This window comes from Protomyctophum parallelum, assembly GCF_964188405.1.
Source record: "Protomyctophum parallelum genome assembly, chromosome: 15".
In the NCBI taxonomy this organism is placed as follows: Eukaryota; Metazoa; Chordata; class Actinopteri; order Myctophiformes; family Myctophidae; genus Protomyctophum; species Protomyctophum parallelum.
In genome coordinates, this window is record NC_139710.1 from 34261443 (window position 1) to 34322390 (window position 60948).

At 44.1% G+C, this 60948-nt stretch overlaps 5 protein-coding genes across 8 annotated transcripts in view; 1 reads left to right on the forward strand and 4 right to left on the reverse strand.

Moving 5' to 3' along the window:
* tesca (tescalcin a) overlaps positions 1-1894 on the reverse strand; it is a 15020-nt gene extending 13126 nt beyond the window's left edge. Inside the window, exon 1 of one of the 2 annotated variants that reach the window (XM_083784430.1) lies at positions 1708-1894. In XM_083784430.1, coding sequence (XP_083640556.1) covers positions 1708-1783 — 76 coding nt within the window. In that variant the 5' untranslated portion in view covers positions 1784-1894. The remainder of the gene's footprint in view (positions 1-1707) is intronic. The other variant, XM_083784429.1, reaches the window with a different exon arrangement.
* A 2649-nt stretch (positions 1895-4543) lies between these two features.
* fbxo21 (F-box protein 21) lies at positions 4544-20173 on the reverse strand (the record flags this gene model as incomplete). Its single annotated transcript, XM_083783610.1, has 12 exons — positions 4544-4943; positions 5750-5907; positions 6705-6895; positions 8838-8970; positions 10519-10695; positions 11988-12124; positions 12965-13101; positions 14897-15043; positions 18047-18168; positions 18367-18476; positions 19090-19225; positions 19938-20173. The coding sequence occupies 12 exons, from the start codon at positions 20171-20173 to the stop codon at positions 4678-4680; spliced, it is 1950 nt and encodes a 649-aa protein (XP_083639736.1). The 3' UTR covers positions 4544-4677.
* Positions 20174-21525: 1352 nt separating this feature from the next.
* Positions 21526-22461, reverse strand: LOC310871943 (DNA-directed RNA polymerase III subunit RPC6-like; the record flags this gene model as incomplete). Its single annotated transcript, XM_083783586.1, has 1 exon — positions 21526-22461. One exon carries the CDS (start codon positions 22459-22461, stop codon positions 21526-21528), a length of 936 nt encoding a protein of 311 aa, XP_083639712.1.
* A 1516-nt stretch (positions 22462-23977) lies between these two features.
* Positions 23978-28782, reverse strand: gpr135 (G protein-coupled receptor 135). Its single transcript, XM_083784424.1, has 4 exons — positions 28670-28782; positions 28444-28550; positions 26739-26876; positions 23978-26098 (listed from the first exon to the last, which is right to left on the reverse strand). The coding sequence occupies exons 2-4, from the start codon at positions 28476-28478 to the stop codon at positions 24790-24792; spliced, it is 1482 nt and encodes a 493-aa protein (XP_083640550.1). The 5' UTR covers positions 28479-28550; positions 28670-28782; the 3' UTR covers positions 23978-24789.
* A 12383-nt stretch (positions 28783-41165) lies between these two features.
* Positions 41166-53525, forward strand: LOC310871597 (uncharacterized protein). 3 transcript variants are annotated; one of them, XM_083783208.1, is made up of 11 exons: positions 41166-41369; positions 43661-43786; positions 44548-44721; positions 45018-45131; positions 45819-45980; positions 47703-47801; positions 48304-48444; positions 49367-49486; positions 50656-50778; positions 52011-52655; positions 53375-53525. In XM_083783208.1, exons 1-11 carry the CDS (start codon positions 41190-41192, stop codon positions 53498-53500), a joined length of 2010 nt encoding a protein of 669 aa, XP_083639334.1. In that variant the 5' UTR covers positions 41166-41189; the 3' UTR covers positions 53501-53525. The 3 variants fall into 3 exon arrangements, with proteins under 3 accessions (XP_083639334.1, XP_083639336.1, XP_083639335.1); XM_083783210.1 differs by having other exon boundaries at positions 49367-49480; XM_083783209.1 differs by having other exon boundaries at positions 43664-43786.
* The last annotated feature ends 7423 nt before the right edge of the window (positions 53526-60948 follow it).

The window sequence follows — 60948 nt, forward strand, 5'->3', positions numbered from 1 at the left end:
CACACGAGCACTTCAAAGCTATATATATCGTCCACTAAACAATGTGCTTATTTATATTATGTTGGCTATTTGAGAATAGACGATCTACAAGCTCACAACCGTTCTACCATTATTTACAAGTAACTTCAGAAAAATAAGCCCAATGTGGCTTATAATAATCAGACCAGGCGACATTGCAGAGATACTAGATAGGCAAATACATTGAGGCTTTTTATTTAAAGAGTAGCCTATACGGGGTATAAATATAATTGTATAGGGCTGAGTTCTTTGTAGACTATATAAATGAGTCTTTACTGTCTAGTCAATGTTTTAAACTGGTTCTGTAGGTCACATGAATTGTTCACATTTTAGTTAGTCTTTTAAATTATTAAAGTAAATCATTTCGAGAGTGTACAGTACAAACTATCATTTAGCCCATAACCCACTTTGGAAACTACTTTCCATTTGATTTAAGCTGTAGAGAAGGAACGTATATATAACATTGCTGTGGTTATGATGAAATACATTTTTAATATCATTAAACTCTGAGAGTGTACAGTACAGGGCTAAATGATAGTTTGTGATTTACTTGTGAAAGCTGAATGCTTTTGCATGCTTTTATTGTGTTATTGTGAAGGAAAAAGTTTCTGAATGTTCTCAGAGCCTGCATCTCCGCATGCTGGGGGTGGCTGATCTACAAGCTCACAACGTGTCCGGACGCGACGCGTTGTGAGCTTGTATATCAGCTATTTTCAGCACGGAACACATTACACATTGTACGGCGAAGAATAAAGATGTCTTTTGTTGGCCGTTCGTGGCGATATTGTGGACACGTACCTCCTCGACGCGATAATAACCAACTAAGCTATTTGAAGTTATTTTTCGTGGCACATTATGTTTAATCAAACAAGTGTTAGGAGTTGGGACAGTGTCTGTCAGCGTGCATGATCATCATGCAGTAGCTAGATGCGCGCTCCAGTGGCGAGAGCTGACTGGAGAAAGATTGCTTTATTTGCCATTCTTTAATTCCTTTAAAAAAAACGAAATTGCGATGTGCTGAGTGCACGGGCCGCGCCGCAGCAGCATGGGTCGCGCAGCTCGCGCTGCCACAAACTTCTCTTTACATCAGAGAGAAAAAGAAGAAGCGACCGGCGACTTCTTCAGAAGCAAGAGGAGCAGTAGCTAGATGCGCGCTCCAGTGGCGAGATCACTTCCCCTTTGGCGACTCTTCGTCACTTTCCAGGTCGAGTTCTCAGACAGAACTCGACCCGGAAAGTGACGAAGAGTCGCCGAAAGGGGAAGTGATCTCGCCAAAGATGAAGAAGACTCGGCGTGGCGAGTATTCCAGTATTCATTTGTATGTAGGCTATATATATTTGGTAATTGGTATCATTTCTCAGACTTTCGACTATGCCCTTCGGCTTTAATAGTCTTTGCCTACAAAGGCACTCTGTTAGGCCTAATATAAATATAAATTGAAATTATAACCGTCACAATATGCTCTACTTCTTTATTCTATCCGATCCTGAGCGACGTACTTTTCTAAACGTAGTCAAACTTGAAACAAGTTACCGGTACATGTATTTATGAATAAATATGTAAATCGGATTACAAGTAGTAGCTGCTATAGCCTACACTACACAGTAGTAGTCGTGCTATAGGTTACATAAATATATACATTGTCAAATGTCAATACAATGCAATTGTATTATTATAGCCTATACTTACATCCAGTTCTGTCTGCCAAGTCCTCGTATTGTTTGTATTTTTGCGGGTGCGTCTGTGAGCACTGCGAGGCTCCCATCGCGGCTGGCTGGCAGCAGTAAAGTGCGTGTGTAGCCTATTGTACGTGTACTGTAGTGCGTGTGTGTGTGGGTGGGTCACCGTGGGTGTGTGCAGCGTGACTGGGACTTATTGTTTGACGCGTCCCAGGGTGCCGTGTGGTGTGAGGCTGTGACTCCACCTGAGCCTGACTGACTCTGACTGCCGCCCGCAGCTCCACAAGGAAGTCAAGTCAACGCAAATAAATATCTGGCGTCCGCGAGGTCCTAAAACACCTAATGCGATCCAGACAGTGGTTTTCAAACTTTATCATTTCAAGTCAAGAACCCTGTAGTTTTAAACTATAAAGACGTGTCCCATGGGCCGATAAATAATAATAGGGACAGTAACAGCTGTCTGGGACACACTTTGTTACTTATTGTTTGGAATCAATAAAATGACACATCTTAAAAGTTCAAACAGACTACAGTACACACAATTAAAGGTCAGTGTGGTGAAAATGCAGGCTGGCAAAATGACAAAATTCTAAAATCTCAATGTTTTTTTTTATCTCATTATGAAAATTACAGAATGCAGCTGAAAGTTTAGAAATATTGAATAGCCTACTTTATCCACTTGAAGTGAATGAAAGACGAGTGCTCCATTTTTAAATATCAAATAAAAATCTCTAGAAAGAAAGCCTACGTTTTCTAAATAATCTTTCTTTGACACATGCAGCTAACCAATATACCGTAAGCGTCACATCTGGAGGAAAACAAGCACCACTCGATCATCACCTGGAAAATACCATCACTATGCGTTGGCATGGTGGTGGCAGCAGCGTCATGCTGTGTGGAGTGGGCATGTTTTTCAAGCCGCGGAAACTGGGAGACTTGTCAGAATAGAGGGAAAGATGAATGGAGCACTGGAGCAGTGTACAGAGACATCCTGGATGAAAACCTGCTCCAGACAGATGAATGGAGCAGTGTACAGACATCCAACTTTGTCGATGATTCACCTTCCAACAGGACAGCTAAGATAACGAAGGAGTGGTTTGAGGACAACTTTGTGAAAGTCCTTGAGTGGCCCAGCCGTGCAGAGCCCAGACTTGAACCCCATTGAGCATCTCTGGAAGGACCTGAAAATAGCTGTGCAGCGACGCTCCCCGTCTAACCTGACCTGACAGCTGAGCTTGAGAGGGTCTGCAGAGAAGAATACCCCAAATTCAAGTGTGCCAATTAAGCTTGTAGCATCATTCCCAGAATTGGCTTAAGGCTGTAATTGCTGTCAAAGGTGCCTCAACAAAGTACTAAAAAGTGTGAATACTTTTAATAAATTAACGAAATATTCAACAAAACTTTTTTCACTTCATCATTATGGGGTATTGTGTGTAGATGAATGAATGTGGCAAAATGTGCCAAAAGTGAAGGAGTGTGAATACTTTCCGGATGCACTGACTAACCCCAGGAAAGTATTTATTGTCTCCCAAACATCATTACAATAAGATCTGGTTGCAAAAGGGGTGAAGTTTCCCTTTTAAAATAATCCTGTGGATTTCAGCTGTGAAGCGTGAACCCATTTGTTTCCGGACCTGAGCAGACAGGCACGGCCAAAGGAAGCCGTCTGCCGGTGTCTCTTCTTTCGGTTTTTAAGACAGCTGGTGGATGGAAAAGAAGCTCCACCCACGCGGCTGACTGCCGCGACGGCCAGATTCCCGGAAACGCTTGCCCCCCCGTGGGTGGAGCTTAATTTCCATCCACCAGCTGTCTCTAAAAACCCGGAAAAGACGCCGGCAGACAGCAGAAAACGACCGTGCCTGTCTGGTAGGTCTGGCAACAGCTTTACTATTCAAAGTAGCAAACTGGCAGAGAAACAAAACCTTGAAACGTTTTTCTTTTATTTAAAATGTCCTCATTCCTCATTGTCATTCCGGTTTCAAGTCAATGTGATCCTCATTTGGTTCCTCTTTTGTTTTTCTTTCTTTTTACACACAATTAAATTAACAGCTCAACACATCGACGAGCCCTTTATTCTCTACAATATTTAGCTTTTTAAATATACAGGGAAAAAAAATACCACATTCTAGAAAGGATGAAAGTCAAAACTTTCATAAGTGCATGAAATATGATTAAAAGGAAGTGACGCGTGGATGGTGGTGGTGTTAAAAAGCAAAGTTCACTTCATCTTTTTGTTTGTTTGTTTGTTGGTTTGTTTGTATGCGTGTTAGTGTTTGTTAGTGTGATTGCAGAGAAAACGGATAGTTTTCTTTTGTCCAGGCATGGAAGCATTCCATGGTTTTAGGATCGGAAACATGTTTTGCCTGCAGGGGCTACCGATCCTCATCTCATTACTCCTCTTTAATATCAAATCCTCCAGTCGATCATTTTCAATACTGAAGGGGTATATCGTGCAAAATTACAACTATTGCCCAGTTTCTCCGTACAGGCAGCAGGCAAGCTCATCTCAGTCTCTGGAAATATGGCTGACTGGTATAGCGGCCGTCGCTATTATACAGTATCCTACACATAGTGAAATTAGCGCTACACTTGTGAACGGGACCTGACCCGAATACCGTGAGACAATGTCCAAGTTGGCGTGTGATAATGGCTGTCCAGAGGGAAGTATTCTCCTGGGCAGTTATAGGCCTCACTCACACCTGAGACACACGCAAGACACGCGTGTCCTGTGTGTTCCGTGTGTTATGGCCGCCTCGATGCAAAGTCACGTGGTTTGAAGACACAACCTTTGCAACTTTGCATGGGGCGGGCAGAAGACAGCCATGGAACAAGGTTGTGTCATGAAACCACGTGACTCCCATTGGAAATGCATTGAGGCGGCCATGACACACAGAAGACACAAGTGTGTCTTGCGTGTGTCTTAGGTGTGAGTGAGGCCTTAGGGGAGGGAGGGAGGGGGGGGTGCTGGATCCATGCTTTGCTACATGGGCGTGGCTTGCTGGTTGTTTTGGTCTGTGGCGGGGGAGGTGGGGGGGCCCTGCTCCTGTGTGCCAGCAGCAGCGTTGGCGGGGGGCGGTCTGTGGTAGAGCGCCCGCACGGCGCCCAGGGTCTCGGCCGTGTCCTCCGGGTAGCGCGTTTGGAGCTCCTCGTTGGCGACGTAGTGGGTGTCGGTGGCGAACTCGGAGAAGTAGCGGCCCACCTCTGGGTGTCCGATCTCCAGGGGGGCCGAGTGGGGCTCCAGGTTCTCTGGAAAAGGAAAACCGCAAGGCATGGCGTTGTCATGATGTACGACTGTGTGGTATAGAAGGGTGTCGCAGTCCCACCCCCCTTTCATGACGACGACAGGCCCAGTCCCACCCCCCTTTCATGACGACGCCAGGCCCAGTCCCGCCCCCTTTCATGACGACGACAGGCCCAGTCCCATCCCCCTTTCATGACGACGACAGGCCCAGTCCCGCCCCCTTTCATGACGACGCCAGGCCCAGTCCCGCCCCCTTTCATGACGACACCGGGCCCAGGAAATAATTCCCAATGCATTTTCCCCATAGACATTTCAAAAAGTATTTATTTCGCTTTGTACGACCTTTTAAGCGTCGTACAAAGCCAACTCGAGTCGTGACAAATCATGACAACAAACACAATATTTTGGACCAAATTACAAAGAAGAAAAACAACAAAAAGCAGTTTTTTTTGTTCGGCCCAAAGCATTGTGTTTATTGTCATGATTTGTCACAAGAGTTGGCTTTGTCCGTCTTTAAAGAAATACTTTTTGAAAAGTCTATGAGGAAAATGAACGGGGAATTATTTTCCGGGTCTCTCGAGGGGGCGGGACTGCGATGCTCTATACAGTGGGATTTTCTTTTTTTGTGTGTAAATGCTTAGTTAGTTCTATGTTCTAGAATGGTGGGGTTTTTTCCCCCCGCGGTAACACAGAATGTCACACGCACGCGTGAGTGCACAGCTGATATGGCCTAAGCCTATATTGTTAAATAGTGTATGAGAGTTTTAGAACATGCGTTTTAGAACATGCGTTTTAGAACGTGCGTGCTCACCCTGTGCGGCGTAGCGGCAGGTTCCGTCCTGCACCAGGACGTTGTAGAAGGGCTGGTTGGCCCCAGAGGAGAGCTGCTGGACCCTCATGGTGGTGATCCACTCCTGGCTCATGGTGCACTTTGGGTCCCAGCCGTAGATCACACAGTTGTAGCCCGACCTGGGGGGGGGGGGGGGGGGGGGGGCACCAGGTTAGTGCTATACAGGACCAAGGCATTGCAGAAATATTATCGCGCACGCACATACACACACACACACACACAGAGACACACACACACACACACACAATTAAAACTCTCTCTATGCCACTAGTGGAGGTAGAGGTGTAAAGTACATATAAGACGTACACTTGCGACAAAAATGGAAAACATCCGCCACTATGCTGCTAAACATGAGCTGCTTTCAGCTGCCAGAAGTGAGTGGTGCTGTACTGTACTGTATTGTACTGTACTCCTCCCTGGCCTGTGTGCGTGTGATGCTAAACAGTGCCATCCAGCGGTATTGGCATGGTATTTCCGCACACACACATACACGCATACACATACACGCACACACACACAACTTTGAGTGGCTAGCACCACTCAAAGACAGGTCCTATTACTACGAGAGTTGTGACGAGCCCACCTCTTGTGTTTCATGACGAGGCCCACAGAGTACGTCACCTCTCTGTGCTCCCTAACCCACCTCTCCACAGAGTACGTCACCTCTCCGTGCTCCCTATAACCCTAAACCCACCTCTTGTGTTTCATGACGAGGCCCACAGAGTACGTCACCTCTCCGTGCTCCCTAACCCACCTCTCCACAGAGTACGTCACCTCTCCGTGCTCCCTAACCCACCTCTCCACAGAGTACGTCACCTCCCCGTGCTCCCTATAACCCTAAACCCACCTCTTGTGTTTCATGACGAGGCCCACGGAGTACGTCACCTCCCCGTGCTCCCTATAACCCTAAACCCACCTCTTGTGTTTCATGACGAGGCCCACGGAGTACGTCACCTCCCTGTGCTCCGGAGCGCTGCGCCTCTTGACCTCGGGCTCCACCGGGTGCCGTTTGTGCTGGATGTGTTCCAGCGTGTGCTGCACCAGGTACCCCACGGCCCCATGCTGACCGGGGTCCAGGGCCTGGATGTGCTGCAGGATGTCCAGCACCTGAGACGGGGACAGTTTAAAGGCCCATTCATTCATAGTCTGGATTTTCGGTGGTGAGGTGACCACCACTCCGGTGGTGAGCTGACCACCGGAGCTGAAACAACGTTGAGCGGTGGTGGTGAGTAAAAATAGAGAGAAGGGCTGGAGCGGTGGCGGTGGTTTGCTCTTCACCGTGGCTTGTGACGTCATGTTGTAGTTCGGTGGTCACCCCACCACCGAAAATCCAGACTATGTATGAGCCTTAACAAAACACATGCGTGTTACTGCAGTGTGGATTAACCCATTTTGGGGCGGGAAACCCTTTTGGTGTTTTAAAGCATTACGTTATACTTTAGCTATTGAAAAATAGCAGATCTACAAGCTCATAGCGTGGCACCGAGTGCCGCGCTACGAGCTTGTAGTTCTGCAAAAAAAAAATGAAATCGTGAAACTGTGGCGCAAATCTTTGAATAATATATTCTTTCAGAGCGAACGTTTTTAACTCAAATCTTTTAGGTCACTGGAACAACATATTTTCAGATGGGGTTTCGCAGCCAAATACAAATAATTCTGTATTTTGTATTCGTCACATGTGCCTGAAATATTAGGTAAATGTGTGGCAAATGCCATTGACAATGAAAGGAAAATGTAGACGAGCAAATCGGCTAACTAACCAATCACATAAATTCATTCAGTTGTCATCTTCACATGATGAGGGAGCAAGGGGTGATGATTGACAGGCAAAGTGCTAAAATAAGGCGTTTTTCCATTGCATCTGAAAAAGCTTCAGAACACAAAGAGAAAAACACCTGGCATGGCATACTGGAGTGTATTTGTCTGTTAAAAAAACATTTTAATACACTTTTGAAGGACCATGACAAAGACATTAATGTTGCTAAAAGAAATAATGTCATTATACAAGTATCGTTTCCTCAATTGCAGTTCAAATGCCTGCCACGTGTGGTCTATCGAACGGTGTGCTTATACGTTAGTTATAGATTAACTATTCAGCTCCTACTTAAGACTCAGGTAAGTCATCAGTGCCCATACCCGAAGGCGGGGTTGGCGAAAGGGCCTTTCTGTGTGGAGTTTGCATGTTCTCCCCGTGTCCCCTAGGGTAGATACCCTCACAAAAACATGCAGTAATCCTGGTCTCTAAACTGCCTCCCCCTGGCCAGCCGGGGCGCCTGATGGAGGGGAAAGGAACTGGTTGGAATAATGTGTTCCTTCCACGCGCTACGTCCAACCAGGGAAACTCCCCCCTGTCAGGTGTAAAGGAGCAACTTGGACACTCAAGCATGAAGGAAGAATGAGTTAAGTCCGTTGCTCTCCCCAGGTTGGCGGAGGGTGTGTAGAGCCCAGGATCACATTAGATGATTGACACAGGGGTGAAAAATGGGTTACAAAATCGTGGGATAAAAAATATATAGTAAAAAAAGACTCAGGTCCTTGTTAACACTCCACCGCATGGCGGAGTTGGGCGTCAGAAATGGCAGATCCACAAGCTCAGAGTCACAACAAGGTTTGAGCTCATAGGATGAGTCATTTTCAACACGTGACTCCGTTCGGGTCCCGTTTCGAAGTGTTACCGACTGCCATTAACTCACTCAGAGCAAAACATGGACATTTTTTACACGAAGAAAGTGTCTTGCCTCCCCCTGGCCAGCCGGGGCGCCTGATGGAGGGGAAAGGAACTGGTTGGAATAACGTGTTCCTTCCACGAGCTACGTCCAACCAGGGAAACTCCCCTCTGTCAGGTGTAAAGGAGCAACTTGGACACTCAGGCATGAGGGAAGCATGAGTTCAAGTCCGTTGCTCTCCCCTTGTCCCCCATATATGGGGACTAGGTTGGTGGAGGGTGTGTAGAGCCCAGGATCACATTAGATGATTGACACAGGGGTGAAAAATGGGTTACAAAATCGTGGGATAAAAATATATATTTAAAAAAAGAAAGTGTGTTGACCTTCTCTGGCCAGATGCCAAGGTGGAAGTAGAGGCGAGCCTGGAGCAAAAGGTACTGGACGTTGTCGGGGTTGATGGTGAGGTAGAGGTCCAGCGAGTCCCTCAGCAGCTGGTAGGACTTCTCATTGCCCTCTCTGCAAGGAGCCACACAACACAACCCATTTAGACCTGACACTAGATTCTACAAAATGTCTTCTTAAATCCTGACAGTTAAAAAAAATAACTGTTTCTAATTTATATGTGAGTGGTTCTCAAACATTTTCATGTCAAGGACCCCCAAAAATATTTGTAATTGACCGCCGACCCCCCATCTGAAAATATGTTGTTCCAGGGACCCCCCCCCCCCCCCCCAGAAGCAAAGATTTGAGTTAAAAACGTTCGCTCTGAAAGAATATATATTCAAAGATTTGCGACACATTCATGATTTTTCAAAAATAGCAGACCTACAAGCTTGTAGATCTGCATAACATAATGCTTAAAAAAAACACTAAAAGGGGTTCCCACCCAGAATGGGTTAAAAGCAGTAAAGTATCTGTGTCATTTTATATTTGAGCTATATTTGAACCACTGTATAACAATTTCATACTTTGGCTATTTAATATAGCCAGATACATCAGCTCATAACACCTCACACTATGAGCTTTGTGGATCTGCCAGCGAACATTAACTCAAATCTTTGCTTCTGGAGCTCCCTGGAACAAAATATTTTGAGATGGTGGTGCGGCCAAATACATTAAAAGGTTTGAGCACCAAGAGCACTCAAGAGGTAAATTATTATTGTTACACGTGCATTGCTTAAGACAAGAAGTCTACACAATTCAACGTTTTCCTGTTATCTCTCCTAATGGTACCAACATCAATACAGAATGGAATTGTGGACAACACAATGTTAGTTAGTTTTGGATCTGAGAGGCTAAAGGCCTATTCATAGTCTGGATTTTCGGTGATGAGGTGACCACCGCTCCGGTGGTGAGCTGACCACCGGAGCTGAAATAACATTGAGCGGTGGTGAGTAAAAACAGAGAGAAGGGCTGGAGCGGTGGCCTGTGGTTTGCTCTTCACCGCGGTGTATGAGCCTTTAATCTCATCGTCCGTGGCTCAAATACCCAATAAATAATATGGGCCTTGATATGAACAGGGTTGAAAAACCACTGCTGCCGACCAGTGTTGTTTTTGTCGACTAAAACAAAGACGAAAAATGTTCGTCGACTACCTTTTTTCACTGACGGAAACTAAGGTACGATGACTAAAACTAAGACTAAATGTATCGACAATTTCGTCAACAGCTAAAAACTAGACTAAAATGCTAGGAAGAGACTAGTGGACAAGAGATCCAGTATAAGTAATTTTACACTTGTTTGCATGCTGAAAATAGCCGATCTACAAGCACACAACACGGCGCTGCGTTGTGAGCTTGTAGATCGGCTATTTTCAGCAAGTGTAAAATCAGTCATTACGACAACATCAAGGCCCGCCAAAAAAAAAAGTTGTCTACTAAATCAACTGTAGATTTAGCCGACTAAAATCTTATGACATGTAGTCGACTAAAACTAGACTAAACACTAGAACATTCCGGGTGACTAAAATGTGACTGAAACTAAGTGAAAGCTATTCAAGAGACTATATGACTAAAACTAAAATTGCCAAAAACAACACTGCTGTAGTGTAGTGCAGACCCTTACCCTCTCTTGCCAATGTTCAGCAGGTTTCCAACCATCCTGAGAAGCACCTCTGTGGTGCTAATGGCGCTGTAGTAGTCTGCTGTCACCTGGTGGCCGATGAGGTACTCGCACTCCTTGGCCGTCAGCTGCTTGCCTTTGCCGAAGGCGTCGACGTAGACAAAGTCGTAGATGTCGGCGCTGCGGCCGGCCGGCGGGGAGAAGGTTTTCGTCAGTATCAAAGTTTAAACTCAATACAACCTCATTCATTGTGTGACTGATTCACCAGAATGGCCACTGGTCTGTAGACGAGAGGCCAACATTAACCTAACATTAACCCCTTTTGGTGTTTTAAACATTATGTTATAATTTAGCTATTGAAAAATAGCAGATCTACGAGCTTGTAGGTCTGCTATTTGTTTTTTTAATCGTGGAAATGTGGCACAAATCTTTGAATATATATTATTTCAGAGCGAACGGGGGGGGGAGGTCCCTGGAACAAAATAGTGTGAGAAAGACTGACATAGAAACATAGGGTTTTTCTGAAAACTGTCAGGATTTAGAAGACATTAAGTAGAATCGTTCCCAGGTCTAAATGTGTTAAACTGAATGAGGGTTCAAGGCCAGTTAGAAACAAGGTTAAGTTGTTAGTTTGGTTTATGCATCACATTTTTGGAAAATGCTTTAATATCCACTCCAAATACAGTACTAGGCTTATGTATTACATAAATTACATATGAAATAAATTGATAAAGACATAAACTAAGGAAATTTTCTCAATGGTTTTAATTTGCTTCAGTCCGTTTTGCAAGCGCACAACGGTTTCAGTTTGTGTCTTTTTTTTCTTTACATAAATATATATTTTTTAACAAAACTATAGTAAAATACTAAAAAGTGACATAGGAAAAGAGAAGGGAACCCGTCTCGTATGCTTCAAAAGGTTATTTATTGACGACGTTTCGAGCCAAGGCTCTTCATCTGGTCAAACCCCTTTTTTTTTTTTAAGCCTCGTTTTTATTTCATTTGCTTCAGTCAGTTTTGCAAGCACAACAACAAAACAACAAGAAAAGGTCTGTTTTGAAGCATTAACCCATTTTGGTGTTAGCATTACGTTATGCTTTAGCTATTTAAAAATAGCAGATCTACAAGCTCATAGCGCGCCACCGAGTGGCACGCTAAGAGCTTGTAGGTCTGCTATTTTTGAAAAATCAAAGAGCGACTGACGTAGAAGACATTTTTAGAATCTGATCTCAGGTCAGAATGGAAAACTGTCAGGATGTAGAAGACATTTTTAGAATCTGATCTTAGGTCAGAATGGGTTAAAAACAGAGCATACACACACACGCGCACACACACTCACAAACACACACACACACACACACACACACACACACACACACACACACACACACACAGTGTCACACACGCACACAGATCTGAATATTACCCAACACACCACCACCTGCTGCGGGGGGGAGAAGTGGAGGACATACCCCGTTGGTTTCTGGCACCAGCGTAGAAGGAAATGATTGGGGAAGTTCACCGGCTCCAGCTGAACGCCCAGCTTCCTGGCCAGCGTCATGTAGAGAACAGACAGACTTATGGGGATGCCTGTGTGGCGTAGTAGCACCTGGAGGGAACACACGTGTGTTCATGTCATTAGTGTGTTCATGTCATTAGTGTGTTCATGTCATCAGTGTGTTCATGTCATCAGTGTGTTCATGTCATCAGTGTGTTCATGTCATCAGTGTGTTCATGTCATCAGTGTGTTCATGTCATTAGTGTGTTCATGTCATTAGTGTGTTGTTCATGTCATCAGTGTGTTCATGTCATTAGTGTGTTCATGTCATTAGTGTGTTGTTCATGTCATCAGTGTGTTCATGTCATTAGTGTGTTCATGTCATTAGTGTGTTCATGTCAATAGTGTGTTCATGTCATTTCATCATCCAAGTGAATCCAGTCAATAGAGCATCGCAGTCCCGCCCCCTCGAGAGACCCGGAAAAGAAATCCCCGTTCATCTTCCTCATAGACTTTTCAGAAAGTATTTATTTAAAGACGTTTACGCCACGGACAAAAGCCAACTCTTGTCGTGACAAATCATGACAATCTTTCGGCCAAACAAAGAATTAGAAAGTAGAAAAAACGGCAGGTTTTAACAATTTCTTTGTTGTTTTTCTTCTTTGTAATTATTTGTTTGGTCCAAAATATTGTGTGTGTTGTCATGATTTGTCACGACACGAGTTGGCTACGTACGCCGCTTAAAAGGTCTTTAAATAAATACGTTTTGAGATGTCCATGAGAAAAATGCATTGAGATTAATTTCCTGGGCCTGGCGTCGTCATGAAAGGAGGCGGGACTGCGACCTCTCCTTTCTGTTATAAAGTGGTCAGCACCTCCCTATACTGTTGGTGTGCGCTCCTACCATTTTGTTTAATCTGGGGGTTCCTGGTTTGGGAACCACTGACTGACCTGGTGGATGTAGGAGTTCAAAGGGTTGTAATAGTCGAACTCGTTGCCCTTGTATTGCAGCTGCTCGTAGAGGACGGCGTTGAGGGCAAAGACCACCTGCCTCTGGAGCTCATAGTCCTCCACCATGAAGCAGTCACCTGGAGTACAGGTCAGATGAGAAGAGTTCATGAGAACAAAATAAATGACATTTCTTTCCCTTTTTATTAATACATTTTTATCCCACGATTTGTGTGTCAATTATCTAATGTGATCCTGGGCTCTACACACCCTCCGCCAACCTGGAGAGAGCAACGGACTTGAACTTATGCTTCCTTCATGCACGAGTGTCCAAGTTGCTCCTTTACACCTGACAGGGGGGAGTTTCCCTGGTTGGACGTAGCGTGTGGAAGGAACACGTTATTCCGACCAGTTCCTTTCCCCTCCATCAGGCGCCCTGGCTGGCCAGGGGGAGGTAGTTTTAGAGACCAGGATTACTGCATGTTTTTGTGAGGGTACCTACCCTGACATTTCTATTTGAGGCAAGTGTTGACACGACTCAATGAAGGCAAATTGGCACAGTATACAGTAGCACTCCTGAAATTTGAGCATTCATACTCACCGATAGCATCACTGTCGAACAAATAAGATTTAAATCTCTGAATGAATATACTGTATATATTCAACGATGTGAGGCACATTTTCATCGTAGCGCGGCACCGAGTGCCATGCTACGAGCTTGTAGATCTGCTATTTTTCAATAGCTAAAGTATAACATAATGCTTACAACACCAAAAAGGCGTTCCCGTCCAGAATGGGTTGAATAATAATCAATAGTTGCAACCCTACGTTTGACTGTCTTCATCATCAAATCAAAATCTTCCACGGAGCCCACCTGTCTATCTCTCTTCTTTTCTTTCTTCCTATTCCCCCCCCCCGACACGGTCGAGGCAGATAGCTGCCCACCCTAGAGTCGGGTTCTGCCTGACGTTTCTTCCTAAAGGGGAGTTTTTCGTTACCATTGTCACAATATTGCTTGCTCTGGGTGGATCTTTGTTGGTTGTAAAGTGTCTTGAGACAACTTGTTGTGATTTGACACTATAATTAAATTGAATTGAATTGAATTGAATCATAAGAAAGGCACTCGACATTCAGAACATGGCCTGGAGCGTAACCTTTCACCCTGAATATTAACAACTGCAGTGGAAGCCGGCTCACCTGGAGCGGTCCTCAGGCTGAGGTGGGAACTAAGGACTCACCTGGAGCGGTCCTCAGCCTGGGGTGGGAACTAAGGACTCACCTGGAGCGGTCCTCAGCCTGGGGTGGGAACTAAGGACTCACCTGGAGCGGTCCTCAGGCTGAGGTGGGAACTAAGGACTCACCTGGAGCGGTCCTCAGCCTGGGGTGGGAACTAAGGACTCACCTGGAGCGGTCCTCAGGCTGAGGTGGGAACTAAGGACTCACCTGGAGCGGTCCTCAGGCTGAGGTGGGAACTAAGGACTCACCTGGAGCGGTCCTCAGCCTGGGGTGGGAACTAAGGACTCACCTGGAGCGGTCCTCAGCCTGGGGTGGGAACTAAGGACTCACCTGGAGCGGTCCTCAGGCTGGGGTGGGAACTAAGGACTCACCTGGAGCGGTCCTCAGGCTGGGGTGGGAACTAAGGACTCACCTGGAGCGGTCCTCAGACTGGGGTGGGAACTAAGGACTCACCTGGAGCGCTCCTCAGGCTGGGGTGGGAACTAAGGACTCACCTGGAGCGGTCCTCAGGCTGGGGTGGGAACTAAGGACTCACCTGGAGCGCTCCTCAGGCTGGGGTGGGAACTAAGGACACACCTGGAGCGGTCCTCAGACTGGGGTGGGAACTAAGGACTCACCTGGAGCGGTCCTCAGCCTGGGGTGGGAACTAAGGACTCACCTGGAGCGCTCCTCAGGCTGGGGTGGGAACTAAGGACTCACCTGGAGCGCTCCTCAGGCTGGGGTGGGAAGGATTCTTGATTCTCAGCATCTTCTTCACCTTGTCTGTGATCTCCTCCAGCTGGGCCGATATGCTGTCTATGGTGATGTCTGCCAAGGGGTTACAATACTGGTCCACCAGCACAGCACCTTTAGGACCGCGAGGAGAAGACGGTTCAGGCACGGCTTTGACGTGTAAAACAGCAAGATTTTCCAAGAGCTTTTTCCCCACCAAGCCATTAGACTTTTGAACAAGTGCAATATCAACCCTAACCCTTACCCCCCCATGTTAGTTAGTTAGTTAGTTATTTGCTGCGAGAGTGAGTACTAGCCAACACCAATCCAGGGATTCCTGGATCGCTGCCCTCCACAATTTCCTATCCAACATCAGGCCCTTGAGCTCTGCAGTGTCGTCAGCCAAGGTGTCGTGCCGCAGCACGTCTACATTAGGTGGTACGCTTCTTTCCCCTCCTGGCTTTGCCCTGTGGTTGGCTCCCATAGGGTCAATTTACTTGCCTCAAGTTCTGGGTGCCTGACGCAGTGCCCTGCCAGCCTCATCCTTCTATCATACGTCCTGGGCATGACGGTAAACTGTTCCGTTCGAGAGGACCGGCGACCCTCGAATGTAAACAGCCACGAAAGGAAACTATGGATCATTCATTACCCCCCAATATTCTGCTATAAGGACTCCTCTCCTATCGTGCAATATCTGTCTCTCTATAAATGTTTTTTAATTTGTTTTTAAAAGTGGATTTTAGATTTGAATAGTATTTTAGTTCTCTTTTAACTAGCATACTAAAAGCCAGAGAAACGACATTTCGTTCTCCTATGCATTATATGTATCTGCTGAATGACAATGAAGATATCCATCATATATCTATGTTTACATGGCATATAAACGTTAGAGCCTGCCCTGACCTACATTGGTTTGGCTGATTTATCAGCATCATTCGTTTTAACTTTTCTTTCACTTGTAGATTGGCCTTTTTTTTAAAACACATTTGAATAGGACAAAATATCGATTGAAAGTTGAATCAGTAAATCAGTGATTTTGGACTCTCCAAAATCAGTGGACCTAAACATGTGGCATTGGTTGGGCTCTGTAAACCTTGGTTTAGTTTCATATTTTAAAACAAGTTTGCAATTACAGTACATAAAGTTTAACACATAGGCCATAATGCCTGGCTGCTCTGTAATAACACCAACACTTGTCCCAAAGATTTCCACCAAAATTTGGTGAATGTATGCATGTATGAACATGGAAAAAGTAAATGCATGATTGACTTCTTTCCCGCTGCCCAGTAGACAAGTATGCCTATCCACTGTCCACCCCCTGGCGTTTCACGTCTGATGCCGTGAACGCATTAGATCATATAGGAATACAGTGATGTAAATAGGTTTTCAATGTAATGAGTCCCAGGATGCAGGGATGGTCTTTTAGATGAGTCCCAGGGACATTTTATGAGTCCCACTTCAACAACGTTACGAGTCATATTTTGCCATGTTTTACAAATTGCAGCATTTAACTCAGCATTTCATTTTATATGGTTATAATGTGGTTATATTCATTTCATGTAGAAAACAGAAGAAGAAATGATTATTATAACTAAAGCTAGCAAAATAAACTAGAATAAAAAACAGAGGTCGTTGTTTTATTGCGTCCCTTAACTATAAACTGCGTTTTGGGATGCAAAATGCACCCTATTTTAATCTCTGCGACATATAAAATGACATATGCCTCATAGACATGCGTTCATAAAATGCATGATGCAAGTAGTGCTTGCTCTCTCTCACTGTCACCATCTGCCTCACTGTCGCTCTCTCTCTCTCTCTCTCTCTGACCACAGACGATATGCAACTACAACTAACCCAAGCTGATGACAGTCATTGTTTTGGGTTCGGCGGGCAAATGCGAGTGAAATAGTCGCACTGATGAATGAGAGTGAAACAAGAGACTGGATCTCCAGGCTACTCACCCTGTAACAGAGCCCATGGTCTGCTATTTCCTCTTCCCATCCTATCAGGAGAAACGCTCTCATAGGATCGAAAAATGACAAAGATGAGTGCGTCTACCTGGGTGTCAAGTTTCCATCACAGCTATTCGAAGCTGCAGCAAATAAACACCTGCGCCTATACTAGTCCAGTCATTTGTCTCGGGAATTAATGTTCATTTATACGTTTTCGCACTAATGACAAAAGCCAGATTTAGTAGTCTAGTCTATAGCAGGTTGGTTTAGCATTTCCCCAACGTCACCATAGAGGCCGTATCGTGAGGCCAGTGCCAGTGAAACGCGCAACATAAACAAAGAAGAAGTAGTCAGTGTGTTTGAGCAGGCAAACATTGACAGCATTGGCACCGTCATCATCATTAAACAAACACCAGCTCAGATGGACAGGCCATGGTTGCGCCAATGCCTGACACGCACAAGCACCTGACACGCACACGCCTTCCAATGCCTGACGTGCACACGCCTTCCAAATTATGCAAAACGGGCCGGCCAGAGAGCTCCTCTTCAAGGACAACATCAGGATCAAACCTCAAACTACTTCAAATAGAAAGTGCAAGCTCGGAAGACCTTGCTCAAAACAGAACCGCATGCCATGGAAGAACAGTATATTATATGAGGGAACCACATTCCATGATGAACTCAATCTCCACCGGGCTGCCACAGTCAGGCGGATTAAGGTGAGGGTTTAACCGCCGTACCCACACCCCCAGAACATTGCTATGGAGAGACTACTGTTAATACTACTAGGCATTATGGTCAATGGAAAAACACCACACAGGTCAAAGCAATATTCTGAAATCTTGCGCTCCTTATCAACACAACTGGTTGGAGGATAGTAGCGAGGAAGCAGGTCGGAGTGGCTTATTGTCGGTATAGGCATGAGAGAATGAGGGTGTCCGTCTATCTATCCCCTTTTGAGGTGGAGCGCAACACCTACCATCGGTGACAATTATAAGAACTCTTGGTCTCTGCCTACCATCAGCTCCCAGTACTTAGCACACGGCTTAGTTACCCAAGCTGTGCTATTCATACGCCGAGTTGGTGGTGCTCGCCCGGGATCAAACACAGAACAACCTTTCAGTCCAAAAGGACAACAGCATTATGAAATCATAGTCCATGTACTGTATGTAGTGTAGTGGCTAACCTTCTAGAGCAGACTGCTGTTCTGAAGGCTGTTCCAGAAACGTCTTCAGACTCCTCAGAATGTTCTGTTGTCTCAGGAAGTAAAGGATCTTCTTCGCATAGTACTTCAATGTCAAACTTTTTCTAAAGAGCAGTACAAAGTAATACATACATAATAACACAGTTATATATCTGTTCCCTTATACAGTTAGTATGAAGTGAACTGTGGATATACACATTACACAGTGAACTCCCGGTGTTAATTCCAAAGAGTGTACAAATTGATTGAAAATGAACACAAATGATGTTACTGTGGCACTGTGGCTACAGCATGCCTCTCACCTTTTGTCCGTGTTGAGTATGAAAAGGAGCTCATCTTCACAGAAGTGCTCCGGTGCCCCGAGTGACTCAATCTCTGCAAAGCTATCTCCCAGCACCTGGCCAACGCAAGGCTGCGTTACAGAGCTCGGGGTTAGTTGGAAAACTTGCTAACTCAAATACTCTCATGCACACACACACACACACACACACACACACACACACAAACATGAAGCAGGCTTAAATTGGTGTCATTGATCTCTATGGCTGCTTTATCAAATGTCTTTCTGACTTATTTGGCTGGTAATACACCACTGACAACTTATTGATATCTTACTTTTTAATAAGCCATTCTGGGCAGGAACCCCTTTAGGTGTTTCAAGCATACTTTAGCTATTGAAAAATAGCATACCTACAAGCTCATAGCTCAAGCTCGAGCTTGTAGATCTGCTATTTTTGAAAAGGTCTTTGGGCCAAATCTTTGAATATATATTCTTTCAGAGTGAACATTTTTAAGTCAAATCTTTGCTTCTGGGGGGGGGGGGTCCCTGGAACAACATATGTTCAGATGGGTGTCGGCATCCAATTACATATAGTGTTGGGGGTCCTTGACATGAAAATGTTTGAGAATGACTGACATAAAAGAAACATAGGGTTTTTCAGAAAACTGTCACAATTTAGAAGGCATTGGTAGAATCGTCCTTGGGTCTAAATGGGATAGTGGGAATGTGAGGTTGAGTTACTTACAACCTCTGTGAAGAATCTCTTGGAGATTGATTCCACGGTCCTTCTGATAGATAAACCAACGACATGTCGCGTCCGGTATTCTCTGAGCCAGTCACAAGACTCATTCTGACGATAATACTTCTGTAATCTTGGCCATCTGTATTAAGAACAATAAATGCCATGGTTAATTACAGTTTAAAAAAAACTGTTCCAACTTGTGTGAATAATTCCTAATTCCTTCTCGCTGTAAAGACAAAAGCATTAAAAGTTGCAATCTAACTGGACAATAACTTCTCAAATGTGTTTTTCCCCTTCTTGTTCTTTTGCATTATTTTGTAGTGCATCCAAGGTCACCTGAACAAAACAAAAGTGTGTGTGTGTGTGTGTGTGTGTGTGTGTGTGTGTGTGTGTGTGTGTGTGTGTGTGTGTGTGTGCGCGTGCGTGCGCACACGTTTAATTAATTTATCCATTTGCCAAATTGACAGTATAAATGCAGCCAAATGGACTCACATAACTCTGAAATAAGGGTCCATTTGGACTCTCAGAGTAAATGAATGACTCGGGATGTTTTACTGTGTGGTGTCTTCAACTAGACAGTAGACTGCACAGTAATACCACAGTAATAGCCTGTCTGTGGCCTGCTGTGATGCTAGATTACATCAGCACCAGAAGAATGTCAACGGTTTGACAGTTCCTGGAATTTGCAGCAAAATGACTAGCAATTTGAACCCAACTGAGAATCTTTTCTTTTTTGGGGGGAGGGGGGACATCTACGCCCAAAATAAGGAGATTTTAAAAAGGAAAACGTGTCTATAACTATAACACCCAGAGAGGAGGAGACAAAATAATACAAAAATGAATGCATGCACCTGAGTTTGTACTGGTGTCCCCAAACCTTCCCTCTGTCGTGGCACACGTCATGGAGCCGCTTGCAGCTGCACGAGACGTTGCAGATGTCGTCGTGTTTGAGGACGGGCGAGCACAGGATGTATTCCAGCAGCTCCGCCGGCAGCTCGGTGAGCTTCTTCTTGGCGTTCTGGGGCTCCGTAATGACGCCGTTCACACTAGAGGAGAGCCGCTCTCTGCTGGAGCCATGCGTCGCCATCTTTACTGTTTACCCCAATTACATCATGGGTCTGGCCCGGCCCCTTTCTGGCGCAGGGGGCGGGCTTAGGGCGGGGCCTTTAGAGCCAGATCCCCCCTCCCTTTCCAGTATATATACTGTAATAATAATAATAATAACAACAATAATAACAATAACCATAATAATAATATTATTAATAATAATAATATTAAAAAGGGTAATAATAATAATAATAATAATAATAATAATTGTCTGTCTGTCTGTCTGTCTATAAACAACATATACAAAATGTTATCTTTCAGGAAATGAAAAAAAAATTGTGTACAAATGTGTTATTACTGTGTTATTTATGACCATGTAGATCTGCTCATTTCTATAAGTTTGAGTACTTATGCGTTGGTACTCAAAGTATATTTGCTTATTGCCTTCTTGAATGATTTTGCTGTTAATACAGGGCTCTAGCCTTAGCAACACAAGGTCGTGGGTTCAAATCCGGGTACAGACAACTCTGCGTATGAGTCTTCAAGAACGCTTTTCTAGTTTTTTTTCTTCTTCTCCTTCCGCCAAAAATAGCAGTTCTGGCTGAACCGTGCAGTCGGTTTTCGCAAAACCCGACAACATGGTAGGCTACAGGGCCATGCCAAACGGTGATGATGTGAAGCCCACGACCATTGGCCAAAGGGTGGCGCTATAGCACTCGATTGAAAATGCAAACTTTGAACGCGCATAGCTCATGAACCGTTTCACACACATATGCGTCTCCTCATGCCGAACAAGTAACGTTCTCTTAATTTTGACCTCTGACCTCTAGATCACCCGCCATTTTGAATTATATGGAAATCAGTTAAAATGCATCTCCTCCGAGGATCTTTGATCAAAATGCACGAAAAGTTCTACAGGTGAACTTTGGACCTATACGGACAAGGGAATCTATAGTACATTTTTTAAGTGGAAAAAATGTAGGTTTTATGACCTAATGAAAATAGCTGTTTTGTGAAAATACTTATTTTGCCCATAATACATGCAGTGTCATATGCTTATGAAACTTTACAGTGTGGTAGAGGGTCATGCCAAATAGCACTGGAATCAGCCTACTCCAATTGGCCAAAGGGGGCGCTATAGCAATCTTTTGAAAATGAAACCTTTGAACAGGCATAACTCATGCCTCGTTTGGCCAAAAGTCATGGCACTTTTTTCCACATGTTCTTTGACTCATGGGGAACACATCTGTCACTTTGACCAGTAAGCTCCACCCTCAGATATTCCACCATTTACTTGTATCAATGTATCAATTACAATGTATCATACACAGACAATAGCGAGATAAGTAAGTCAGGCAGGACAGTATAGGACGGTCAGTCTGCCGTTCAGAATCAGAAGTCCAGCCACTCCTTCATGTACACACAGGTGGACGGAGAGATCTCAAATCCCGTATGACAGTTATCAAACACCGGGCAGAGTCCACAGGGGGCTCTGACCAATCCAGCAGGCTGGATGATGGGGCTCACGGCTCGGTACAGCTTCATCCGTCCGTCGACGCTGCCCTCTGTGCCCTCCTTGACGGCGACGACGGTCATCTCCACCATCCCATCGTAGATCAGCATGTTCAGAAGGGCCTCTATTTCCTCCATCGACACTTCCTGCTTGCTGATGCCCAGTTCGCGTATGTATTTCCAGACTGCGTGTGGCATGGCGTAGGAGCTGTTCCTCTGGACCATGGGACTCTGTTTGCTGTCCCTCGCCGCCTCGGCCTTGCTCTGCAGGAACTTAGAGCACTGCTGGCCGAGGATCTTCACAAATACCTGGTCAGCGTAAAAGGCTGCTCTGGTCACAGAGACATCCGGCTGCAGGTTGTGTAACATGTACAGCTTTGCAGACGCCCCCGATTTCACGGCTTTGATGAGCGTCTTGCTCTCCAGGTTCTTGAGTATTGTGTTCAGCTCGGGCAGAAGGAGGTTGCTCTTGAGTTTTATGACCCTGCTCGTGAGGCCTTTGTTCCCCGCGTCCTCGACGATCTGGTAAACCAATTTCTCCTTGAGGTTGGAACCTTTCATCTTGCTGGCTGTCTGCGTGTCCTTGATCATGACGAAAATGGGTTTGCCCTTTCTGACTTGGAGTTCCAGCTGTCCCAGCTTCAACAGTCTGTTGACGACCATGGCCCTCTGCTGGGTCAGCAGGTGAGGCATGTCATTCTGAATCACCTGGTCTGTGATACCGTGAGGGAACTGCAGGCATAGTGCCGTTATCCTGCATTCTATCTCCACAACATCAGCGTCATCCAACTCTTTCTTGACTTTGACCTCTGTCATTGTATTATAATGTGAGTTAAGGGGACTGGTTCCCTGGGTTTAGAACCCGCCCGCCCGCCGGTAAGAACTTAACCCGGGATGTCTAAATCCCTGACACAAGAATAGCTGGGTTGTAAGGCCAAATATCGCTGAGATGTCTGTGGTTGAAAGAAAAACAAATCCTGTCTCGTACAGAAGGCGATGGAGACTACTGCGAGGAGCGGAGGAGATACTGCGTGCGTAATAACCACTCTTTATATATGGTCGGCTGAATGCTTGTCACGATGATGATGCCAGTCAGTCGTCTATATCCATATATGGAGTTCTGCAAGCGTGATATCAGCACTAGATGTCTCTGTCATCGCCATATATGGAGCTCTAGGTCAACCCGGGACAAATATGGAGTTGGTTTGTAAGATATGTGAGATATCTCCATATTTGGAGATAGTGAAAGCCTTCGTTACAGCCAGCCCCAATATGTATACTCGCACACAAAAACTGGTGTTGGCATGTGTGTGTGTGTGTGCGTGTGTGTGTGTGTGATGATTTGATTGGCTGATGTATACTGGTGTATGTATGGTGATAAGAGCGCCCATCACTTCACACAAGTGTGATTATGTTATTTTTTAAAGTTGGTTATTTAGCTGAAAAGATCAGCCGTATCCATATTTGAATGTACACATAACAGCAGGCCACTAAAGTACTTCCACTAACAGTTTTTGAAATATACAACTTACATTGTATATTGTGATTATTGTCGATGGAGCTATGTGATCAGGCTGAAACCGCATGGCCACATTCAGAGTCAGAGTCTGACTCCAGATCAGTCAGACATATCATACCCAAACTTTTTCATGTCAAGGACCCCTAAATTGTGATTCTCAACCCGTTTAATTTCAAGGACCCCCCCCAGTTCGACATGCATTAAGTCTACCGTCTACGGACCCAGTTTAGATTGTAAAATCAATGTTAATTTTACTCTTGAGAGTGTGCAAATGGAACCAAACGGACCCGTTAGGGTACACTCTCAGAGTTACAGTCCCATAAGGGTCCAATCGGTTCCAATATCATTTAGGCCTACAGGTTGAGAATCACTGCTGACTGAACCATAAAGATCTTCTTCTCTTCCCTGGCATATATTTTCACATGGGGGTCCGCGGGCTAATAAGTGTCAATTTGGGGGTCCTTGACATGAAAAGGTTTGGGAACCACTGGTGTACAGCATCGCATTTGGTGTGAAAGGAATAGGCCTACTACATTTTGGTGTGCGTCATCGTCATCATGGTGTAAATAGGATAAACATTGTGAGGATTTAGCGCCCCCATGTGGCCAACGGAGACCATATCTCATGACATGAGGCCCTTATTTGATATCTTAATATTTACGACAGTGTGCAATATTTTAAGTCTCTGTGTTCCATGTGATGGGACACTGAGAATATGTACAATGGAGACTAACAAAAAAAAACCCCATAAAAAGTGTTTTAATTTGTACGCATACTGTCATCATAATACATTTCACATTGATTTTACGAGTATAAAGTTTGTCCAAGTTACATAATCGTTTAGGATTCCCGGAATGCAAAATGACATATTAGTCAATCTGGTCCCATATGATATGCAGATACTGTACACATTTATACATGAACAGATTATTAAAGAGATATCTTAATCTTGTCATACTTTACAAAAAAAGTCTGTTACACATCTGTTTCGTTGTGGTTTGTCTCTGCTCAGATCAGGGGAAGTGAGAGTTGACCATTTAAATCCTAGATACCCTAGGCCAGTGGTTCCCAAAGTGGGGTCCGGGGACCCCCAGCGTTTGTATTACTCTGAGTGTACAAATGGAACCAAATGGACCTGTTATGTACACTCAGAGTTGAATTAACATTGATTTTACAATCTAAATTGGGGGTCTCAGAGAAAGAAATGCCATTAAATGGGGGTCCGTAGACTAATGCATGTCAAACATGGGGGTCCTTGAAATGAAACGGGTTGAGAATCACTGCTAGAGCCGTAAAAATATTCTCTTATGGGGGTCCCTGGCATATTTCAAATGGGGGTCCGCGGGGCTAATTAGTGTCAATTTGGGTGTCATTGACATGACAAAGTTTGGGAACCACTGCCCTAGGCTAGGGGTCTGTCCATGACATGGCTCACAACATGACGCGTTGTGAGCTTGCCATTGTCATCGAACGTTCACCTATTGTGACACACCCATTAAGAGCTATAGGGTTCAAGTAGTTATAGGCAAATATTAATAATAATTGGCACATCATTTTATTCCCTCTTATGAAACCCACTATCCCTGATCAGGATTGGATTGTGGATCCAAACTTCAAAAAGACTGTCACAAGCACGTGTCGACTGTCTTGACCTTTGGAGAGGTGGGCTCAGTAGCCGTGTCAGGCTCAGCCTCTCGACAGAAGAACACGGCAGGGTTTTTACAGGCCCACATTGCCACTTCCCCTCCATCTCCAGGACTCGAACTCGACAGCTGGCTGTTGTTCACTCCAACTCGACTTATGTAACGGTCCCTGATTCGGTCTGTTCGGTTCGGCCGAGTCTCCCGGTTCTGGGTTTGATTGGATAAGTAGGCGGCGACGTTCCTCGTCCGATAGCCCTCCTCCCGACTGCGTCCCAGCAACATGGATATATTGGGGTTCCTCAGGGCGTAGATTAGAGGGTTAATCGCCCCGTTGGCCCAGGCGAGCCAGATGGCCACCGCGTCCATAGTGGGGTTGAATGTGTAGTTCCCCATCGCTGTGACTAACCCCATTAAACAATATGGCCCCCAGCACAAGATGATGAACACAATCATAATCAGTACAGTGGTGGCCGTTCGCATTTCACTGTAGAATCGTAGCAGGTAGGCATACGTGGTCACGGGGCGCACGCGGATTTCAGAAAGACGAACTGTCTTACAGATGTTATAATGACAGAAGCACATGAGGGAGAAAGGTAACAGGTAACATATGGCTATGAGAGAGATGCTATACGCAGTGCCCATGCGGGACATCCCGGAGTGAAATACATACATGCAGTGGTAGAAACCCTGCTTATGGACCTCGTTGGGGCTTCGGACCAACAGATACCAAGGCAAAGAGAAAAGGACAGCAGTTAACCAAACGGCTGCCAGTAACTGAACAGCTCTCTGGCGCCCGATTTTGGCCTGCGGCTGCCTTACTATGGCACAGTATCTGTCGAAGGAGATGAGGGTCATGGTCAGGGTGGAGATGATGCCAAAACACATGTTGAAGAACCCATTGGCGACGCAGAAACGCTCGCCAAACATCCACACGCCGTCTTTACTGAAGAGCATGAGGAAGGAGAAAGGCAGACACAGGACGGCGGAGAGGAGGTCCGACAGGGACAGCGACATGATGAAGGCGTTGGTCACCGTTCTCAGCTGTCTGTGTTTGACGATGACGACGACGACCGCCGAGTTGCCGAGGCTCGACAGGAGGAAGATGGAGAGGAGGACGATCGCCTGAGCTGCCACCGTGACGCCATGCAGGACAGAGTTCCTCTTCGCAGAACTCGGCACAGAAGGACGGTAGGACTGGTGGATTTGTTCGCCTTCTCTGAACCCCGTTAAGTTTCCAATCACCATGGCCTCTGTGGTTGTGGTCGTTAAGCTGGTCGCTATAGAAACCACCCTAGGAATAAAACAAAAAGAATGGTCAAACAAGAAGTGTATTTTATGCATAGTACGAATTATTAGTGCAATTATTCTGCAATACTTATTCTGCAATTATTATACAACTGCTGATCACCAGGTCATGAGACATAAGTGTGAACTGCGAAGCCATCACTACTAGAGAAAGTGCCAGATGCTGTTTTAAAATGAAGGATAATTTGTGCACAATGACCACGCTGTTTACTACTCAATAGCCTACTGTACTTTTAGATTTCCTGTGACATGTCACCCAGGGCTTACTTTTTATTGTCTGTTAGTTAGTATTATTCCATAAGCACTGAAAAACTAAAAGCAGGTATAGGAATATTGGTGAGGGGCTAGTCAGAGAGTACATCTCTTCAAATGAAATCACATGACCAAACTCGACAAAACGTTTGACAATAGTTTATACTTCGGAAAGTTTAAAACAGCCACTAGAGACGATATACACACACACACACACACACACACACACACACACACACACACACACACACACACACACACACACACACACACACACACACACACACACTCCTGGCAGTGGTAATGAAGTGGGAAGTGAGAAAGGGAAGGAGAAGAAATGTGGTTGGTTTGTTGGTTATGAAATAAGGAATTACCTTGAAATGCCTAGTTCCTTTATGAAGTTTGCAGCAGATGTCTCGGCGGTGTAGTTCCCGGCACTGCCGCCCGTCTGGGCCTCGCTTCCAGGGGAATCCATTAATGGGGGACCAAGAAAGACGGGAGGAAGTCCATCCCTTGTAAAGGACCATCAGGGTTACATGTCAGACGGTGTCCATAGTCAACATCGGTCACATAGTTGTTTATAATAAACCTCAAACATTTTCCACAAAAAAACATTTTTTTTTTAGATGTTTTCTTATGATTTATCCATATTCAATAAACATAACAATGTATGAGATCATTTGACATCGTGTCAATGTCAGACAAAAAATGCACTGTATTATTGAAAGCTAAAAAGAAACGGTTGATAATGCAGCACATCGGATCATTTCAACAGGTGGTCCCTAGATGGCGCTCTAAAAGCTCTGCTCAGATCTGAATGCACTGTGTAGGCCTAGATGGCATCTAAAAGCTCTGCTCAGATCTGAATGCACTGTGTAGGCCTATGTACCATTATTATTAGGCCTATTTACCACTCCCTTACGGAGCTATGTGTGTGGGTGGCTGGCTGGGTGCCTGGCTGGCTGGGTGCCTGGCTGGGTATGAGCACAAAAACAGCATGGTTGTTTTTCACCACCTGTGCACAAGTTAAGTAAGCACAACCTAACACACAACGTACACACACACACACACACACACACACACACACACACACACACACACACACACACACACACACACACACACACACACACACACACACATATTAACTGTATATATGGTGATTTTGGGTGTGCCAGTACAGTACAGTGACAGGACAGTAGGCCTACAGTACAGTACACGGTAACTCTGTCATTTCTCAACCGTTTCGGACGTGGGGCGGCTCGCTGGAATCGGGCAGGCACCCTGGGTGCGTTCCTGTGGGTCTGGAACTTCTGATAGTATAATAGGAGTATAATTAATTTGATCATTATTCTAGCTAACTTTCATATACATAAACCAAATGTATAGTCATTCCAAACCTTCTTTCATTGTATTTGAGATTGAGACCAAGCAGTAATTAAAACAATGTATAACTAAAAAAAAAGAAAGAAAGAAAGCCGAGAACTGTTGTTTTGTGTTCACTCTTTAATGTTTTCTGTTAGTATAATCCCCTGGCTCTGATATTGTATTGTTAAATAACTTTGCTGTTTGTGTTTGTATTGTATTGTCTACTCCTGTCTGTATGTCATGACTGTTATAGATTTGTACAAAAAATAATAATAATATATATATGTATATATAATAGGCTAAAATGAAGACTATGGAAGAAGAAGAAGAGAATGAAGAAGAAACAGTTTTCTAAATTGCATTGCATTCCATCATCATTTGAGAAGTAGGCTATGGTAGAGTGGCTTTTTTACTTTTATGGATTGCATATTATCCATTTTACTTTGCTGGACAAACGTTTTGCCACGTATAATACCACCGTTTCAGTGTTCAGTGTAGCTATATTATCGCACTATTATCGACAGTGTTAATAAGTAGGCCCACTACTTATGTGTATTCCAGCACTCGTATATAAACACATACGTCTGCAACGGCCATTGAATAAATTAATATATAATACAGCCCTGAAACATGACTGTCAAGTGTGAACCATTCATGGCAAGCTATATTGCAAAGTCAATAACAGTGCTATAACCCGTGTTGTGTTTTCACCATTTGTTGATAGAAATGCTCCTTATCAATTCCATAGCTCAATAGCGCAGTCGTCATCATCCATTGCCAATCCGATTCAGGATCAAAGGGTCGACACAGGAATCCGTCTGCAAAAAAAAGAAAAAAAAAAAGAAATGCAAATCCGTCAAAATAAGCAGACAACAGGAGAAGATGAAATAATGCCGTACGTTAATTCTTCTGCAGCAGCAGCAGTGCTTAGTCGGACCTGTTCTCTTATATTTCCCCCGCAGGCAGCACTTTGTTTACAATAAGAGGCAGACGCTTCACTTCACAATATTAGGCTACATACTGTATTATAGTCTTTGTATCTTCTCTCCATCTGTATGAATATGATGAAGACCACGCCTTCTCCTCCACACCACCCGGACTCTTAAGGGGGTGGGGCGAAGGGGGGGGGCTTGAACCCCCCCCCCCCCCCCCATGTTGATTTCGTATAAACATTTATTTTTCACATCGAACCACCGAATTATTTATGATGAATGACGAAAATTGCCAGTCTAGATTAAAAGATCACAACACTGATGTCCATGTATCTTTACTCCACCTGGAAATAAAGCTGCAATTTAAAATAATAATAATAATTAAAATATATATATATTATATTATTATAAAGAAAGAAAGAAAGAAAGAAAGACAATTCAGCAAAATACACTTATTGATGATGAGATTTGTTCGCCTGCTAATAATATGCCACCAACATGTGGAATGCCATGTATACTCTAGTCTGGCCCCATGCAAACACATCTCTTTTTGATGAATTGAACATGGTGGACCCTGTTGTAGCCTAGTAAACAAGTGTAATGCTTAATTGGGTCGTCCGCTCACAGTTAACAGTCTTTGTATTGAGTTTGTGCTTGAAATGTACTGTAATTCTGCAAACTGTTAATACATATTTCAATCAATAAACTCTGTTCTTACCTTAGAGTATATATATTTATAACTCTATGGTTCTTACACATATCTCAGGCTGGTGACTATACCGTGACTGGCCTTCATAATTCATAAAAGAGCTGAGCTCTTTGCTATGCCATAACATCTATTGAGTAGGATATTATACAAATAAATTATCATGTGAAATGGACCTATTTGATTGATTGATTGATTGAAATATTTGTAGTTTGTAGAATTACAGTACATTTCAAGCACAAACTCAATACAAAGACTGTTAACTGTGAGTGGACGACCCAATTAAGCATTACACTTGTTTACAACAGGGTCCACATTGTTCAATTCATCAAAACATTTAGAGACATACAAATATAGACACTTCTATGTAGTTAAAGAACAGAACAGGAATTCATCATGATCCTATCCTGCGTGAGTTTGTCCGAAAATAATCACACAATAATTGCGTATGTATGCCCTCAAAGTGTTGTCTTGAGAATGATAAATTATACACTGATGTGTAAGTATCGTGTGATAAAAAAAATAAAAAATGTTTCGGACACACACACAGACCACAAAAGTGGAGAACAGGAAGCTGTCTTCAGACCGGATGCAGGAAGGGTGTTCAAACGTATTCCTTCCGGAAACACATAACCTAGGCAGGCGTAAGTGGCTCCGTCTTTTGAGCTAATTTAGAACTTCCTGTCTGAGAGCTAGCTAATTTAAGACACCCGGTTGCCTTCAGAATAAAATAAGGTTATTTAATTAATAATTATTACATTACATTATTAGTATTATTATTACATTACAGTTATTGTAAAGACACACATTATGTTTCTGTGTAAAAATAAGTAATTAAATAACATCAAAAAGTTATCTAAATGGATAAATGCTATTCACTGGAGTGAATATTCTATTATATTCTAAAAACGACTTATAAATCCTAAAGCCTTGTCTATACTTCACTGTGCAACGGTCCTATGCTGGACAATAGCAGATATGCAAACTCACAGCACATCTCATTCAAGACACTGAACTTGCAGATCTGCCATTTTTGAACACACTATAAAGTTAACCATTTATCATGCTGCTCTACGTGGCACTGCATTCTGTGACATTAAACCAAATGGCATTTTCCACTCTATGACACTACTGTTCTACATTTTTGTCTAATAAAATAGGCTATTAATTGAATCAATCAAACTGCATTAACTAACAGAGATACTACTAACCAAGCTATCCATGTCAACATGCTCTATAGGAGTCTCAATAACAGGTATAAGTAACGTTTAATGTTTAGTAATTTTAATGTAGCAGAAGAGGCCATTCATTGAACAGAGTTTTGCACAATTTTAACATCCCAGATCGATTGAAATATGAATCTACTGTGCTGTGCTACACCATGATATATTAAGAGTACAATAACATTCCATTGTGAATAAAAACGTATTAACCACAGTGTAATGCTAAAGGTTTCATCACAGGGCTGTCTGCTTCATGTAATATCATTAAAAGTGTTGTTGGTGACAGTTATATGAGTTGGAAGCATTAAGACCCATTTTAACCCTCAATGGCTTCCTTTCTGACAAATAACGTTATTGTAAAAAAAAAAAAAAAAGATTCACGCGTTCATATGTAGCTATTTTGCATTAGAAGCGGATGGGACCAAGGGACCCGGATGTAACGTAGGGGCAATATGACTACAATATGACTACAATAGATTCCCGGTTAAATCTCGCGGGCGTGGCCTCACACCGGAAGGAAGTGCCGCCGCCCTCAAATACGGAAGAGACGCGTGGAGGTAGGTTTGGTCAGTGTTTGTTTGGAAGTGCCACGTCACCATCGGTCTTTGGAGCAAGTAAGTGATAAATGTTATTTAATACTTAACGCTGTTGTTGTTTGTGTGTTCAAACGTCTATCACTTGAAGTTACTTGTTATGATGTTTATATATGATGTTTGTACGAAACTGTAAAACAGTGTTTCAGTAGCCGAATGGTTAGTGTCGAAGGTTTATAAACAACTATGCCCGGCCTCAATGTTTACTAACCGTCGACAGTACCCACTCGACTACCGAAACACGGCTTTAAAGAGTAGTATTTACATATCTAAACACAACAAGTAACTTCAAAAGTGATAACATGTTTGAGCCACGGACCACCATTTCACATTAATAGACTCTCACAATGGTGGTCAGTGGCTCAATGGGTCTGAGAGACTAGATGGCCTCAAATGTTGGTCCGTGGCTCAAACGCTGAATAAATAATCGACTAGAGGTGAGAAGAGTATTGTCTGGTAGGTAAAAGGACAAACATTCTGTGAAAATTGGCACGAAGCAACAAACATTCTTTGAAATTGGTGGGAAACGATCCCGGGCACTCATGTTAACAAAGCTCAGTCACTAACCACTATCGCTATGCTACAATCAGCATTATATAATCCAAGGATCAAAAGTAGCAATCTTCTACATTCTCTAATTGTGTAGTTTTTTGGAAATTAAGCAGATGCTTAACAACAATTGAACTATTGAGAGTGTAAAGATCTACTATTGGGGTCAATTTGGTTACCTAAATTAAATTGCTCTGTATTGTGACAGTAATCATTGCTATAGAGTGTGTGTTCAGTAACAGTGTTAAATAGCTCTATAGTGTGACAGTAATCATTGCTATAGTGTGTGTTCAGTAACAGTGTTAAATAGCTCTATAGTGTGACAGTAATCATTGCTATAGTGTGTGTTCAGTAACAGTGTTAAATAGCTCTATAGTGTGACAGTAATCATTGCTATAGTGTGTGTTCAGTAACAGTGTTAAATAGCTCTATAGTGTGACAGTAATCATTGCTATAGTGTGTGTTCAGTAACAGTGTTAAATAGCTCTATAGTGTGACAGTAATCATTGCTATAGTGTGTGTTCAGTAACAGTGTTAAATAGCTCTATATTGTGACAAAATCATTGCTATAGTGTTTGTTGGTCTCCCGGTCTCTCCAGTTTTTTGTTAAACACAGTCCCATAGTAACAGTACCTCCCATTCACTCCCTTTCACTCTGAATGGGAGTGACAGTCCCATAGTAACGGTACCTCTCATTCAGTCCCATTCACTCCCATTCACTTTTATTCACTCCCATTCAGTCACATAGTAACAGTACACCCCATTCAGTCCCATTCACTCTCATCGTATCAGTCCCATAGTAACAGTACCTCCCATTCACTCCCATTCACTCAAATAGTATCAGTCCCATAGTAACAATACCTCCCATTCACTCCCATCCACTCCCATGCACTCCCATAGTATCAGTCCCATAGTAACAGTACCTCCCTTTCACTCCCATTCACTCCCATAGTATCAGTAACTCCCATTATCTTGCAACACAGCAGCCAAGTATATGCAGAACACATATACACGCATTTGACACAAACAACAAGACAATTTACATACATAAAGACATGAAGACAAGAGCAATATCCACCGCTTTGATTATCCTGTGGCTACTACAACTCCTGATTAAACCCTTTTCTATTTATTAAAGAGCTGGAGAGACAGGAATATTCCTGTTACTGAACACACACTATAGCAATTATTACTGTCACAATAACTTTGTACTTTTGCTACTGATGTTTGTGTGCAACATTTGAGCTGGTGTCAAGTCACCTTAATTCAAGTGATAGATTATATACAGGGGCATGCCATATGGTCTACCTGCACAGCCTTTGTGATTACTGGTAGATCACGATGTACCTTTTGGGCACCCCTGCAATACAGGATTCCTGTCCAGAATTGTTTTTTATTAAATATAGAGGGTTTAAGTGTAGGGTTTGTCATGTTGGTGTTCTCTATAACTTTTCGTCCTGGGCATGACGTTAAACTGTCCAGTGTAACTCCAAGTTACATGGGGTGGGTATGGTTTGAGAGTTTGTGATGCTCAGTTCTTTTTTTGCGTCTCGGTTCCTCAGGTGGAAGCTGCATAGTTGGGTTTTTGATGGGTTGGGTTTCAAGTGGCTGGTCGTTTGTTTAGATATTGAAAAGGAGGGGGGCGAGCGCGCTACCTTGTGGGAGGCCGTTCTTTTCGTCTTTCCATTTACTCCTCTGGTCATTTAACTGAACATAGAAGCGCCTGTTGTTGAGGAGGCTTTTCCTGACCATTGTGCGGTGTTGGACAGTGTCGTAGGCAGCAGAGAGATCTCTGAATGCTGCTCCAGTTATTTGTTTCCCCTCAAACCCATCCTCAATGTGTTGGGTGAGGTTGAGCTCTGTCCAGCACAGGAGCGGCTGGGACGGAAACCAGCTTGGTCTTTAGTCAGCTTGGTATCTATGAGTGGCAACAAGGCGTTGGAGTAGCAGCTTCTCATATAGCCTTGTAGGTGATGCAGAGGGAAATGGGTCGGTAGCTCTTTGTGGATAATGGGTCTATGCCAGGTTTAGGGATTGCAACCACGTTGGCCTTTTCCCAGACAGAAGGGATGGTTTTCTGTGCTATGCATGTGTTCAGCATCCCCACAAGCCAGGTCTTTGCGTTGGGTCCCAGGTGCTGTAACATTTCTGCCAGTAGGTCATCAATCCCTGCTGCTTTTCCGGGTTTCAACTTTCCCATTGCAGTTTCAAGTTCTTCTAGGTCGAAGGGTTTGGTTTGAGGGCTGGCTGATTGTGGTTGGTCTGATACCACTGTGCGATGGTATTCTCCTGTGGGTCGGTGGCGGTCTTGGTCACAACTGGTGGCCAACAGTTGTAACCAACACCGCCACCGACCCACATAGAATACCATCGCACAGTGGTATCAGACCAACCACAATCAGCCAGCCCTCAAACCAAACCCTTCGACTTAGAAGAACGTGAAACTGCAATGGGAAAGTTGAAACCCGGAAAAGCAGCAGGGATTGATGGCATACTGGCAGAAATGATACAGCACCTGGGACCTATCGCAAGGACCTGGCTTGTGGGGATGCTGAACACATGCATAGCACAGAAAACCATCCCTTCTGTTTGGAAAAAGGCTGGAGTAGTTGCAATCCCTAAACCTGGCAAAGACCCATTATCCCCGAAGAGCTACCGACCAATTTCCCTCCTCTGCATCACCTACAAGCTCTATGAGAGGCACTACAATTTCTGAACAGACTATATTTACATCAATATGTCTGGGTCCCCACCTACTCACTCAGGGTTGACGTGTCACACCTGCAGTGATGGGAGGGGCACCAAAATGTGGTATTTTGATTGTTTAATGGGGGCACTCCCTTAGTATAAAAGTGTATGTTTTGTGTACACATGACCTGATGAAGATCAAATGGATCGAAACGCTGTCAGTATTTCAACAAAGAACGTCTTTCTTATACCTGTGGTGTGCGGGCTCCATCCAATACCTACACCAGTTGTGATGCAACAGAGTTTGCTGTGACCGTTGTGAATTATGGGTGGTGTGGTTTTTGCCAAGACGGTGGATTGTGGCCCATGCCTTCCTGCTGTTATTTGACATGTTGGTGTTCTCTATATCTTTTCGTCCTGGGCATGACGTTAAACTGTTCCGTTCGAGAGGACCAGCGACCCTCGAATGTAAACGGCCACGAAAGGAAATTATGTTTGTGTGAGGTGTTCTCTATAGGTTGGGTTTCAGGTGGTTGTATTGTAGTAGCTTGACATTTCTTGGAGGGCACTTTCAAGGACAGACTCAATCTTCTGGAAGTCTGCTTGTTGGGTCGTAATGCAGAGGTTGTCGGCGTAGATGAAACGCTGGCATTAGGCATTGGGTAGTGGCTGGTCGTTTGTGTAGATATTGAAAAGGAGGGGGGCGAGCACGCTACCTTGTTGGAGGCCGTTCTTTTGGGCTTTCCATTTACTCCTCTGGTCATTTAACTGGACATAGAAGCGCCTGTTGTTGAGGAGGCTTTTCCTGACCATTGTGCGGTGTTGGACAGTGTCGTAGGCAGCAGAGAGATCTCTGAATGCTGCTCCAGTTATTTGTTTCCCCTCAAACCCATCCTCAATGTGTTGGGTGAGGTTGAGCTCTGTCCAGCACAGGAGCGGCTGGGTTGGAAACCAGCTTGCTCTTTAGTCAGCTTGGTATCTATGAGTGGCAACAAGGCGTTGGAGTAGCAGCTTCTCATATAGCCTTGTAGGTGATGCAGAGGGAAATGGGTCGGTAGCTCTTTGTGGATAATGGGTCTTTGCCAGGTTTAGGGATTGCAACCACTTTGGCCTTTTCCCAGACAGAAGGGATGGTTTTCTGTGCTATGCATGTGTTCAGCATCCCCACAAGCCAGGTCTTTGCGTTGGGTCCCAGGTGCTGTAACATTTCTGCCAGTAGGTCATCAATCCCTGCTGCTTTTCCGGGTTTCAACTTTCCCATTGCAGTTTCAAGTTCTTCTAGGTCGAAGGGTTTGGTTTGAGGGCTGGCTGATTGTGGTTGGTCTGATACCACTGTGCGATGGTATTCTCCTGTGGGTCGGTGGCGGTCTTGGTCACAACTGGTGGCCAACAGTTGTAACCAACACCGCCACCGACCCACATAGAATACCATCGCACAGTGGTATCAGACCAACCACAATCAGCCAGCCCTCAAACCAAACCCTTCGACTTAGAAGAACGTGAAACTGCAATGGGAAAGTTGAAACCCGGAAAAGCAGCAGGGATTGATGGCATACTGGCAGAAATGATACAGCACCTGGGACCTATCGCAAGGACCTGGCTTGTGGGGATGCTGAACACATGCATAGCACAGAAAACCATCCCTTCTGTTTGGAAAAAGGCTGGAGTAGTTGCAATCCCTAAACCTGGCAAAGACCCATTATCCCCGAAGAGCTACCGACCCATTTCCCTCCTCTGCATCACGTCTTTCTTATACCTGTGGTGTGCGGGCTCCATCCAATACCTACACCAGTTGTGATGCAACAGAGTTGTGAATTATGGGTGGTGTGGTCTTTGCCAAGACGGTGGATTGTGGCCCATGCCTTCCTGCTGTTATTTGTCATTATGGTGTTCTCTATATCTTTTCGTCCTGGGCATGACGTTAAACTGTTCCGTTCGAGAGGACCGGCGACCCTCGAATGTAAACGGCCACGAAAGGAAACTGTGTGTGTGAGGTGTTCTCTATCATTTCATTCCAGACTTCACTGTCTATCTCCTGTGTTTTCCATTCATCTTGAGCGTTACACAGTCGTCTGATGTGCGGGGGGAGGTGCCGGCTAGCGCATAAAGGCACGGACGGGACAGGTGTTGTCTTGACCCATCCCGTGATGATGCGACAGGTGTCATTTAGGGCTGTGTCGACCAATTTGGTGTGACGTGATCGGCTCCAGCTTGAGCAGGCATACTCTGCTGTAGAGAAAGACAGGGCCATGGCAGTTGCACGGATTGTTTGTGGGTCTGCGCCCCACTTGGGAGTTCACTAGTTTTCACAGGATGTTATTGTGGGTGTTGACCGTGGCTTTTGTGTTCTCCAGGTGTTTTTTTGAAGAAGAGTGTCCTGTCCAGTGTAACTCCAAGATACATGGGGTGGGTATGGTTGGAGAGTTTGTGACCATCCCAAGTGACGCTCAGTTCTTTTCTCGCGTCTCGGTTCCTCAGGTGGAAGCTGCATAGTTGGGTTTGTGTGTCTTTCTTTTTCTGTCTTTCTTTCTTAGGACGGAGATCAAGGTAGACGCCATAGGAAGGCTCAACACTAGCCGATGCCCCTAGAGATCCATCCCAAAGCTTCCCTCAGGGAGCACAGCAAGCCAGCTAGCCAGCAAGCCTGCCCAGTCAGCCAACGCAGCCAGTCAGCTCCGCCAGTCAGCCAGTGTAGAAAGTCAGGCTGCCAAGCCAGAGCATATCAGCCCTTGCAGTCAGCCATTGCAGCCATACCAGCCTTGCTCAGTCAGCTCAGCCAGGCCTCTCTTGAGGCCTGGCTCTCTGTCTGCCTGGCCCGGTCTGCCCTGGCCTGCCCTGCCTTGCAGCAACAGAACCAGCCTTTCTGGAAAGCCAGCCAGCTCAGAATGCGAGCTGAGCAAGCCAGTGCAGCAGCAAGCCCAGACTAGGTTACCGCAGCCTTACTGTGCAGCCACAGCCACTCAGTCTAGACCAGCAGGAGCTGGCCAGGCTCCAACCCTTGCAGCGCAGCCTTAGGCCGGACAGTCCCCCTGCCTGCACTTTGTTGCCTTCCTGGCCTGTCTGCCTGCCTAGGCACCTCGGTCTTCCTGTCTGTCTGCCTTGGCCTGCCAGTCTGAAACTGGTTTAGACTAACTGCGTGCTTGCCAGCTGCGCTGGCTTGCTGAGCTCGTATTCTGAGCTGGCTGGCTTGCCAGCAAGGCTGGTTTTGTTGCTGCAAGGCAGGGCGGGGCAGACCGGGCCAGGCAGACAGAGAGCCAGGCCTCGAGAGAGGCCTGGCTGAGCTGACTGAGCAAGGCTGGTATGGCTACAATGGTTGACTGCAAGGGCTGATGTGCGCTGGCTTGGCAGCCTGACTTTCTACACTGGCTGACTGGCGGAGCTGGCTGGCTGCGTTGGCTGACTGGGCGGGCTTGCTGGCTAGCTGGCTTGCTGGACTCCCTGAGGGAAGCTTTGGGATGGATCTCTAGGGGCATCGGCTTGTGTTGAGCCTTCCAACGGCGTCTACCTTGATCTTCGTCCTAAGAAAGAAAGACAGAAAAAGAAACACACACACAAACTCAACTATGCAGCTTCCACATGAGGAAGGCAGGCAGGCACGCAGGCAGGCACAAGCTGCCTGCGTGCTTGCTTCGCCCTCCAGTTGCTGCTCCAGTTATTTGTTTTCCCTCAAACCCATCCTCAATGTGTTGGGTGAGGTTGAGCTCTGTCCAGCACAGGACGGGACGGAAACCAGCTTGGTCTTTAGTCAGCTTGGTGTCTATGAGTGGTATGAGGCGTTGGAGTAGCAGCCTCTCTTGTAGGTGATGCAGAGGAGGGAAATGGGTCGGTAGCTCTTTGAGGATGATGGGTCTTTGCCAGGTTTGGGGATTGCAACCACTTTGGCTTTTCTCCAGACAGAAGGGATGGTTTTCTGTGCCATGCATGTGTTCAGCATCCCCACGAGCCAGGTCTTTGCGTTAGGTTCCAGGTGCTGTATAATTTCTGCCAGTATGTCATCAATCCCTGCTGCTTTTCCGGGTTTCAACTTTCCCATTGCAGTTTTGAGTTCTTCTAGGTCGAAGGGTTTGGTTTGAGGGCTGGCTGATTGTGGTTGGTCTGATACCACTGTGCGATGGTATTCTCCTGTGGGTCGTGGCGGTGTTGGTTACGACTGTTGGCCACCAGTTGTGATGCAACAGAGTTCGCTGTGACCGTTGTGAATTATGGGTGGCTCCCTGAGGTCCTTGATCGCCATTGGGTCCAACAGTGGTCATTGAAGCGTGCACACACATGCACACATGCACCTACACACACAGGGGCACATGCGTATGCACACCTGGACCTTTAAATGAACAACAACACAAAAACTAAGGCACTGGTGTCGGACTTCTGGTTTACCGGAACGGGGTTCAACTCCCTGCAGTGCCCTGCTCAATGTGTTGTATTTCATTCATTGGTCCATGGTCTCAGGTCATTGAGCGGCGCGCTATAGTGTGCGATTCATAGTGCAGCCACTTGACGTGTCACAAAAAGGCATCTTAGACACTATTGCACAAATATTACCTGCTCAATCTGAACAATGTGAAACATGTCAGCAGGAAAAGAGCTTATCAACATATGAAGTAATTAACAGCCCACAGACCTTACTTCTCCTGTTAAGAGCTGGCACAAAATTTCCAAAAACGTTCAATTTATCCTGTCTGTACCACCAAAATGAGTATGCTTTGACCAGTATGTGTGTATTTTTCGACAGGCCACCATATGCGTCATTGTACATCCTTAAAGATCATAAATGGCATATCTGGACAAATGAATCGAATGACACAGCAGGCTATACCTTTGAGCTGATGCAAAGAACATCCGCTCGACAGCACACAAAGACAGTAGTCACAAGTAGTTTCTATGTCGTGTCATACGAGAAAATAAACAGTCGAGAAATAATCAAGTTTCGTCAGGACAAACAAATGCATAAATGCACAGACAGATGCAATCAACGCACACAAGTGACACCCATTCCAAAGCTAGAGGTAACTCCTTGACCTGACTTAGCTTGCGTAGAGAAAGTGATTTCATGTCAATGCCCCAAGGCACAGCACCTTTTTTGAGCGTTGACCCCAGTAGAAGGTCTGCTGCTGTGAATTCTACACCTCTCTCGCTTAGCGGAGAGTTGGGTGTGGTAGAGGACATCTCCCCGAACACGTGGGTATGTCCAGATAGTTGCCTCGCGGAGGCCTCTTTGTCCAGTGTCCATTCTGGGTCCGGAAACGGTACTTTTTGTCAGCATTGACCCCAGTAGAAGGTCTGCTGCTGTGAATTTTACACCTCTCCCGCTTAGCGGAGAGTGTGGTGTGGTAGAGGACATCTCCCCGAACGCGTGGGTATGTCCAGATAGTTGCCTCGCGGAGGCCTCTTTGTCCAGTGTCCATTCTGGGTCCGGAAACGGTACTTTTTTCAGCGTTGACCACAGTAGAAGGTCTGCTGCTGTGAATTTTACACCTCTCCCGCTTAGCGGAGAGTGGGGTGTGGTACAGGACATCTCCCCGAACGCGTGGGTATGTCCAGATAGTTGCCTCGCGGAGCCGTCTTTTGTCCAGTGTCCATTCTGGGTCCGGAAACGGTACTTTTTGTCAGCCTTGACCCCAGTAGAAGGTCTGCTGCTGTGAATTTTACACCTCTCCCGCTTAGCGGAGAGTGTGGTGTGGTAGAGGACATCTCCCCGAACGTGTGGGTATGTCCAGATAGTTGCCTCGCGGAGGCCTCTTTGTCCAGTGTCCATTCTGGGTCCGGAAACGGTACTTTTTGTCAGCATTGACCCCAGTAGAAGGTCTGCTGCTGTGAATTTTACACCTCTCCCGCTTAGCGGAGAGTGTGGTGTGGTAGAGGACATCTCCCCGAACGTGTGGGTATGTCCAGATAGTTGCCTCGCGGAGGCCTCTTTGTCCAGTGTCCATTCTGGGTCCGGAAACGGTACTTTTTGTCAGCATTGACCCCAGTAGAAGGTCTGCTGCTGTGAATTTTACACCTCTCCCGCTTAGCGGAGAGTGTGGTGTGGTAGAGGACATCTCCCCGAACGCGTGGGTATGTCCAGATAGTTGCCTCGCGGAGGCCTCTTTGTCCAGTGTCCATTCTGGGTCCGGAAACGGTACTTTTTTCAGCGTTGACCACAGTAGAAGGTCTGCTGCTGTGAATTTTACACCTCTCCCGCTTAGCGGAGAGTGGGGTGTGGTACAGGACATCTCCCCGAACGCGTGGGTATGTCCAGATAGTTGCCTCGCGGAGCCGTCTTTTGTCCAGTGTCCATTCTGGGTCTGGAAACGGTACTTTTTGTCAGCCTTGACCCCAGTAGAAGGTCTGCTGCTGTGAATTTTACACCTCTCCCGCTTAGCGGAGAGTGGGGTGTGGTATAGGACATCTCCCCGAACGCGTGGGTATGTCCAGATAGTTGCCTTGCGGAGCCGTCTTTTGTCCAGTGTCCACTTTATAAAGTCCATGCACTCCAGTGAATAGCATTTATCCATTTAGATAACTTTATTATTATTATTATAAGGATTTAATTACTTATTCTTACACAGAAACATAATGTGTGTCTTATAGCATCATATAGCATCATTTAAATGCTTAATTTGTAGTTTTAATGTGCAAATTAAACTTTTTTTCAATACTCTAGAGGGTACTCTTATTTTGAAGAGATCGTCCACCGGAAGTCTTAAATTAGCTCACTAGATTAGCTCACTAGACGCTGGAGGCGTAAGTGTACTTACTGTACTACCAGTTGGTTAAAAGCAACATGGAAGACACGCCGGCGAGCCCCTCGGCAGAAAACACCGTGGAGAACACCGAGAGACGGAAACGATGTGCTGTGAAAGTCGAGGACGAAGCGGCGGACGAGGAGGAACCTTCCTGCTCGAAAAAACGTGTTGTTGTTCTTCTGCCACAGTTAAAAACAGAGGCAACAGATCACGACGGGGTTAGTTTACTGTCACTCAGCTTGTTGTGGAGTGGAGTGTATACATACTGCACTGTTGTTTGGCCAGACTGTCTGTTTGACACATGATTTGTTTATGTAGTGTTAGGTCTTGATTGAGTGATCATTTGGTTGATCATTTTTATTAACAGTTTGTAGAATGTGTGCAGACCGTTCAACCGAAAGTACAGGTATTAAAAAAAAAACTGCCACAAGGATAAAACCAGAAAAAGATGTCACCAAGACATGTTGACATCAGGGTCCACCGGTCCACCATTTTCAATTCATCAGAACATTTAAAAGACATAATACAAATATACACTTCTATGCAACAAAATAAACCATCATATACACAGCAAAACAAAAGAAACATCACACTTGTGTGAAGTGAGGGGCACATCATAACATCACATTCCGTGCTCCGCCAATCAAATCACCACAAATGTAATTCCGGCGGCGGCCAATCACTTTTGGCGTCACTTTTTTATGTACTTTGCTCAGCCAATCAAATTATCGCTATGGGGTGATCAGCCAATCAAATCACTTGTGTTTGTGTTCACACAAACAGACAAAGCTGGACATAGCGCCCCTCAAAAATAGGGGGGGGGGGGGGAATACTGTACATATAGAGAAAGGAATTACACTGTCTTGAGTACAGCGCAGCATGCGAGTGGCGAGCCTGAGCAGACTGCCGACCATATAATTACCACCTGTCCTCTGTTCAGACCTCCTTCAGAGGCTGGCCTCTTCCACGTGGGACCAGAGACAATGGCGTGGCTTTCTGACATATGACGACGATACACGAAAGAAGAAGACTGTCTTGAGTACAGTTTCTTATGAACTTTTTATTTGCAGTAAATAATAACAAACACACAGCAGCGGTCTATCTAGAGAAACGGACGCTTTTCAGCATGTCGCCCTTCCTCCGTTTTAAACGCATGAGGAAGGCCGACCCAGCTATTGAGACAACCCCCTGAGTAGAGCACGCCTTCTGGCGGTTTTTGATCCGGTGGGAGATTTGTTCTAGGTCTTCATACATACTTCATCAGGCCATGTCTAATCCAGTAAGACGCCTGAGGCTGAGAAGCGAGACCTCGAAGGTCACGTGCACACCTGGGTGACAGCAGACTGCTGGGCGAGCACTGGCACTTTGGCATGGGAGGGCAGATCAACATAATGGAATGAATTCTGTGTACTGGCCAAATATGGAGCGTGTCTTGAGAGCACAGGCTTTGATGGGATCAGATCAACATATGGAATGTCAGAACAGGTCAGCTCCATATATGGAGACCTAAGGGTTTGAGCTCAGATGTAGAGTTGCTGGCCAATATTGATGACATCAGGGATCTCCAAATATGGGCATTCCCATATAGAGTCCCCATGCATTTATCCCCATAGACCAGGGGTCAGCAACCCAAGATGTTGAAAGAGCCATTTTCGACCAAAAATAAATTCAAAATCTATCTGGAGCCGGAAAGAAAATTACGCATTATAATGCAGCTTGCCAAGCTTTATTATCTCCCGGGTTGCAACGAAACTAGCAGAATTTAGCATGCTTTCCCTGGAAATGTCTTTCAACGTAACTTTTTTTGTTGTTTGATAGCTTCTCACTGCAGATTAAACATACAGGCAGTCAATCTGCATTGGCTGTGAAGGCAAAAGCCTCTGTCCACGAACTGTTAAATCCTCTGTTTTTCGTCGGCTATCTTTATTTCTCTCCCTGTAGAAGCCATAGCGTAGCAGGCAGCAGCCTCACACACCCACTGGTTTGTTTATAATAGACACCTGGCTGGCACGGCACTGAGTGTGTCGCATGCTATGACGCAAATTTTAGTTTAGTTAAGTTTTCCAATTTTGTAAAAATGTGTAGAATAAATATTAAGAATGCTTGTCACGTTTGGCCTCCTACAGAAACCATAAATGAAAAATAATGTATTGCTACTTTTAATGCTACAGGGAGCCACTAGGGGTGTGCTCTAGAGCCGCATGCGGCTCTAGAGCCGCCTGTTGCAGACCCCTGCCATAGACATTTCAAAAAAGTATTTATTTAAATGGACTAACTAACTAACTAATGGGAAATGCACAACAAAAACATCCACAGAACCACCCGCAGTGATTTTCAACCCCTGTACTGTGTTTTTTAACCCAGTGAAAGTCAAGGCCAGTTGTCTGGTGGTTACTGTTTTCACACCACAATTAGTAGTTTAGCGAATAGTAAATTCATTGAGAAAAACAATAACACAATTTAGAGTTATTTGATCCTGACCCTGCTGTCTCCTGTGCTGTCCACATAGCAGTGTCTGCTTGGAGCAAGACGGAGCGAAGTCCCGAAGCCTGCCGTGACATCGCCAGGGACCTCTGCATTTCCGGCATCAACGATGACATCAGTTCCTGTTGCCTTTTCACCTCAGTCAGTTAAGGTTAGTTTCTCATCAGTGGCTTTCAACCGGTGGTGGTCCGGGGACCACCAGTGGTCCCTCAGGGGGTTACAGGTGGTCCCCAGCTAAATGATAAAGAGTTGGTATAACCAAATGGACCCGTATAGATTTTTTGAGGGGAGCTAGCCCCTCCTATATATACAGGTTTAATGTTTGTTTTTAGTTCAATGTTTGTTTTAAAAACGCCATTGACAATGACGGGAAAATGTACGTCATCTTGTCCCTAACACATACATTAAATGCCATTAGCAATAAAGATAATTAAATGTTTGTTTTGACACCGTTGGTTTTACATCACCTAATCATACAATAGCAACATGAGTTAATATATTAGTGCCCCTCACTTCACACGGTTTAGATGTGATTATTAACTCTTTATGAGAGCATAACATTAAACCAAATGAACCTGTACCGGTCCATTTGGTTTCATTTTACGCTCTCAAGAGTTAGATTATTGTTAAACATTTGCATCACTTCATTTACAAGAATTCTACACAATTAGAGAATGTAGAAGAATTGTTATTTTGATAAACGTTTGCCAAAAAAAAGCATGGAATTGTAGACAAAATATTATCCAGTGACAACAAAATATTCTTTAGTTTTGGGTTTTAGAGGTTAAATCTCATCAAGTGTTGGTCCATGGGTCAAATGAGTACCGATATGTCTCAATCGCTCTTTACTATTTTTAATGTTATTAGTCCGATAATCGTGGCTTCTCTCTTTCCCTCTCGTCTACACTGCAGAGTGCTGTTAGCTGGTTAAGTGCAAAACACCCACAGCCAGATGTCCCTAAACCTGCCTCCACTTTTACACCGCCACTACTAGTGACATCCTCCATTACGCAGAGCCAAGTCCCAAAGCCTGCACTGACGAAGAAGACATCCGTTCCTGTTGTCTTTTCACCTCAGACAATTCAGGTTAGTTTTAGATTATTAAGTGGCTCCACAGTTGAGTGACATGACATTTTAAAAAGGTAGGATTGAAAAGATGAGTGACATCATGAATGAATGCCTTTATTGCAGACTCGGGGTCCATAGAAAAACATACAAAACACAAAATACTATATACATCCAATGACATTATTACAATGTAATAATCCATGGGTAAATGTCTGTTTCAAGCACTCGTTGCTGTTTTTTAATAATTGTTCATTAGTCAAATAAACCATGGCCTCTCTCCTTCTTCCTTCCCTCTCCTCTTGTCTTCATTGTAGTGTGCTATTAGCCGGCTAAGAGAAACACAGACTGATGTCCCTAAGCCTTCCTCCACGTCCAAAGCACCCCCAAAGACATCAATCCCTGTTGACTTTTCACTTGGGACAGTTAAGGTTAGGTTCAATTCACAACTCATAATTTATATATTAGTAAAATGATCTCTCTCTCTCCCGAACCGCTAGTTGCCGACAAACTCACGATCGAAACAGAGGCCACGATATGATATGTATCGTGATACACGTTGATTTCGAATAATGATAATGTCCTCCTAAATTTACTCTAGTCATAGAGTGCCGTGATTTTTATCAGGTATTATTATTATATAAGGAGGAAGATTTGTTTTAATTTTTTTCCCCAATTTATTTACAGTATTTGTTAAAAATGTTTTTATGTGGACACGTCGACCAGTTCATTGAGTGTGCCTGAATTCCCTGATGGAACTGAAGCAGCACTCATACAAATCAATGTGTTTTGGTGGATAAATGCAAAATATGTAATCATATATATCGTAACTGTCGGGCAGAAACCGATGCTGATGTTGTTGTTTTTTTCAAGCCGCGTCACACAGCATTTCCTGCAGTATCGATATGGTATAGCCTCTGTATCGATACAATTATCGGCAAGGAATACAATACGATTATTGCTCTCTCTCTCTCTCTCTCTCTCTCTCTCTCTCTCTCTCTCTCTCTCTCTCTCTCTCTCTCTCTCTCAAGGGATCAGGTTACTTTCTCCAAAAGTTGTGATTTCTTGTGTCAGATTAGGAGAACCTTGCTCTACTTTTCTCCCTGTCCACTTTGCAGCATGCGGTTGGCAGACTTGCTGTCACTAGTACTGTCACCATGACTGCGACTTCAGTAACCACAGCCTGGTCAGACATGTCGACATCCTCCATGTGTCGACCACCCCTGATTGCTCCTCCTGCAGACATAAAGCCTGGCCCTAGGCCTAAACATTCTGAAAGCGTAAGTATTTCGTACCCGAACAACAGAGTTGCTAATTGCAGCCAAATTCTATTTTTGTAACCGTTCTTTAAAGTCATCCTTTGTAGCTATTAGCTAAGATAACATGTAATCCTTTTGGCGATACCTCTGTGGCGACAGCCCGGCCATTACATAGTTTCGGAACCTACTGTATCGCTCCAAACAGAATGCTGGGAGGTCCTAGCATTGAACCTACTGTATCGCTCCAAACAGAATGCTGGGAGGTCCTAGCATTGAACCTACTGTATCGCTCCAAACAGAATGCTGGGAGGTCCTAGCATTGAACCTACTGTATCGCTCCAAACAGAATGCTGGGAGGTCCTAGCATTCCCGGTGCATTTCCGTTGCCTACGTCATTTTGCCACGAGTGTCATTTTGGGCAGACGGTCTTGAATAAAAATGCTGTTTAATAATGTATAGAAAAAGTGTCAAAAAAGAAGAAGGGTGCTGCAGAATGCGGCTGCTAGACTGTTAACCAACACACATAGAAGGTCACACATTACTCCCGTGCCTTGCACTGGCTACCAATCGACTCCAGAATTTCAATTTCAATTTGTATTAATTACCTATAGTATAAATCTCTCCATGGGCTGGGCCCAATTTATTTAAGTGAACTGGTGCACCCCAAGGTAAATATGAGACACCTTAGGTCTTCAGACAAAGGTCTTCTCACTATCCCCGCTACTAAGCTGCGAACCAAAGGAGATCGAGCTTACGCATTTGTTGCACCTACGCTAAAACTAATTTGTACCGCAAACATTTTGGTTTGCTTCAGTGATTATTTAATTCTTTTGTTGATTTCTATGTACTGTTGTTCTGTTTCAGTTTTTATCTTTTTCTAGGTACTGTTTTGGCTGCTCTGTTTCTTATTTCATCGTTGGTTTATCTCTGATTGTGATGTTGTTGTTTTATTCCTATTATTTTATTGTACAGCCCCTTGTAACAACTGTTTTGAGAGGCGCTTTATAACGAAAATGTCCTTACCTTACCTCGGGTGGCGCAGTGGTAAAGTCCCTGCCCACCAACACAGAGTTTGTGGGTTCGAATCCACCGCGGTGCATCCGGCTTTGTCGGACGGGCGTCTATCCGTGGTTGGGGGTGGGAGGGAGGGAGGGTGATAATTGTCACTGGATGTACTTCTACGGCCTAATGAGTAGGACGAAGGCGCTACGTCCTCCCAGTGGGGGCTCCTCACTGGCAGATGAGCCAGTCGCATACGAAAGCAGTGACAACACAGACATGTGTGTGTGTGTGTGTGTGTGGGGAGGAATCAATTGTCGATTCAATTGGGGAGGAAAGGGGTGAAAAAAAAATCCTTGGCTACTCTAAATTTTGAGAGAGAGAGAGAGAGAATAAAAACACGTTCACGTATTGTGAAGAATATACCAGTGAAAGTAAAGTTTGTCTCAGGTCCACTTAGCAATACCAAGTAATACCAAGAAATACCATGCATGCATGGAAGAAGTGCAGCCTTACAGCTTTGCATTTCTGAAATGTCAGCCCAACTCTGCAATAAAAACCTTCAAATGTGTGAATTTGATACAGCTGTGGAAAGATACAAGCGCCAACACTTCCTTATTTTTTTTTTTTTTGCAAGTTTGATTGTTGTTTGGCCAGATGATTGTCTGTGTATGATGCATGTTTTATAATGTGTTAATGGGTCACGCAATATCTCCCTTTTTGCTGAACACCTTTCACTTCTAGCATGGTACTTGGTCAGATGGATCCACAGAAACATCCCTAAGACCACCCACAGTGACTTCAACCCCTGTGTTTTGCCTTTTCTCCTCAGGAAAAGTCAAGGTTAGTTTCTGGTCTTGATGTGAATGAATGTGATCTAAACGACAGCGTCAAGGTTTCTCTATCCAAGTTTATTTGGCACATTTATCAATCTTAGCTCAACGCTTCAAACCAGAACTTGATGCTTTTTTTAGTTGAAGTGCAAATGTAAATGTAAATGTAAATATTGCATATTTAGATGTTTGTTTAAACTGTTTTGATGGCACAGTTGAGAAATTTAAAGTGATTTGAGAAAAACTATCTAAATTAACCCATTTTGGGTGGGAACCCCTTTTGGTGTTTTAACTAAGCATTATGTTATAGTTTAGCTATTGAAAGATAGCAGATCTACAAGCTCATAGCACGCTACGAGCTTGTAGATCGTAAAAATGCGGCACAAATCTTTGAATATATATTCTTTCAGAGCGAACGTTTTTTTTATTTTGACGTCGGGCCTAAATGGGTTAAAATGTATGGCGTTGTCCGAGCCTTTGTCCAAGTGCCCTGTTTCCTGTCCACATTGCAGCGTTATCTGCTTGGTGGTGCAAGAGAGACTCAGGCGGTCGCTGAAGTCCCTAAGCCTGCCTTGACATCGTCGGCAGCCTCTACATTTGAAAAGCCAAAGAAGACATCGGTTCCTGTTGTCTTTTCATCTCAGACAGTTCAGGTTAGTTTCGTCTCAATGGAATTGGATCCAAGGTTAAAACTGTTTAGTAGCCAAAAACGTCAAGACGTCTAATTGAGTTTTTTTTAATTTTCATCCATATTTAGAAAATTCCTCTAATCTGGTGTACAGGTGATGACATGCACATTACATGCATAATAGAATTACAAATTCTTTCTTTCTTTATAATGGGAGAATTGGCACTCAGAGCCTAAACTGTTGACCACCAGGTGGTGCTGAAGGAGTTTTAAGTGGTGACGTGAAATAATAAACAGATGGGTGACCATAGTGTAGGTGGACCTTTTATTAATCCTGCAGGGTCAATTGAGCTGTCATCGCATGACATAATCTTTTTAGGTTTATTTATTTAGCACATAGTATAAAAAATAGACAATACAAAAAACAAAAATACAATGTAAGGAAAGGAAGAAGCCTTCCTTTCCTGTATGGAATAAAGAAATAAAAACACAGAGACTGCACAAAAAGGGGAAATATACAATACAAAAAGAAATATATATATATATATATATATATAACACATCAAACTACGGTAAATCATGTAATCTACAGAGAGGAAGAAATAAGATATTTCTTTAGATGCTTCTTGCATATTGGCAAGGATAATGAGGACTTAAGTGAAGCATCTATAGGGAATTCCATAAACGAGCGCCTCTAAATTTGATGAATGATTGATGTTTGGAAGTGCGACAACAGGGTAATTCAAAATCATCTCTTTGCCTTGTGAGGTAGGAGTGTGAAAGTCAGAAGTAACGCGGACCGAAATGTGAAAAGAAGAGGGAATGTCTTGGTTTTCATTATTACAATGTACTGTGATAATCCGTGGGTAAATGCTGTGAGTACGTTTCACTAACAAGTTATTGGTTTGCGTCCCCTCTTCGCTCCATCGCTCTCGTCCACATCGCAGGGCGCCGTTGGCTCACTAGGTCCGAGAGGCACCCAGACTGATGTCCCTGACCCCGCCTCCACTCTTAAAGCACCACCAATGACATCAGTTCCGGGTGTCCTTTCACCTTTGACAGTAAAGGTTAGGTTTCATTTCTCATAATTTACTAGTAAAGCTCGCTCGTCTGTCTGTCTGTCTGTCTGTCTGTCTGTCTGTCTGTCTGTCTGTCTGTCTGTCTGTCTGTCTCTGTGTCTGTGTCTGTCTGTGTGTGTCTCTCTCTCTCTCTCTCTCTCTTTTTTTATGCACAAATCAAAAGGTATGAAAAATAAAAACCCATTGATGGAAAGCCAACTTCACTCGCTCTCATAATATGATAACTTGATTATTACTCCAAGAGGTATAGAGCGACGCAGTCCCGCCCCCTTTCATGACCACGTGAGACCCAGAAGCGAATTCCCTGTTCATTTTCTCCATAGGCTTTTCAAAAAGTATTTATTTAAAGACGTTTACGAAGCCAACTCGAGTTGTGAAAAATCATGACAACAAACACAACATTTTGGGGCCGAACAAATAATTACAAAGAAGAAAAACAACAAAAAAGTTGTTGTAAGTAACCTGCCGTTTTCTTCTTCTTTCTAATTATTTGTTCGGCCCGAAAAATTGTGTTTGTTGTCATGATTTGTCACAATTCGAGTTGGCTTAAAAAGGTCTTTAAATAAATACTTTTTGAAATGTCTGAGGAAAATGAATAATTTCCTCATGCCCTGGTAGGGGGCGGGACTGCGACACTCTATATTGTAAAGTTGTAAGATTAGTCTTAATGTTTACCATGCTCTGAGGAGCCCAGCAGGTGCAGCATGCAGTGGTGGATAAAAAGGCCTACTTGGCATGTTCCATCAAATTCTATCATTGTATCAAAAATGTACTTTTTGGACTGAGTTCGATTAAAAAAAGGCTTCTAAATCCTCGGGTTACATTTGCAATTTTCCTCAAAATCATATTAGGATGTTGTTACATTTATATACAAACTGTTTAACTTAAATTTCCAAACTGCTTGTCATTTTGTGAATATCACTACATTTGTGTGTGTCAAAGTTTTGTTTTCAGACATTCAGACTTACATTTACAACTGCATTTTTTTCAATGATCTGTAGCCAATGACATTGGACATGTCCTTTCCTATTCAGCCACATAGACCAGCCTAGCAAATATTTGAAGGCTATGCCCCTTCTCTGGGGTAAACTTTACCGAGTGGAAATAAGGCATTTGACCTAATTAGTCTGTACTTTTTCCCCCTTTCTACCTTGCAGCATATAGTTGACAGACTCGCTTTGACCAGTTCTGTCAAGACCGAAGAAGCATCTCAGACAGACCTGGCAACGTGTGTGAGTCCTCCTCCAGAAGAGCAGCTTAGGCCTAAAAGGTCTACAAGGGTAAACAACAGAATCACTACAGTCAAATGGAGTCAACTTGATATCATGAGATTTTAGTCTACTAAATCTACAGTTGATTTAGTAAACTAACATGTATTTTGGTGGGCCTTGATGCCATCATAATTGTCTCCACCAGGCCGAAGGCATGGGGGGAGAGTATGTTTTGCACTCCGTCCGTCCGTGTGTGTGTGTGTGTGTGTGTGTGTGTCCGTCCGTCCGTGTGTCCGTCCGTCCGTGTGTGTGTGTGTGTCCGTGAGCAGCTAATCTCGACCACCGTTAACCCGGTCGATGCCAAATTTTGCACACACACTCCCTGGATGCCAACGATGAACCTCTGCCCAAAACCTTCCAGAACGGTCTGTTATAGCGCCACCAGGAGGCCGCTTTGTGCAAAACAAGTTTTTGCACAGTACACCTACAGATTTTGTCCAAACATCACGCAAATTGGTCGTTGAGCCATTCAACGAAACCGGTCTTTCAGATTTCTCAGACTCCATCCTGATTGGTTAAGATTGGCTTCCAAAGTTCACAGGAGTGCTCAGTTTCAAACAAAATGCTGCAAATCATGAACACATCGCGTGATTTCCGTGAAATTGTGCACCCACATTCCCACTAGGCCGAGGACGAAATGCCACATGAACAATTTCAACTCAGCCTCAAGGTGGCGCTATAACTGGCCGAAAAGTGTTTTACCTCTAACTGCACGGATCTGTGGATAACTGTGTATGCCAACTCCCTAGTTAACTTTTGTTGCCCTTTTATCCAACGCAATGTCCTACATTCCTATCCTGGTGGAGACCTGTGCCCAGAAGGGCACTTTTTCTAGTTAATGAGTGTTTTTACACTTGCTGAAAATAGCAGATCTACAAGCTCACAACTTTGGTCTTGTAGATCTGCTATTTTCAGCATGTGTAAAATTACTTATACTGGTTCTCTTGTCCACTAGTCTCTTCCTAACATTTTAGTCTAGTTTTTATTTGTTGATGAAATTGTCAGTATATATCTTCTTAGTTATAGTTATCGTAGCTTAGTTTTAATTTAGTTTCCATTTAGTTTTCGTCAGTGAAAAAAGCTAGTCGACGAACATTTTTCATCTTAGTTTTAGTCGACAAAATCAACACTGTTTACAACCAAATGTAGTTTTTCCGTCATCTGCTGTAATTGCACAGTAAATGATGTAATAATCTGGTCTGTTGTCTTTAATGCCTTATTTACCTGTTGTTTAACTATAGGTCAGTGTGGAATATGGCACCATTCGGAGGTCGAGGATACTCAAAGGACAATGGGAGGCGGCTGTTGCTAGGAGTTTGTCTCAGGGCCGCTTCAAATCAATACCGAGAAATATCATGGAGGATCCTGGCATTCGTGAAATTGTAGTTAAAGAGGTCATGAAGCTTGTGAACAAGGAGTGCGGCAACCTTTCGTCTTCTAAATTCAACTCCATCATGCGCAGGACCAGCCCAGCTGCGTTGAAAGCCTTCAAATGGGTGAATTTGATGAAGGAGTGGAAGGCCACGGCGCCGACCTTCTTTAGTTTTTTGGAAGCCGCAAGCGGACGTAGCTCTTCGAATCCATCCAAGAAACGCTCTATGGCGATGGCCGGGGCGAACCTTCTCAAGGCACGCTGCGACCACATGTCTGCGCCCATGTTCCGCAACTCCATGATCCTGTGGCACGGAGGGGCCAAAAAGAGATGCGTGAATATGATGTCCCGACTGGGAGTCTGCGTGTCCGTTACCTCAACGCTGAGCAAACTCAGATCCATCCAACATGACTTTGACAGCAGTTTCCTCCAGCCGACGTCAGATCTGTCTGAGACTGCAGCCGCCGACAGCACGAACGCTGATGCAAGTCCTCATCCTGGGTCCAGTAGTGAGGTATTTATTTATTTATTTATTTTTATTTAACAGGGACAATGCACATTAATCAACACATCATTTTTTCAAATCCATGTAAATGGGCCAGAGTTAGCCATAAGAGAATTTCCATCTGTAGTCACTGAGCAGGCTCTTAAAAAGTGGTAAAAGGTATCCGTACAAAAACATACAATACAAAAACAAGAAAACATACAAAACATAACGTACAGTACAGAGGGCAGAACAATTAGAGTGAAAAGTGAGACCAGTGACAAAGGAAGCTATAGTAATAACAATAAAAGTTACTTCCCAAATTCAATTTGCAATTTGTTAATTTATTAAGTAAATCAATTATGGATATTTATTTACCCACAAGCGTAAGGAGAACAGGACTTATAAATGGGTTATGTGTGGTTATATTTCCATGTATTCCATAATACAGCTTTTGTCAAAGCTGTATTCTAAAAAGTTGGAAGTACTGAACCTCTCTCTCTCTCTCTCTCTCTCTCTCTCTCTCTCTCTCTCTCTCCCTCTCTCTCTCTCTCTCTCTCTCCCCCTCTCCCTCTCCCTCTCCCTCTCCCTCTCCCTCTCCCTCTCCCTCTCCCTCTCCCTCTCCCTCTCCCTCTCCCTCTCCCTCTCCCTCTCCCTCTCCCTCTCCCTCCCTCTCTCTCTCTCTCTCTCTCTCTCTCTCTCTCTCTCTCTCTCTCTCCCCCTCCCCCTCTCTCTCTCATATAATGCAGCATGATGAAGGTCAACGAGATGCAGGAGAACGTACGTCTCCGACAGGGGGGACAAGTCCCCCGCGGGCTGCGGGCCCCCCGCGTGGGCCGCGAGCCGGTATTTGGAGGAAAAGAAGCCTCAAATAGAGGCAGGCACACTAGGACCATTGAAAGAGGGAGTGCTGTGTAGGCCTCAAAACATACTTGCAAAGTACATTAATACAATTTGAAGAAATGAAGTGAAATTAAATCTCTCCCCCATTGAACAAATAAATCCACTTGTTCTGTTCCTCAACTGCTGTACTGCTGGTGGTACCTGCTTTAAGTTGGGGATGTCGTCGCAAAAAAAAATGAAAACAAGCTTTGCAAGGAATAAATAAACTCCTCCAGATTTATCTTGGATTAAGTTCCCCCCCCCCCCCCCCAACAGCCCACAATTTAAAGGACCACTTCACCACTTTTCAACCTACCTTCATATAATTGTTCCTCACTAATGTCTCATAGGAGGGCTGTGGGCAGTTCAGAAACCCGTCTACCAGTGACATCGTCGATGGGGAATCCAAGCTCATAGAAACTGCAGGTTTTTTTTCCCCTGAAAAGTTGCAATGCGATAATCGTTCTCACAATAATAAATATATATATTAAAAACATATTATGTCACTGGTGGACGGGTTTCTGAACTGCCCACAGCCCTCCTATGAGACACAGACTGGTTTCTGAACTGCCCACAGCCCTCCTATGAGACACTGACTGGTTTCTGAACTGCCCACAGCCCTCCTATGAGACACAGACTGGTTTCTGAACTGCCCACAGCCCTCCTATGAGACAGACTGGTTTCTGAACTGCCCACAGCCCTCCTATGAGACACAGACTGGTTTCTGAACTGCCCACAGCCCTCCTATGAGACACAGACTGGTTTCTGAACTGCCCACAGCCCTCCTATGAAACACAGACTGGTTTCTGAACTGCCCACAGCCCTCCTATAAGAGACAGACTGGTTTCTGAACTGCCCACAGCCCTCCTATGAGACACTGACTGGTTTCTGAACTGCCCACAGCCCTCCTATGAGACACAGACTGGTTTCTGAACTGCCCACAGCCCTCATATAAGAGACAGACTGGTTTCTGAACTGCCCACAGCCCTCCTATAAGAGACAGACTGGTTTCTGAACTGCCCACAGCCCTCCTATGAGACACAGACTGGTTTCTGAACTGCCCACAGCCCTCCTATGAGACACAGACTGGTTTCTGAACTGCCCACAGCCCTCCTATGAGACACAGACTCGTTTCTGAACTGCCCACAGTATCTGAAAATATGTTGTTCCAGGGACCCTCCAGCAAAGATTTTAGTTAAAAACTCACTCTGAAAGAATATATATTCAATGATTTCAGGCACATTTTCACGTTTTTTCTAAAATAGCAGACCTACAAGCTTGTAGCGCGGCACTCTGTGCTGTGCTATGAGCTTGTATATCTGCTATTTTTCAATAGCTAAAGTATAACATAATGCTTGAAACACAAAATGGGTTAACTATTTTACATTGAACTAAATCTATGTTTCTTGGTTAGACAGTACTATATATAATGCCGATCATCACCTCAAGACCAGCTAATTTCAAAAATTGGAGCAATTACAGTATGTGTAACCAACTGTGGAAGTTGACAGCTACGCACCCAAGGCGGGGGACATAGACAATCTTGTCAACATTTGGGTTGTGGTTGTATGTGGGGTTTCTTTTTTTGTTGTGAGAAAAAAAGAGATGCTTTGTACTTATTTTCTTGTGCCACATTTCTTACATTAATAAAATACATTGCACACGGTGCGCACGGCGCGGTCTTTGGCACGTAACAAATTCCACAGCTGTGTCCTGCTCTGCATTGTTCCTCTCTGGCAGATATGTGGACTAATTGGTCTTATAGAATCGATTAGGCTATAATAAAAATAATTTGCACTTCTCAGTTCTCAGTCTTTTTAATTTCAAGCATGCCCAGTTTCTTTGGTATGCATTATGCCACGTACCCCATAGCTTGGCATGGCATAGTCACTGTATGTGAGCTTAAGTTTAGTGATGGATCTGAACTCAGGTGTACATTAATATTGTAATGAATTATGTTGTTGCATAGGTCTTTCACAGTCAAGCAATCGGCCGGCGGTCACTAAGGGTCACACACTAGTGGAGTCTCAAAGACAGTAGTGCCTGTTCTTTGACTAGTGGAGTCTCAAAGACAGTAGTGCCTGTTCTTTGACTAGTGGAGTCTCAAAGACAGTAGTGCCTGTTCTTTTAGCATGTAAAACTTGATACAAAACTAATAGACTGGAGAACTGCTGTGCCGTGACTTATTTCTCATGTCTGCTCCTCAACGCCGTTCACACAGTACAGACAGAGACGCTGTTTTCAGATACATCATCAGGTTTAAGCATCGCATTTGAGGTTAGGTTTAGATAGTTTTACTGAGATCAGGGTTTAGGTTATGGCATAGTTTTACTGATGGTTCACAGGTATGGTTCACTGATGCATGTGTCCCTAGCGATGACATCAGGGAACGACAGTTTTCTACCTCTCGTCTGGTCTGCTTAAGAGACAGGACTCCAGAGAAGAAGGGCAGATATACATACGGTAACCTCATTGTCAGCTCTGTATAGCAGTGGCCGGCAAACTGTGTTCTTCTGGATCGGACTAGTGAAGAAACACAGGGAAGGTTGCCATATATTAGATTAGTCGATGGGTGGCTCTTCCAAGACAGATTGTGCGCTCTCATTAGAAGGCGGGTGTAAGTGCCATGCCATTTTTTACTTTTAACATCTTACTAATGCATGTCATTGCAGGCTGACCAGGCCATACCCTTCCTAGTTTGAGGAAGGGTATGGCCCCTCTCCTCTCTCTCTCTCTCATTAGCAGGCAACAGTGCAGCATTAATACTATCTCTCTCTCTGTTTCTGGAAAACAGCGCCCCTACTGGTACTAATAGTCATATGCTGGTGCTCATGGCCACATAGGCGCACGCACGGACACGGACTGCTGTTCCTTCGAGTGGTTAAATGTATGAAATATATAATATTGTTGCATATTTGTGCGGCTTGTAAACACATAGTTTGCCGTACCTGAGGTTTTCTTGTTGCCATGTCTAACAAACATATGCACCCCGAGGAGCAGTGGTCAGGTCAACTCTATAGCTCACTGATTTACAAACACTTAAGGCCAATTAATACTGCCGTCTTATGTGATGAGGCGACCACCTATTCATACTCGTGTGTGTGTGTCTGTGTGTGTGTGTGTGTGTGTGTGTGTGTGTGTGTGTGTGTGTGTGTGTGTGTGTGTGTGTGTGTGTGTGTGTGTGTGTGTGTGTGTGTGTGTGTGTGTGTGTGTGTGTGTGTGTGTGTGTGTGTGTGTGTCAGGCCAACATAGCTACAGGGAGCATGCTAATAGGATGTTCCTAATATGGATGCACGGGGGGGGAGCTAAGCCAGCATTCTGCCACTAAGGAGCTGCACCAGGGCCTGATCGCCACGGGCACCCGCAAGGCAGCAGGTACACAAACCAATCAAACCAAACCAAATAAAAGTACAAAAGTATTGGCATTTGTACTTAAAGTACCAAAGGTAGAAAGTAGAAGTACTTTGAGTGTTCTGTTTCCTTACAGATAAGATCCGTACGGAGGCTGAGGCCAAGATCACCTGCTGCATGTCATAATTACACTAACTAAAGTTAGCCAACATCTAATGAATTGCATTTTTATAGCGCTTTTTCCAAGTGCTCAAAGTTCATTCATACATTGGGAGGTGAAGGTTCATTCATTCATACATTGGGAGGTGAAGGTTCATTCATTCATACATTGGGAGGTGAAGGTTCATTCATTGGGAGGTGAAGGTTCATTCATTCATACATTGGGAGGTGAAGGTTCATTCATTCATACATTGGGAGGTGAAGGTTCATTCATTCATACATTGGGAGGTGAAGCGGCGAACAGTCGACGCCAGCTTCCGACGCCATTTCCCACATTAACACACCAACGGTGGCACAGCTCACACCGACCGACTCATTGGAGGCAGTGTAGGGATCAGTGTCAATTCAAACCGCCGGATTCAAACCGCCGACCCAGGGATCATTGGACGACCTGCTCTACTTCCTGAGCTACAGCCGCCCGCTACCCATTTGGGCCTGACGTCGCATTTTTTACGATTTTTCAAAAATAGCAGACCTACAAGTTCATAGTGCGGCACTAGGGTGCCGCGCTATGAGCTTGTAGATCTGCTATTTTTCAATAGCTAAAGTATAACATAATGCTTAGTTAAAACACCAAAAGGGGTTCCCGTCCAGAATGGGTTAAGAGCTTTGCTTTATGCTGCTCCAGTTGTCAAGCCTTAACCCAATCTGTGCCAAAACAAGACAATCTTGTGAATAGCTATTTAATCCTCCTGTGCCAAAACGAGTACAGTAGGAATATGTAATATATGATTTGTATATGCTTTTGGTTTTTATGACTTAATTGTACTGCTATGTGTGTTAATTGTGTTCCATGTGTTGTTATGCTCATGGGACATCATCTATGTTTCTTTGTTTAATAAAAATATTTAAACAGAAGACCACCTGCAGAGATTAAAATAGGGTGCATTTTGCATCCCAAAACGCAGTTTATAGTTAAGGGACGCAATAAAGCAACGACCTGTCTGCATCCACGGGATGCACTACTGTACTACTGTACTGTTTTTTTATTCTAGTTAATTTTGCTAGCTTTAGTTATACTAATAATTTCTTCTGTTTTCTACATGAATATAACCATAATTATAACCATATAAAATGAAATGGGAGTTAAATGCTGCAATTTGTAAAAAATGGCAAAATATGACTTCTAACGTCGTTGAAGTGGGACTCAAAATGTCCCTGGGACTCCTCTAAAAGACCATCCCTGGGACTCATCTAAAAAACCATCCCTGGGACTCATCTAAAAGACCATCCCTGGGACTCCTCTAAAAAACCATCCCTGGGACTCCTCTAAAAGACCATCCCTGGGACTCCTCTAAAAGACCATCCCTGGGACTCCTCTAAAAGACCATCCCTGGGACTCATCTAAAAGACCATCCCTGGGACTCATCTAAGACCATCCCTGGGACTCATCTAAGACCATCCCTGGGACTCCTCTAAAAGACCACTTTCTAGGTGAAAGTGATTTTGCCATAACCTGCCACTGAGCCCCATTATACATTTCTCAAATTTGAAAGCACTATATTTCTACGATCATAGATTCCTTGTCAGGCAAACATGTCCACCATAAGAGATGGTTTGAAGGGTTTCTAGGTGTAAGTATGTAGGATTATGCGATCAGGCTACTTTGTCAATACTTTGCTATTTTGAAGTTTCTATGGTCAATGTGCAAAGATGCATATTTTTGAGTGTTGTTGTGCCAGATACAGAGAGAGACAGTGCTGCACTGTTGCCTGCTAATGAGAGAGAGAGAGAGAGAGAGAGAGAGAGAGAGAGGGGGGGGGGGGGGGGGGGGGGGGGAGTTGCACCACTCAGTTCACACTGGTGTGATTTTTACATATTCATGAGATGAATTCCTGTTCTGTTCTTTAACTACATAGAAGTGTCTATTTGTACGTCTCTAAATGTTTTGATGAACAATGTGGACCCTGTTGTAAACAAGTGTAATGCTTAATTGGGTCGTCCACTCACAGTTAACAGTCTTTGTATTGAGTTTGTGCTTAAAATGTACTGTAAATTCTACAAACTGTTAATAAATATTTCAATCAATCAATCAATCAAACAAACGTGAGTAATGAGTATTCATTCAATAATGCCTGGTAACAGTCATTGGGTTACAGATCTTAACCAATGTACCAATTTCTCTTGCCAACAAGGACTTTGTCTCACAAACCTTTTCAGAAATTCCTCACTATTTTTAAAATGTTATAAGTTGTGTGAACTGTAGCGATGGAACACTGTGTACATCAGCTGCTGTTTGGACGCCATCTAGTGTCCATCAGCAGATACTACATGTGTCTGAAGATGTTGGGTTGATTCTATCATATTGGTTTTGGATTACTTTAAGAGTTTCCAAAGACAAGCAGATGAAGATGAAGCCTAGAATAGCTATAAGAAGACACATCATTGCTGAATGATGAATGTCCAAAACCATTTATTTTTAGCATTATTAATTATTTTTTACCCAAGCTAAAAATAGATAGACTTTTATGTATGGTATATGGGCTATATGTATCTATATATCTATCATGTATCTATAGCTTTTATTTTATGAATTATAATGTAATTCAATATAAAAAGTTTCACCACTATAGCCATCTAATTTCTAGGCTACTCACAGGAGTGTGCGTGCGTGACGTGACGTGTGTGTGTGGTGCAGACTGCAGATGATCAGCCTTGATTGAAAAGTGTAGCGACACACTTTTATCTCGCCGGACTAACCTAACCTCGGTTGTGCAGTTTCAGTTTGGACTTGAAAACGCCACAGAGGTAAAAGCTGATGTTTGATATGATATGATATAGTACTTTATTGTCAGTTCACACTGAAATTTGTCTTGCGACACAGCAGCCAAGTATGCAGAAACACATATACAAAACACAAATAACAAGACAATTTACATACATAAAGACATGAGCAATATCCACCGCTTAGATTATCCTGTGGCTACTACATCTCCTGATTAAGCCTCAAGGTCGACTGGTTGACAAAGGACCTCTTTAGTCTGACGTTATTGTATGCTGGTACACCATATCTCCTTCCTGAAGGTAGCAACCTATATTCTCCATACAACACATGCTTAGTATTAGAGGTGATATTCCTTGCTAACCTTAGGATGCTGTTATCATAATATGATATGATAACATCCACATATTATGTGGATGTATAAAGTTTCTGAAGTTGTTGTCCAACAATCTTTGAACAAATGTTCAGTTGTTGCAGCAGTTGTAAATAGCTGTAGTCTATATATGTTGGTAAGCCTCGTATTTCCATTACTTTTCCATTCAATCTTTAGTCGGCAAATGAGTAATTTTACAAACGCAAAGCGTGTGAATGGTAACAAGACAACTCACCTCCAAGTGAGTTGTCCGGACATCTCACCCGGTGAGATGTTTTCACTTTCGTGGTGAGTTGACTTCACTATTGGGGTGAGTTGTCTGACTGAATATGTATACCCTTTGAGCTCTTTTATATACTTTACTGAATATCCTTAATATAATCTAGATTCATTCAACCTTATCTTCCTGAATTACGGCATAGATCCACTGTGTGTGTGTGTGTGTGTGTGTGTGTGTGTGTGTGTGTGTGTGTGTGTGTGTGTGTGTGTGTGTGTGTGTGTGTGTGTGTGTGTGTGTGTGTGAAACTTCTGAAGAAATGTGTTGGCAATTTGGCCATATATGTTAATATTACCTGGACCCCTCCTAATTTGTTTACTCAAGATGGCTGAATGATTATTTAAGGTCACTTGTAATTTCTCACATGCTAATATATAACTAGTAGTAGTATAGCCATCATCATCATCGTTGTTGGGGGGGGGGGGGGGGGGGGTCAATAGCGTTGCTATATTCAGTCAATAAGTAGGCCTATTAGAACTGTGTTCGTTGCATCTAATTA

Bases quoted from the DNA above. Each gene is read 5' to 3' on its own strand.
- gpr135 (XM_083784424.1), bottom strand. From the start codon at position 28,478: ATGGAATTGATAAGGAGCATTTCTATCAACAAATG. The intron at 26,877-28,443 runs GTGAAAACACAA...GTCCTTTACAAG, and splicing joins AGCATTTCTATCAACAAATG to GGATGGACTTCCTCCCGTCT. The intron at 26,099-26,738 runs GTAATTCCTTAT...TTTTATTCCTAG, and splicing joins AAGGAACTAGGCATTTCAAG to GGTGGTTTCTATAGCGACCA.
- LOC310871597 (XM_083783208.1), top strand. From the start codon at position 41,190: ATGGAAGACACGCCGGCGAGCCCCTCGGCAGAAAACACCGTGGAGAAC. The intron at 48,445-49,366 runs GTTAGTTTCGTC...TCCACATCGCAG, and splicing joins TTTCATCTCAGACAGTTCAG to GGCGCCGTTGGCTCACTAGG. The intron at 50,779-52,010 runs GTAAACAACAGA...GTTTAACTATAG, and splicing joins GGCCTAAAAGGTCTACAAGG to GTCAGTGTGGAATATGGCAC.